General features: G+C 48.5%; 2 protein-coding genes and 1 long non-coding RNA gene across 9 annotated transcripts; all 3 read right to left on the bottom strand.

Moving 5' to 3' along the window:
* Positions 1-15,510: 15,510 nt before the first annotated feature.
* Positions 15,511-18,031, bottom strand: LOC144369136 (uncharacterized). Its single transcript, XR_013428590.1, has 2 exons — positions 17,865-18,031; positions 15,511-15,882 (listed from the first exon to the last, which is right to left on the bottom strand). It is a non-coding gene; the product is annotated as an uncharacterized LOC144369136 (long non-coding RNA).
* Positions 18,032-25,057: 7,026 nt separating this feature from the next.
* On the bottom strand, positions 25,058-39,076 carry LOC144369135 (uncharacterized). Of its 5 annotated transcripts, XM_078028223.1 has the most exons (11): positions 37,479-39,076; positions 35,788-35,996; positions 35,346-35,551; positions 34,158-34,272; positions 32,687-32,802; positions 32,290-32,520; positions 31,093-31,207; positions 28,694-28,791; positions 28,411-28,527; positions 27,324-27,438; positions 25,058-25,429 (listed from the first exon to the last, which is right to left on the bottom strand). In XM_078028223.1, exons 1-11 carry the CDS (start codon positions 37,538-37,540, stop codon positions 25,224-25,226), a joined length of 1,590 nt encoding a protein of 529 aa, XP_077884349.1. In that variant the 5' UTR covers positions 37,541-39,076; the 3' UTR covers positions 25,058-25,223. The 5 variants fall into 5 exon arrangements, with proteins under 5 accessions (XP_077884349.1, XP_077884351.1, XP_077884350.1 ...); XM_078028225.1 differs by lacking the exon at positions 32,290-32,520; XM_078028224.1 differs by lacking the exon at positions 28,411-28,527.
* Positions 39,077-41,824: 2,748 nt separating this feature from the next.
* Positions 41,825-59,928, bottom strand: LOC144369138 (uncharacterized). Of its 3 annotated transcripts, none has more exons than XM_078028230.1 (7): positions 58,766-59,047; positions 57,791-57,873; positions 55,543-55,701; positions 54,335-54,434; positions 45,633-45,846; positions 43,544-43,712; positions 41,825-42,899 (listed from the first exon to the last, which is right to left on the bottom strand). In XM_078028230.1, the coding sequence occupies exons 1-5, from the start codon at positions 58,886-58,888 to the stop codon at positions 45,694-45,696; spliced, it is 618 nt and encodes a 205-aa protein (XP_077884356.1). In that variant the 5' UTR covers positions 58,889-59,047; the 3' UTR covers positions 41,825-42,899; positions 43,544-43,712; positions 45,633-45,693. The 3 variants fall into 3 exon arrangements, with proteins under 3 accessions (XP_077884356.1, XP_077884358.1, XP_077884357.1); XM_078028232.1 differs by lacking the exons at positions 41,825-42,899; positions 43,544-43,712 and adding exons at positions 48,633-48,799; positions 59,173-59,928 and having other exon boundaries at positions 45,708-45,846; XM_078028231.1 differs by lacking the exons at positions 41,825-42,899; positions 43,544-43,712; positions 45,633-45,846 and adding exons at positions 46,498-48,799; positions 59,173-59,928.
* Between the last annotated feature and the right edge of the window lie 10,603 nt (positions 59,929-70,531).

The following is a 70,531-nucleotide window of genomic DNA, read 5'->3' on the forward strand; positions in this document are numbered from 1 at the left end:
CCTTGAACCTGCAGTTGGCCATGGGACTTGCTTTGGCCAATGGGACATTAGCAGATGTCCACAAGCAGAGGTGTGGGAAGCCCATGAGTGTTGGTGCTTGCTCTCTGGATGCTCTGGACGCACACGGCCAAGAGATGTGAGCAAGATCCTCCTAGAACACCCAGTGCTCATGACCTTCAGGATCAGCTAAGTGGACTCCAAAAGGACTGCCCAGCTGACCTGCAGAACCCGGGAAAATATGAAGTTCAGGTGATGAAGTATTGGGGCGAACGGCAATAACTAACCATAACACAGCCCCACTTTGCCAGATGTTATCAATCTTTTAAATAGAAATCATAATTTCAAATTTTTGTGTAAGTTCCAGGTTTTTTAAAAAAAAATTGAATTAGTAGCCAACATTGTAAACACATTCTACAGGCCAAACAAAACATACCTTTAGACTGCACTTGGCCTGTGGGTTGTTGGTTTGCAAGTGGCTATGCTGAGGGACACAAGGTGTTTGTCCTAATGCCTGTTTGCCGTCACTCACTCACTCACCCTTCTTGCCAGAGTGGCCGGTGCCCTCCACCTGTGGCTGCTGTCTGTACGGGATGCGCACTGCACGGGCACTTCCCCAGTTTCTCCGGGTGGTCTCTCCATGTGGAAATGTGGGATCGCTCGTCCTCCTAGAGAGACTGCAGTGTGAGATGGAGTCCAAGGAAGGACAGTGCGAGGGTAGCGCCTGAGCATGAGATCAGGCGTGGAGGGGGAGCCCATGGAGGGCAGTGGACAAGGAATCCCATCTGTTTTTTCCAGAGAATGTTGTTCCTGGAGGGAAAGCCAGGAAGAGAAAGTTGGAGAGAGGAGATTGTGGGGCCCCTAAAGGCCAAGGCAAGGATTTCCCACTTGGTTATCTGGGCAAAGGAGAGTAGCTCTAAGGGAAGAGAAGTCACTGGCAGCTTTGCACAGGGGGCCCTGGGAAACAGGGGCCTGCTCTGTTTATCCACGTGCAGGATGAGTTTATGGCAGAACTGGAGTCAGGCAAGACGGGGGCAAGACTGTTTGTAGTGACAGACGGAGCATTGGCATTGGGAGGAAAAACCCGAGTGGAAGAATGTAAGTTAAGACATGTGGGGACTTCTCTTGACCTTGAGATAGGGCTAGTTTTGCTGATTTTCTTATCTATATCATCAAGACATGTTAGTGTGTTTTCAAAGTGCTTCCATCAGCAGCTTCAGATTCCTGGCTCCTGTCGCCTGCCTGCCTGACGGAATCTGGGGCTGGCGGTGGTCACTCCTAGGGCAGGGGAGACCCTAGGGCAGGGGAGACGGAAGAGGGTGTCTGCTGGGCGTTTGGAAGGAACGTCCTTGCTCTCCCCTGAGAACCTCTGGAATCATCTGTGCCTCCTTTCTGTGCTCTCCCCTCCCTTCTAAGGCTTACAAAGTTGGGACAGGAGGGGAGGGAGAAAACACAACTGTTCAAAATCCAGTTTTCAATCTCGAGAAGAGGAAACGTCACAGCTATGAGAAGAGGAGACAAGGGAGTCGGGGAGGTGCATCCCTCACGGTGCAGTGAGAACCGACCTCAGGAGGGAAGCTGCAGGGAAAGGCCAGTGTAGACCCTGCTTCCCACTGTCACTGGACCGTCAAGTCACATTTGAACTTTAAAAAGCGGATCCCAGGTCCCGCCTCCTGTGGGGTCTGACATGGCCGGTGTGGGGTGTTCTTGGCACCAGGGTCTTTGAGAGCTCCCCAGGGAGTGGACCCCTGCCGTGGGGACTGAGAACCCCTGTGTCCACCAGGGCCCTCTGTGGGCTGGTGCAGCCTGTAGGAGGTGCCTCCAGGGGAGCATCTGTATTTGGTGGTTGCCATTTTCATGGTAGATACTGACAGTGGTTCCCAAAGGCTATCATTTGGATCTAGAATGTTCCCCAAAGTCCCATATATTAAAGGCTCCATCCTCAGCCTGTGACTCTCCTGGGAGGTAGTGGAATGTTTAAGAGGTGGGGTCCATTGGGGGATCTTAGGTCATTAAGGGTGTGCCTCTGAAGGGCATGTTGGGACCCTGGTCCCTTCCTGGCTTTCTCTTTCTGCTTCCCAGCTGCCGTGAGGTGAGTGGGTAGCTCTGCCATGCACTGCCTGCCATATTGTGCTGCCTCACTACAGGTCTAAAGCAACAGGGTCAATCAAATGTGAACTGGATATAGAAACTGTGAGCCAAATAAACTTTTTTCTCTTTATAAATGAGCAACCTCAGGTCTTAGAGTGGCAAAAAGCCAACTAATACACCATATGAACTTGAAAAGTATAAAGTGTTGGAATGGGGTGTCTAAGATAGGTCACATTCTTGGGTTGGATGAAAAGAATTGGTTTTCTGGGAAGACACAAATGGCTTTAGTACAAGTAAGCATGCTTACTACAGTTCATCTGCTGAGAACAACATCTCCCAAGTGAAATGGGCAGGAGAAAGAAGTTGCACAGTAACGGGAAGGAGGGAAGTAGGCCCAGAAGGCAGAGTAGAGGAGACTGCAAGTGGAGACAGATGTCAGAAATGTACCTCCTCTTAAGGCAGGGAAAGCCTCGAAAGCACTTCTGTGGGCTGTCCTGGAGCAGGCTTGGTGTTACAGAGCCTGAGCAAATCTTGACAACCAGGGGTGTCCGCATGGCCAGGGGCACTGGAGGGAAACCTGTGCTGGTCTCATTAAGGTCTGTGTCTGGGTGATGTCTCAGGGAGATAACCCCCTGGCCTGGCTCCCAGGGTTGGTGGGAGTGGTTTTCCCCATCCTCCCTCTGGAGGGCCTGTGAATGGTCTACCTCAAGCTTGTGAGTGTCAAAGGGCTCCTGTCTCAGGGTCCAGTCATAAAGATGTTAATAGTTTCATTTTTTAAATTTCTTTTCCTGGGTGTCAATCAAATCCAGGCTTTGTACACGCTGAGCACACACTCTACACCAAACCCTGCGTCATCTTCTCAAACCAGGAACAGCAGAACTTTAAAAAGATATTGCTGTGAATACTTTTTTAAAAAGTCAGAATTCTTTGCTGCCCCAGTATGATCTTTCTGAGGTTTAATAGGACTTTATTTTTTTAAACATATATTTATTTTTTTCTTTTTCTTCTTTAGGCATAAAAGACAGTAGAATCTATTTTAACATTTATATAAGGTAAAGAATTTTCTTAAAGTTGATGTGCATGCACTGAAAAAGCTAGAAACAAATCAACTCTTATTGATACAAGATGTTTTCACCTAAAACAGAATTCTAAGAGTATACTGGGAAACTATTTATTGCTCAATATTAAAGATGCTTGATGGAAAAATAATTGATATTAATAGTTTTTCTATTAATATTTTATTAGATATGTTAAAGAAAAATGTATAATGTGTCAAAAACATAGATAGTGCATCTTAGGTTTTGGTAATGTGCCCTGGTGAAGTGTCCTCCTGCCCTGGAATGCGTGAGACTCCCAAAGCGATCCATTCTTACAGCAGTGAAGCCATCTCTAAGGATATGGTTCTGCATCAACTTTTAATTCAAGCATTTCTTTTCTGTTTGGATAATTTTTAACAGCTTTATAGAACTATGATTGACCATCTGCATACAGTTGGCAATCTTTTGACCCTATGAATACGTGATGCATTTTTAAGATTAACTTGCCTGACCAGTAAGAGACACCCATTCAAAACAGGCAGGAAGATGGCTTCTGTTTACAGTGGATAGCTCAGGCAGTCAATTAGCTTATCAGACTATTTTTCTTTCTGAAGTCTATGGAAAGGGCTAAATAGCTGGTCAGTGTGTGTATGTTCTTATCTCATCGATGCAGAATCAGAATGTGAATCATCACACAGGGAGGCAGCAGTCCTGGTCCTAAGGAAAGGCAAACAAAGTCTCTAGAAGCCCCTTTGGCTGGTCAGTATTAGACACTGTTTAAAATCACATCACCCTTAGTGACAAGCAGGAGAACATGCACGCACGTGTGTATGTGTTTGGGCGCGCGCGCATGCTTACCTGCACAAGTCTTCTTTCCCATACCATTTGGAAGCCTGTGGGATATCTATGTCTTCTTTCATCAAGAAGTAATGCACTTTTTTAATCCTACAAAAACACTCATAGGGCCCCAAGATATTTATGTGTGCACGTGTGATATTCTTGTGTGTGTGTGTGTGTGTGTGTGTGTGTGTGTATAATATACAAAAGAATGTTGAGCTGAGCACATTGGCACACGCCTGTAATCCCAACACTTGGAGGCTGGGGTAGGAGGATTGCAAGTTCAAAGCCAGCCTCAGCAACTTAGCAAGCCCCTGTCTCAAGGCGGGGGGTGGGGGGGTGGGGGGAGGGGGGACTGGGGATGTTGCTGAGTGGTTAAGCTCCCTGAGTTCCGTCGTACCCACCTCCATAAGAATATGTAATGCAACTATGTTTGAATAGAAAAAAAAATGAGTACTATCAGAATGATAAGTTGCGTGTTAAGAAGAATGCAACTCTGTGTCCTGACAGGGGGTAAAGTCCAGAATATATTGGCTGAAATGTGCCCACCATGAGTTACATGAAAGCCTTGTGACTGGTTTTCAGTTCCATGTATGTATAGAGATCTACCTTAAGTAGATTTGGAAGACATGGATAATTCACTTGTCAGATTTCGCCTCAAAAATCCCTTCAATTGGGCTGGGGATGTGGCTCAGGCGGTAGCGCGCTCGCCTGGCATGCGTGCGGCCCGGGTTCGATCCTCAGCACCACATACCAACAAAGATGTTGTGTCCACCGAGAACTAAAAAATAAATATTAAAAAAAAAATCCCTTCAATCACCCACCAAGTGGCTTAAATATAATTTGGGGTTTCTATACTTGGGTTTGTGTGCATATACTCATATGTATATTTGGACAGATGCAACCTTTATTGATGTGTAAATATGCCACGTAAGCCATGTACATATTCTGTTCAGTGCTTTCTTATTTTCCTTCCTCAAATGAGAACCTGTATTTGAGTTCTAGAAAATGCAGTGTGCACGTGGCCAGCTCTGCTGCAGGATCCTTGGTCCCAGGGGACCCACCAGGAAAGGCACCTATGGCTCTGCTCATGGTGGCAACCTCTAGGGAGCCGGGCTGCAGGTGGAGGGGCAGGGCTCCCCTTTATGCCTGATGCATTCCAACAAGGAAAAAGCAGTTTAGTTCCTGTGCTGACGTTTTCTCCCTTCCAGAACCTTCTCTTGGAGCTGCCTATGTTTCTGATGCCCAGTACAACAGGAACGTTCTATTCCAAACTTCCCCTCAGGCTATCAGGTAATTTAATCATCTAGCTGTCCCACTTGTCCACCTTAAGTTCTAGAGGTTGAGACAAACCTGGAGGCATTCTTTCTACAGAAACTTTTCAGAGGGGTCTAGGTACGGCACATAATTTGGGTAAAACCCAAGAGTGTTTTGTTCTGAGGTGCTGGGAGCCGACCCAGAGACGAGCCTGTGCTAGGCAAGCGCTCCACCACGGAGCTGCAGCCCAGCCCCTGAGCCTGGTGGTTTGGGTTAAGTTCTAAGAGCACAGTGTCCCATGTGCAGGGAGCATCCGGTCAGTTAAGAGCAGATCAGGGGTAATGGACACCACCAGGGCCAGGAGATGGAGTGCCCAAGCTGGACGCACATGGCCACCTTTCTTCCTAGCCAGCGTCACCTGGAGTGCATGGAGGGCTTCTCTTTTTCCCTTCTGTCACCTCCTAATGCTACCCACACATTCACTCCTTTCCTGGGAATCCAGCCTTTTCTATCTCCCCCTAAAGTTTCAACTAAGACCAAGCCCTTGGCTAGAGTAAGGAAAAACCCTCTCTTACATCAGCGCTCGGTGTCAGGGTCTCCAAAAGCAACAAACACCTCATGTGCCCAGACTGCCAAGCAGGAGTGGGGGACTGTCCCACCCTGCAGGGATCTGGCGTGTGGCAGCCACATCTGTCCTGAGTATACCGCGTTGAGACGGGCTGTGCACATTTTCACATTGGACTCAGCCACGCCCACATGGCATTAGGTCACTGTAACTGAGGGTTCACCTTGTCAGTCTCTGGTTCAGAGTGTTCTCTTATTACTGTCACAACAACTCCGTGAAGAAGGTGCTAAAGCTGGCTCGAGACTGTCCACCAAGTGTGCTTTGAGATATGATCATCGTCTTGATGTTTTCTGTTAGTGTTTTATAGTTTGAGCTCAAGTAATATCACCCTGCTCCTGAGAACCTAAAGGGCATGTGACCCATCACGAGTCTTATTTATTTATTTGTTTATTTACCCATTTATTTGGCAGTGCTGGGGATGGAACCCAGGACCTGGTGCATGCTGGGTACTGCTCTACCACTGAGCTGCTGTCCCAGCCCCGGCCCCTGTTCATCTTAGCACAGAAGTTTGAGTGTTATATAACTCCTGCTCAGTGGTTAGAACCACCTTTACTGTTTTTCCTCTCCAGACTTTACCATTTTCATAATCACTGGGCCATGCGGATGGCCGCGTACTTCTTCATCTGTGTCAACCTCTCTCTTGCCCTGTTTGAGGAACCAGTGCTGTTTCTGCTACCATTCTTGGTAAGCATTAGATAAAAGATGTTCAACCAGACCTTGTCACCAGTGACTGCGGCCCCTTGCTTCTCCCTTGTTTTCCTCAAATGTCAGCAAATAGGAATTTGACTTTATTTTTTTCTGGCTGGGGCTTCAGAGAATTCTGCTTGTTGGCTAATGTGCCAGTCATAAGGGATTTTGAGGGCAATGGGACTTCAGAATAAGCTGCTGAATTTGTAAAATGAATCAATTTTTAAAATCCATCAATATGATGTCTCTGGGTAAGGTACATCAAATATATGTTTATTCAGTGCTACGTGTTTGTTTCCTTCAAGAAAATGTTTCCTGATACATATAGGCCAGGAGCCAAAACCTGGAGACTTTCTCAGTTGAGAGAAGCCAGGAACTTTGTGTTTCATTGGAGAGTTTCTGCCTAAATCTCAGAAGCTAAACCTCAATGACACGATCTGATAGTGGGTTTATTGCAGAATGTCCCCCATTCCTAAAATGATAGGATGGACCATATCCCGCCAGGCCAAGGGTACTTTTGGCTTCTGCCTTCTATTTGATGATATTTTCCCCTCTCTGCTCCCCCCAGCTCACTCTTGAAAGGCCTTCTGTTCTGCCAGCCATAGTGACATCTGCTGGCGGACATGGGAAGTCACAAATCTGGGGGACCCTCTCAACCAAACCTTGTTAATGCTGCCATCTATCACAGGGGCAGGGGTGCGGGCTCTGGAGGGCTGGGCGTCCTGTCATTTCTCCCACACCCTCTCCCAAGAGAGCAACCATATCTCAAGCAGCCAGTTCCCACCTTCCATTCGCAGAACTGAAAGTCAGGCAGATGCAAACCCCAATGCTAGCGTGGGCCCTGGAAAAGAAGCCACCACTCCAGGTGACAATAGACTTGACTGGATGCTTGGGGACTGAAGCAAGGCAGTTCTCACCCACCTCTTCTCCCTCCTCATTTTCAGCAGGCCTCTGCCTGCAGCTAAGAGAGGAGTGGAGCTCTGTCCCCCACCTGGCCCCACTGTCTCAGCGCTGCTTTAAGGGCAAACTTGCAACTTGGTGAGTTGAAAGGGTTTATTCCAATTCAGAGTTTCTTTTCTTCTGATCTAATACAGGAGATGTCCACTTTGCGTTTCTGAGAAGTTCATGGTGTCCTAAGAACTCCACTTCACTCTGGCTACTCAAAGTGGGGTTGCTTGGCCAGTAGCACCAGCATCCCTGCTCAGAGCTTGTCAGAAACACTGCCACTCAGAGGTGCTGGAGTTTTGCACTGACAGAAGCCACATTTGAAACAAGCCCCAAGGCCATACCTTCACACACCCAAGTTCATGTGCTTGTACTCCACACTGAGTTCCTCACCTTGGTGCCCTTGGCCCATCAGGCCATATCCTTCTTAGTCTGTAGAGGTCCTCCTCATGCAGTGTAGACATTCAGCAGCACCCATGGCCTCTACCTGAGTTGTGCACCAGCACCCCTGACTTGTGATAACATAAAAGGTCTCCAGGCATTGTCAAATGACCCAAGGGGAGGGGGAAAGTCACCTGTGTTGAGACCCATCACCTTCAGGGTCACCTGAGACCTTGTTACAAACACACATTCTCAGACTCCGCACCAGATTGGCAAAACCAGGAACTCCAGTGGGGCCCAGGAAATTGGTTAACTCTCTGTGAGACACAGGCACTCTGAGATGGAAGAGGACTTGGGAAAGGCCCTGCAGTGAATCACTATTTGGTGACAGACCAGTCACAGGGGCCACACCATGACAAAGAGGTTGCAGGCCGTGGGTGATAAAGAGCCCAAAGCTGTAGCCACCTGGGAGGGTTTTGCAGCCAACACTTCCTCCTGTGCTATCTCCATGACCTTGGCCAAGTGACTTGATCTGTCAGTGCCTCAGTTGTCACCTATGGAAAATGGGGACAACCAAAGCACTGTTCCTCTTGCAACTATTCAGGGATGAGGAAGCTTTTATGATGAGGTGCTTAGAAGAGTGCTTGGCTCCAAGACCTTTGGACAAGTCAACTAACTGGTCTTGTCTTCACCATCACTGGCCTGTCTTGCCCCCGACTGTTCCCCTACAAGCCAGCCAGGCATGTGCTTCATTCTCTGCCACATCCTCAGCAGGGAGCCCTGGCCTGGCCTGGACCAGGCTCTCAATGAACATCGGTGGAGAAAGGCATTGCAGTGCCCATGAGGACATGAGGACACCAGCAGAAGCCCTCTGTCTCAGGGGCTTGAACTTTGCTGTGGATCCTGTATGTTCTGGAAAGGGACCCCAGCTTCCTAGATCTGATTCTATTAGAAGGTGTCCTTGCAAATGTGGCAACTGAGCAAAAGTGAGCTTCTCCATCCGTGTGGATTAGACGGGACCTCAGGTAGATCTGCAGGCATGCTGTAACCAACAGTCAATCAACACATGCTTAGAGAATCATGGAAAGGCTAAAGATGGGGGCAGGGTGCTTCACAAATGCTGTGTGTTTTCTTCCTCTACTTCTAGGATGCTCTCTACCCACCTCCTGAAGTCAGTCATACAACTATCCCCATTTCAGATATGCAAACACTGAGGTCCCAAGAGGTTACAGAACAAGCCCAAGCTCATTGTCTAGTAAGCAGTGAAAGTGTTCTTCTCATGCTGGTCTCTGATTCCAAACCCACACCTGCCTTTCTTCCCAGGGCTCTTTCTGATCTGCACACAGGGATGACATGCCTTAAGATTGGGAGGACAATCCTAATTTCAAACTTTCTACCTCACATTATGCTGAAGACAATCCTAAGCAGCAGAGCACGTGTCTTATTTGGTTTAAAAACTCCATCTCTGGTAGTAATGAGATCTCTCTGCCACAGCCCCGCCAGACAGCCATTTGGGACCACAGGAGTGTGGAGAAAGAGTGACCACAGGAGTGTGGAAAAAGAGGACATAATTCAGGAAAGTGAAATACAAAGAAGCAAGAGCTGAATATACTAGAACAGACAGGACCAGCAGAGAGAGCCCAGCTGAGAGGCCTAGAGAAGGGCTGGGGCGAGCCAGCGCATTCCATGGGTATTGATGAAGTTCTGCTGTGTGCCTGGCATTATGCTGAGAAGTAGATGCTGCATTGAGTACAGTCTCTGACCTTGCCCTGCTAAAGATCCCAGTCTGGGGATTTAAAGCTGGATGATACTGTCCAGCACTATGCCATTTCTTCACACCCCAGCTGACCTAGAGACCCCAGCACCATGGCCCATTTGCCTACAGTGAAGGCCAGCAGCAGAATCCTGCCATGGCTGGCAGGAGTGGGTGGAGAACCCCCAGCTCTCTAACCCTGTAGGAAGGCTTCTATTAATAACATGATTTACATGAACCCCCAGCACTCCTTATCAGAACTGTGGTTACTCACTTAATGACAACAACTGGCTGGTACACCCTGTCTTCTAGTTCCTAATCACTTCCTGTTCCCACCTGGAGTTTTCTAGCATCGCCTTCCAAGAAAACTACTTGCTAACAAATCTGGATCACAGAGTCCCCACACTCAGGGAAGCCAGAACATGAAAGAAGGTTCTAGAAAGATGTACAGTGATCCAAGTCTATCTGGCCATTTTATGCCTGAATTTATAGTACTCCTTGGCTGCTCTGACTGCCCTGATAAGTTTAGGAGAAAAGACAAGCCATATTTTGGCATGTAAAATGCATTCAGGCCGAGTCACTTTCACACAACCTACCAAGTAGGGGTAGAATGAATTTTAAGTACAACAGAATGCCAAATGCCTACTCATTCCAGTGAAGACATGCTGCAAATAAGACTTAGAAGATGTGCTGCAAACAAGACTTAGAAAAGTGTCCTCAGAGAAGATTCTATCATTCTGCATTTGCTTCTGAAAGTTGAAGCACACAGTTCTAATGAGCCCAGGAAGACAAGGTTGATACCCAGTTGAGTTGGCATATGATGTGCCAGAGCTCAGGACTTCAGGGCTGCTGTCTGGTGGTTCCCGGGCTCTTCTGGTCCTCACCTTCACTCAGTGTCTTTTTGTTGGTGATGTCATTCAGCAATGGATTACTGGCCCAGAGACTTGTTCAGTATTGCTCAGCAGTAGCAAAACACTGTCACCAGTTGTAGGTAGCCAACTCCAGGTGAGAAACTTGATAGATGTTAATGCTCACAGCTTCAAACCGGCAAGCTGCCCCTCAGTGATCATGCTCTCTAAAATATACACTATGCTAAATTGTGTGGAAGAATTCTATGTCTAGCCAAACCACAGGAGCTCTCAAAAGCCATCCCAATAACATTTAGAGGATTCACTCTCCAAAGCAAGCTTGCCAATGCCTGAGTGCCCACACACTCTATTGGCGCCAACCTCACCTCCTTTTAGAATGCACACATCCACCAAGATACCACTGCCTGTGGTGGTTGAGCGGCCTTTCCAAAGGACAAGGTAGATGTGAATGTATCACATGAATAAATCAGCATTTACCAACAACTGGAAGAAAAAAAATCCATTCTCTAAGATATGATGACGGAGCTGCTCTGTGATCTAGACCATCCCCCTCTCCTGCATCCTCTCTGTTTGCCTCTGCCTGGATGGACCTCCAACTCAGCCCAGAAGGATGTGTCCTTTCTAGTCAGAAGCCCTGTCATGGCTTCCAGTTCCAGGCCCTGATTCCTGGTTAACTGCAGCCAGAGCTCGCTGTCAAGGTAGTCTCTTCAGATTCCTTCCCTACCCTAACCACAGTGTGGGCTCTGGCCCCACCCTGACTCTCTACACCACCATTCTACATTATTGTCTTCTTTTCCCTCATTGTGACCCAGGACTACCCATGACCATGACCAACTGTTGAACCAGTGCCTCAGAGGGTAGAAATGACCAGAGATTGCTAACTTGAAGATTTCACAGATAGTTAATGAGACATCCTGACTAGTCAAATGACATAAGAGGAAGTCAATGAATTCTAACCTCAAGGGCAAATCCTACAGTACACTGGCTCTCAAATTCAGCTACACACTGGAGCCACCTGGGAGCTGTGCATAGTACTGACCACTGGACTACCCACTGGCCCTGGGCTGATGGAATGGCTCTGGGCTAAGATGGGACACTGGGGTTTGTAAATTACCAGTTGAGTATAATATAAAGCAAACTTTGAGAACACTGCTTTTTCCCCACATGAAGATCTATGTGCAAACAGATGCAGAATTACACAAATCTGCAGCATAAGTCTCCTTGAGATCCATAGATTAAATGCACTGCAGTGACCAGCACCCTGGCTAGGAACACCACCAGCCCCTTAGAAGCCTCCTATTTCCACCTTCCAGGTGATCACAGCCCTGCCATCCAAGCATGGAGGAGTCTTCCCTGCTGAAAGATTTCAGTGTGGAGAATGGAGAGCCCCTCTCCCCTCGGAGTCCCTGCTTTGACAACAAGTGCACTGGAGAAGTTTGAATCAAGTGGGAGGCACATGGGCAGACTCCCTAGATGAGGCCCTATTGAAGGGAATCTACATTTCCAATGGAACAGATGCTTCAGAGAGAAACTGAGAGTGCAGGCTCTGAGAAGCGGTTCCACTTCATGCAGCTTCAACCAGAAACAAACTTCAATGTGCTTATAGAGAACAAGACGGTTCCTTCAATTGGAAGCTGCCTGCACAAAATGCTTCTGTTCTGCACTTCCAAGCTTTTCTCAGCCAGCACGTTCAGACGACGTGAAAGTGCAAATTGTGCTACCCAGAGATCCCTTGGGACATCACCAATATTCACGTGGAACATTGGACGGTTGACAAGATTAATGGCCCAGAGTTTCATTGAAATATTTTTCTCAAATTTTTTGAAAACTCACTGGAAACGAAGGTGCCCACGAGCAACAAACTCTGCTTTATTCAAGACGCAGAAACTTCTAAGTAAAGCCCGTAACTGCTGGCTCTAAGAAGGATTCCAATTCCTACTAGTTCAACCAAGCCCAAACCCCAATATGCTCTCTAGAAACACATTTACATCCTGCAATTGAAGCTGTTTGTATACCCTGCTTCTCTTCTGCACTTCACACTCTTCTCATTGAGCACATTCAGAGAACAGTTCAGGCTCAATATCCAAAGTGTGCTAGCAGGAGAGCCCTTGTACCTTGGAGCACTTGCTCAGAGAGGAAGTGATAGGACTGATGGGTGGGTCAATACCTCAAAGATTCTTTGGAATCCATTCCTCAAACGGATTCTGAAAACTATCTTGAAGTTGCATGAGCCTGTCTGCAATGACCTCTGCTTTATTGAGTGCATAGATGGTTCCAAGTGAAATGGTGCCATCAGCTCTGACAAGAGGTTCTGCTTCCTGCATGTTCAACCAAGGAAAACCCACCACGTGTTCACTGAGAACAAATCTACTTTGTGCACAAACTTTTTCTGTTTGCCCCCTACAAATGCATCTCAGGATGCACATTCAGAACATATTTCCTGCAAAAAACATGAGAAAGTATCATTGCAAAAGTCCACTCTGGTCTAGCATCACCAACATTGATTAGGAAATGAATTGCACAAGTTTCATCTTATCCCCTTGGTCTCCTTCTTCTAAAAACTCATTGAAACTGCAGGTACCTGACAGTAACCAACTTGCCATTGACCAAGAGCACAGTTGCTTCCAATGGAAACTGGGCCTGCCAGCTCTCAGAAGCCATTGGATTTAAGGCTACTCCAGCCAGGTACAAACCTCAATGGGCATGATGAGAAAAAAGTCGTTTCCTAATATGAAAGCTGCTTGCCAAAATTCTTCTGTTTTGCACTTCCAAAATATTTTCAGGAAGCACACTCAGAGCACAGTTTCAGCCCATATGCAAAGAGTGCTAGCAAGAGAGCCCTTAAACCTAGGTTCAGCAACTGGAGGAGAACTGTGGGCCCACTGGGAAGAGCAATTCCCCAAGGTTGATTGAAATCCATTGCTCAATTGTTTGTCACAGAATTCACTTGAAATCCAAGTGCCTGCCTGCATTGAACTCGCATTGACCAATTGTACAGATGGTTCAGAGGGAAACTGCCACCTCTGAGAAGCGGTGGTTCTTCACGCTAGTTTAAGTAGTGACAAACCCCAATGTGCTCACTGAGAACAAAATGAGCTCATGAATGTTGAAGCTGCTGAGAGACTGCTTTACTTTTGCACTCCCAAACTACTCTCAGCAAGCACATTCAGAGCCGAGGTCAGGCCCAAAATACAATGTTGGCTGGCAAGAGAGTCCTTGCGCCCAGGATCACCAATTTTAAGAAGCCAATGAGGACTGCAGAAAAGATCAATTCCACGAAATTCCATGGAAATCCACTCATCAGACCTTTCTGAGAACACTTAAAAAGAAGGTTTCTGCATGCAAGGAACTCTTGGAGATAGATGGCAATGTTTGCCAAATGCAAACATGCCTACCAGCTCTGAGAAGCCATTCTCATTCACACTGCTTCAACCAGGGAAAAATCTCCATGTGCTCACTGAGAACAAGTTAGCTTGTGCTACTTGAAGCTGCTTCTGCAAACAGCTTCACTTCTGCACTTCTAAACTGTTCTCATCAAGCACATTCAGAGCACAGTTCAGGCATGAAACATAAAGTGTGACAGAAAGAGATCACCAACTTGCAGGAGGAAAGAGGACTAGCTGAGAAGGTCCGTTCTCCAAAGTCTCACTGACATCCATTTGTCACACTTGTTTACCACATACAGTTGAAGTGCAGGTGCCAACATGAGTGAACTGTTTTGGATCAACGGCACAAAAGCTTCAATGTGAACGTATGCCTGTCACCTGTAAGAAGCAGTTTTGCTTTCTTCTAGCTCACACAGGAAAAACACCATGTGCCCACTTACAACAAAGTTAGTCCTGCAAGTTGAAACTGCTTGCAGCAAATGGCTTCCATTCCCCACTTGCAGCCATCAGTGGTTGAGAGATGGCACAGAGGCTTCAATGTGAAACTGTGAATGCCAATCATTACAAGTGCTTCTGACACTCTAGTTCAACCTGGGACAGCCTAAAGTGCTCAACGAGAACACACTTTGTTCCTGCAAGTGGAAGCAGCTTGCACGAACTGCTTCAGTTAGAAAATTCCAAGTTCTCAGCAACCACATTCAGAGCACAGTTCTGGCCCAATAGAAAATGGGTCCTACCAAGAGGATCCCGTACCTATGATCACCTTCATAAGGTAGCTTCCCAACTTCTGTGTGGAAGTGTGTTTCTCCTTGGCCCTTACACTGTTGTGGAGACCACTAGGAGTTCAGCTTTGTGCAGGGTCATGTGACCTGGACTTTTTGCAAGACCTGTACAGCCCTCACACTTGCTCAGATGCTACAGGACTTTTCAGACCAGTCCAGGCAACAGTAGGCATCCATTCATTGTCTGCAGTCTACAGATTCCTAGATGCATGGCATTCATTACCATCAAATGCAGAATTTTCATCAAAAACTAATATATATATATATATATATATATATATATATATATATATATATATATATATATATATATATCATTCCAATCTGAATCAAGAAAATCGGAAATATCCCCAAATCCAAAGAATGGATCCCCATTGTGATGCTACCAGTGGAAAATTCCACAGCTGACCTCATGGGATGGTTCACAGTGAAAACACAGCTGCTTGAAAAATACTACATGACATGACCTTCCTGCTATGTGAAAAGTGGCATGTGAAGTACACATGCATGTCTTCCTCAGACATGGGTTCATTTGCAAGACACCTTGTGCAATTGAAAATACTCCAAAATGGGAGAAATCAGAACCACGTCTCCAAAGTATTTCAGCAGAGACCAACTCCAGCTGTCTATCTCTCAGTGAGTGTGTGTGCTCTTGTGTGTGTTTGTGTGTCTTTGTTTGTGTTTGTACCATGATAGCTGATACTTCATTGCCCCCATTGGAAAACTGACTCAGATAATGCCATCTGCCAAACTCCTAAAAACCAAAGTTCTTGCTGATAGAATGAAACATTCCTTCCTGTTGGTTCGGATGTGTCCGTTAGGAAACACTGCTACATTTAGTATACTCAAATCATCAGAGTAGATCAGGTAACAAAAACATATATATTTTAAAATAATAATATATTAATGGAAACAACAAATACAGGATAGAGTAACAACTGTGTTACTAAACAAGGTCAAAGACAATGGCAAACTATAGATTCAAACTTTGAAGCAAATAGTAATCAATGTAAATATTTCTGGGCTGCCTCAGCCCCGCCCAGACACACAGCAGCAGAATGGTTTTGCAAGCATCCTCAGGAGGGCTGGAGCCTTCTTTGCAGAACGAGAGGGAGGTTGAGGCTGGATCCATTCATCATTCTTTTGGGAGAGGCTCCTTTTCCTCAGCACGAAGCTGGATTTTTTGAGGGGATTCTTGGCATAAAATATGTTGGCCTGCGCTGGAATCCTCAGCTCTGGGGAGAGAGGGTTGTACAAAAAGAAGGTGGCACTCAGGAGGTGCTCCCTAGGACACCCCAACATCTGAGAGCCTGTGCCAGAAAAGGCCAGAGCCACACACCTGAGAGCTCTCCAATTCAGCACCAATACCAACAAAGACAGCCTCCACAGTCCTCCCTGAGGAAGAACTAGGCAGAGCACTTCAACACACCTAATGTCGGTTCCTACCAAAGGCTTTGGACTCCAGAACATCTCAGGTCCTCTTGCATCTGCCAAAGCACACCACTACATTTACATCTGAAATCTCCCACAAAAGGCTCCTGTGCCGAAGATTCAGTCCCCACATGAGCCATCTTCATGAGTGGGTTTGGAGGGAAGCATTGGATGGTGAGTGCTCTAATGTCAACATGAAATTCTCATTCAAGATGAATACACTACTGGGAGGTGGGAGGGACTGGAAGAAAGGTTGAGCACGGTTGGAGGAAGACCTAAACAGGGGTGCGCCCTGGGCAACAGTACCTTGTTCCTGTAGGCTCCACTGAATCCTCATTCTCCAAGTAGAGGTCCTCCTTCTCCTCTCCATCTTTCTGTCTCTCCCTCTCTGCCACCCTCGTTCTCTCTCTCCCAGTCTATGCCTGTGTGGCAAGGGCTGAGGAGCTCTCCACTGCCACACACTAGAGCTTTATGGACAGCCTCAGTGCACAACCAAAGAGAATGCTATGAAACCTAGAGAAAAGGCCTAGGATTCCTCCTCTGAGTTATTTTCCTCAAGTATGGCCACAGTGAGGACAGGCTGACCAGCACGGATACCACATTAGAGCCATGCTTCTGTGTTGGTGGAGCCTGCCTCCATGTGAACCAGGCTTCTGAGAATGGAGGCCACATTCCAAATGCTGCCCTACTGAGAACAATGGTTCCAAAGACCAGCAAAGGGACTGCTTCCCTCCAACATGGTGTATGACCCAGTGGTACCATGACCCCGAGTGGGAGAATACAACAGCCCACTTCTCCTTCCTCTGAAAACCTGTTTCCTGTCAACCTCCTCTAACCTAGAGCCTGTTCTCCATCCCTTCTGGGTTGGATGTGGGGATCTCTGCTATGAATTTCTTAGGCTACCAAGGCCCCACACAGACTTCCTCTTCCATAGACTCTACTAACCTAACAGAAGGTTAAGATAGGAGACAAGTGATCCTAGAACTCATAGGGATGGTGGTCTTCAGTGTACATAGGCTGGGATAATGGCTGCTGTGGTATTTGGCTCACAAAAACCAACCAACCAACCAATGAAAAAGCACTGGCATTATTATCAGATGAGCTTTGTGGCTACGTGCTCAGGAAGCCCTCATCTGACTTTAGTTAGGGATCACAACCTGGCTATTGTGATCACTCCTTGGCAAGTGGACTCAGGTGCGGAAGACCATGGAATTTATGCAAAAACAAATGATTCAGGCTGTCTCCCAGGCTGTGTTTTCTTCCCAATTTCATCCTGTTACTGCTTGCTAGAATCCTGGCAATGCTCTGCCCAGGAAGTGGATTTCTGGTCACACAGAAGGATTTCAATAGTACTGCTTCATCTTTGGACTTTGCCCCTGCCCTTCTGGACTGCATGCTGCCACCTGACACACAGACTCCCTCAGACAAAATGCCAGTTCCATCTTTAGCCCATGCATTCCCATGTTCCTTTGAAACCACTCCTATCCCAGACCATGAAAGCATACTGCTCCTGGAAAGAGGCTTTCCTCCTCACTCCTCAATGATGTCAGCTTTGTATGCCTGTCCATGTCCAGGGGAGGGTACCTGGTGGGGAGCCGCAATATCCACTGGGGTACACTATTGGACCTCAAGACCTTCCACCAGCAGAAGTGCAGTTGTCTTTGTGCACAAACCCAACACACCTGTTGGAGTGTTCTTGGGGCTCAGAGACTACTCTTTGGTGCTAAGAGTTGACGTGAGTCCACATCCTGACCCTTGCTCTCTGCCATCTGATTGTCTCACTTACTCTGACGGTGAGAGATGATTTGGCCCAGCTCATAATCCTCCGGTTTCTCCTGAGTAAGCAAGTGTAGGTCGAGAGCGCTGCGGATGACGACAGGAGCCCTATCCTGGCAGGTCACCTGGAGCAGCATGGGAGACAGGCCTTCAGGAAATGGGCCTTGAAGTGACTACTCAAGGACAGTGGGCAGGGGCATTCTGGAGGCACCTCCACTCTAAATACAAGGGCAACATCCATGACCCTACTACCTGAGGGTGACCTCCTGCTCATTGTGTAGGCTCTTCCCATAGGCTACTAGCCCAATCCTTGTACATAGGACTTCCTGGGCTTGCCATTGCTCTTTGTGGAGCTGCACTCCTCTCGAAGTGAAAGGACTCAACTACCTGCATACAGATGCAATCTCATCCCACAAGTTGGAAGGAATGGGACAATAGCCTCCAAGATCCTAGGTCTGCCCGAGGATGCAGGCGGCATTGGGAATGGCCTAGGCACAAAACCTACAGGCTTTGGTCTGGATTGCCAGGGCCCAAATCAGACCCAGGAACATGACCACACACAGGAGTGCTGAAACATAGCCACGAGAGCTCCTGGCCTCCAGAGGCTCAGTGCTGGCTGGGGTGTAGGAGGGCACCTCATCCAGCAAGGGTGGTCATTGGGTTACCTGGACATTTAGTGTGCTTGCTCCACATCCATATCGACTCTGCAGAGAGACTCTCTCAGCTCCTTGTTCAAGGAACATGCAGAACCTCACACTGCTGTCCTCTTCCATAGACGTCAGCATCCCATACAAGGGAATCTGCAACCTAGGTCCTATCCTATTCTCATCTGTCACCCATACCTGCCCCTGCCCTTCTGGACTGCATGCTGCCACCTGACACACAGACTCCCTCAGACATGGCAGTGGACAAGCTGCTGCTCTCCTTCATCTCAGCTCCAGCCCTTCACACTGACCTCTCCCTTCTTGATTCCCCTCTATCCTCCTGATCATCCAGAAGCTCCAAATTCAAGAGGGCATGAGTAGTCCATGGTATTGGACCAGTGTCTGCTCCCCACCCAGGTGTAAGCACCAGGGGACACCCCTGCTCCCAGGCTTACCAAAACAGTCTTGGCCATCTTTGGACTTTGTGTTTCTAAGTGGACACGAATTAAGCAGGTGTCTCCCACCTGCTTGTGGGAAAGCGGCCTGGAGGACTTGCAGGTTGATTCTGAGAACTGTGGGGGATGGAACATCAGCAAACCCAGAAACAGAAAGCCACCCCAGCCTGTCAGTTGGCTCTATGGGCTTCTAGCACATATGTCCAGGTGCTCAGGCTTCTTATTTCCCCAGGTGGGAGTGGAATGGCAGCACAAGTACAGCTTGAATAAGGTAGGTGTTTACCTCCTTTCCCTTGACCTCGCGGCGTTTCCTCACAATGAAATAATATTTTATTTGTGGATTCATGGACAGATACATGAGTGAGTGGTCAGGGACCTTGATTTCTGCAGAGCGAAGTGGAGAGAACTGTTAGGTGGCACTCAAGGATTATACCACAAAACACCCACAACCCCTGAGAGTCTCTGCCAGGCCCACCACACTATGGTATTTTAAGGCCAAGGCCCACTTTCTCTTGGCTGTGAGTTATCCTGAGCCCACTGTGGATCATGTCTCCCCACTGTCTGATTGTCCTACTTACTCTCATCCTCAGACATCATACTCAGCAGCTCAAAGTTGTCCACATCCTCATGCTGCAACAAATTTTGGTCCAAGGCCCTGCGGATGAGGCTCTTCACTGTATCCACACTGGTCACCTGGATCAGGGTGGAATAAATGTCATCAGAGAATGGCTTTTAGAGGAGCTACCCAGAAGACTGTGGTCAAACATTCAGGAGAAATATCAGCTACATATAAAAGGGCACAATCTTGTTATCCTGCTACCCGAGTGTATCCTCCATATACCCCCTGGGTTCTTGCAATGTGCTACTAGAACAATCCTGGTACAAATATCTGCCTGTACCTGCCATCTCCCCTCCCCCTGGGGAGCCACATTCCACTCAGGTCAAAGGACCAAACTGCCTGTGCACAGACACACTCTCATCACACTGAGATGAGAGCAATGGGCCAGGGATCTGCGCACCAAGTGTGCTCTGGGATGCAGGCTGCCTTTGTGGGTGGAAGAGGCAGATGCACTGAAAATTTTGGTCCTGACTGCCACTACACAAAACAGACTCAGATACAAGAGTGTGCACCTGAGTGCTTCATGACAGCTTTGAGAGGCCCTGGGCTCTGGAAGCTCGGTGCGGGTCTGGTTGTAATGATGTACTTGACTCAGCACTGGCAGTCACTGAACATGTCTCCTCTGCAGCTGGACACCTGCAGCATTAGCGTGTCTACTGCACATCCATAGAAATTCTGCCAAGAACCCCTTTAGCTCCGCATTTACATACATGCAAAGGCTAACATTCCGAAGCTTTGGCATGACCCCCCAGGTGATCCCGACCCCAAATTCCTACACCTAGTCATGCTAAGGAGGTTCTCTTCCCTGCCACCAGGAACACATCCCATCCTACACATGTGACAAATCACTGCCACCTCCTCTGCTCCAACCTCACTCATTGAGAATACCAAGTTCTAGGCACTGCAGCCTACACCCTGGACATATCTCTGCCTTCATCTGTCCACAGCACTTCCGTCTGCACTTCTGGCCTGCAAAACCCACAATGCACAGGCCCACTCGCCACTGGAGCTGGGCATGCTGATGCTCTCCCTCCTCAGGTCAAGCCCTTAAGACAGACCTCTCTCTTCTTTATTTCCCACCATAGCCCCAGGGTTGGCTGTGTCTCCTGCCTTCCACTGTGTGGACACCCAGGAGGCAGCCCTACTGTCGGGCTTACCAGGATGCGCTTTGACTCTCTCTCGCTCTGTCCCTCTAGGAGGATATAAATAAAGCGGTTGTCTTCCACCTGCTCGCTGGAGTGAAGCAGTGAGGAGCTGCTACTGGTGACTTTTCTCATGCAGCACTCATTGCTTTGGGTGGCCTGGGGCAATGATCCTGCAGCCACTGCAGAGCTGCTGCTCACAGCTGCTGGGGTCCTGGATGCCACTGCCACAGAAGGCTCCAAGAACTGTGGGGGATGACAACATCAGCAAAGCCCAGCACCTGCACCCCACCCAGCCTGGCATTGGCTCTGTGGGCATTCTACAACATCCATCCAGAACCTGAGGTTCTTGTCCCCTTGGAGGATGTGGAGTGGCACCAGGAGTAAAGACTGAAGAAGGTGGCTGTTTACCTCCTTTGGCTTGACCTTCAACGACTTGCTGGCAGCTGTTTCCCGAAGAAGAAAGTTATAATCCACTCCTCCATCCAGGGCGTAATATACTTTCCCATCAGCAGGGACCCTCAGCTCTGGAGAGGCAGGGGCAGAGGCGTGGTAGGTGACACTCAAAAAATACACTACCCAACATCCCCCACAACTGAGAGCCTCTGCCAGGTCAGGTCTCAGACACAGACCTGAGAGCCCCCGAATCCAGCTACTGTTCCACCAAAGACTCCCCACTGATTCCTCCCTGAGGACCGTCTATGCACAGGAGGTCCAGTACAGGAACACCTTTCAAGGAAATAGCCCCTTGTACCCCAGAACCTCTTAGTTCACGTTGGACCCACCAAAGAGAAACAGCTAGACTTTGTATCTGGATTGGTCCCCAAAGACTTCATGCAGCTTCAACCAGAAACAAAACCCAATGTGCTTACAGAGAACAAGACCGTTCCTTCAATTGGAAGCTGCCTGCACAAAATGCTTCCATTCTGCACTTCCAAGCTTTTCTCAGCCAGCACGTTCAGTCAACACTTTACACCCAAAGTGCAAATTGTGCTACCCAGAGAGCCCTTGGACCTAACATCATCACCAGTATTCACATGGAAAGTTGGACGGTTGACAAGATCAATGGCCCAGAATTTCATTGAAATCTTTTTCTCAATTTTTTTTGAAAACTCACTGGAAATGAAAGGCCCACAAGCAACAAACTCTGCTTTATACAAGACACAGAAACTTCTAAGTAAAGCCCGGGACTGCTGGCTCTAAGAAGGGGTTCCAAATCCTACTAGTTCAACCAAGCCCAAATCCCAATGTGCTCTCTAGGAACACTTTTACATCTTGCAATTGAAGCTGTTTGCATACCCTGCTTCTCTTCTGCACTTCACACTCTAGAGCTGTTTGCACACCCTGGTTCTCTTCTGCACTTCACACTCTTCTCACTGAGCACATTCAGAGAACAGTGCAGGCTCAATATCCAAAGTGCACTAGCTGGAGAGCCCTTGTACCTTGGAGCAGTTGCTCAGATAGGTCTGATGGGTGGTTCAATTCCTCCATGATTCTTTGGAATCCATTCCTCAAATGGATTCTAAAAACTATCTTGAAATTGCATGAGTCTGACTACAATGACCTCTGCTTTATTGAGTGCATAGATGGTTCCAAGTGAAATGGTACCATCATCTCTGACAAGAGGTTCTGCTTCCTACATGTTCAACCAGGGAAAAATCGCCACGTGTTCACTGAGAACAAAGCTACTTGTGCACAAAATTTTTCTGTTTGCCCCCTACATATGCATCTCAGGATGCACATTCAGAACACATTTCCTGCAAAAAACATGAGAAAGTATCCTTGCAAAAGTCCACTCTGGTCTAGCATCACCAACATTGATTAGGAAATGAATTGCACAGGTTTCATTGTATTCCCTTGGTCTCCTTTTTCTAAAAACTCATTGAAACTGCAGGTGCCTGACAGCAACCAACTTACCATTGACCAAGAGCACAGTTGTTTCCAATGAAAACTGTGCCTGTTAGCTCTCAGAAGCCATTGGATTTAAGGCTACTTCAGCCAGGATCAAAGCTCAATGGGCACGATGAGAAAAATGTCATTTCCTAATGTGGAAGCTGCTTGCCAAAATTCTTCTGTGCTGCACTTCCAAAATATTTTCAGGAAGCACACTCAGAGCACAGTTTCAGCCCATATGCAAAGAGTGCTAGCAAGAGTGCCCTTGGACCTAGGTCAGCAACTTGGAGAACTGTGGGCCCACTGGGAAGAGCAATTCCCCAAGGTGGATTGAAATCCATTGCTCAATTGTTTGTCACAGAATTCACTTGAAATCCAAGTGCCTGCCTGCATTGAACTCGCACTGACCAATTGTACAAACACTTCAAAGGGAAACTGCCACCTCTGAGAATCGGTGGTTCTTCATGCTAGTTTAAGTAGTGACAAACCCCAATGTGCTCACTGAGAATAAAATGAGCTCCTGAATGTTGAAGCTGCTGAGAGACTGCTTTACTTTTGCACTCCCAAACTACTCTCAGCAAGCACATTCAAAACCGAGGTCAGGCCCAAAATACAATGTTGGCTGACAAGAGAGGCCTTGCACCCAGGATCACCAATTTTGAGAAGGCAACGAGGACTGCTGAAAAGATGAACTCCACAAAATTCCATGGAAACCCACTCATCGGACCTTTCTGAGAACACTTGAAATGCAGGTTTCTGCATGCAAGGAACTGTGTGTGACAGATGGCAAAGTTTGCCAAATGCAAACATGCCTACCAGCTCTGAGAAGCCATTCTCATTCACACTTCTTCAACCTGGGAAAAATCCCCATGTGCTCACTGAGAACAAGTTAGCTTGTGCTACTTGAAGCTGCTTCCACAAACAGTTTTACTTCTGCACTTCTAAGCTGTTCTCATCAAGCACATTCAGAGCACAGTTCAGGCATGAAACACAAAGTGCACCAGAAAGAGATCACCAACTTGCAGGAGGAAAGAGGACCAGCTGAGAAGATCAGTTCTCCAAAGTCTCACTGACATCCACTTATCACATTTGTTTACAATATACACTTGAAGTGCAGGTACCCAAATGAGTGAACTGTTTTTGATCAATGGCACAGAGGCTTCAATGTGAAAGCATGCCTGTCACCTGTAAGGAGCAATTTTTCTTTCTTCTAGCTCACACAGAAGAAAACACCATGTGCCTACTTACAACAAAGTTAGTCTTGCAAGTTGAAACTGCTTGCAGCAAATGGCTTCCATTCCCCACTTGCAGCCATCAGTGGTTGACAGATGGCACAGAGGCTTCAATGTGAAACCGTGAATGCCAATCATTACAAGTGCTTCTGACACACTCTAGTTGAACCAGGGAAAGCCCAAAGTGGTCAATGAGAACACACTTTGTTCCTGCAAGTGGAATCAGCTTGCATAAACTGCTTCAGATAGAAAATTCCAAGCTCTTCTCAGCAAGCACATTCAGAAAACAGTTCTGGCCCAATGGAAAAAGGGACCTAGCAAGAGGATCCCATACATATGATTACCTTAATAAGGTAGCTTCCCAACTTCTGTGTGGAACTGTGTTTCTCCTTGGCCCTTATGCTGTTTTGGAGACCACTAGCTCAGCTTTGTGCAGGATCATCAGACCTGGACTTTTGGCAAGACCTGTACAGCCCTCACACATGCTCAGATGCTACAGGACTTTGCAGACCAGTCCAGACAACAGTAGGCATCCATTCATTGTCTGCAGTCTACAGATTCCTAGATGCATGGCATTCATTATCATCAAATGCAGAATTTTCATCAAAAACCATATATATATATATGTATGTATATATATATATTTCCAATCTGAATCAAGAAAATCAGAAATATCCCCAAATCCAAAGAGTGGATCTCCTTTGTGATGCTACCAGTGGAAAATTCCACAGCTGACCTCATGGGATGGTACACAGTGAAAACACAGCTGCATGAAAAATATTACATGACATGACCTTCTGGTTATGTAGAAAGTGGCATGTGAAGTACACATGCATGTCTTCTTCAGACATGGGATTCATTTGCAAGACACCTTATCAATGGAAAATACTCCAAAATGGGAGAAATCAGAACCACATCTCCAAAGTATTTCATAAGAGACCAACTCCATCTGTGTATCTATCGCTCAGTCAGTGTGTGTGCTCTAGTGTGTGTGTGTGTGTGTGTGTGTGTGCGCTCTAGTGTGTCTTTGTTTGTATTTGTACCAAGATAGCCGATACTTCATTGCCCCCATTGGAAAACTGACTCAGATAATGCCATCTGCCAAACTCCTAAAAACCAAACTTCTTGCTAATACAAGGAAACATTCCTTCCTGTTGGTTTGGATGTGTCCTTTAGGAATCACTGCTACATTTAGTATACTCAAATCATCACAGTAGATCAGGAAACAAAAACATATATATTTTAAAATAATAATATATTAATGGAAACAACAAATACAGGATAGAGTAACAACTGTGTTACTAAACAAGGTCAAGGACAATGGCAAACTATAGATACAAACTTTGAAGAAAATAATTATCAATGTAAATATTCCTGGGCTGCCTCAGCCCTGCCCAGGCACACAGCAGCAGAATGGTTTTGCAAGCATCCTCAGGAGGGCTGGAGCCTTCTTTGTAGGATGAGAGGGAGGTTGAGGCTGGATCCACTCATCATTATTTTGGGGGTGGCTCCTTTTCCTCAGCACGAAGATGGGTTTTCTGTGAGGGTTCTTTGCGTAAAATACGTTGGCCTGCGCTGGAATCCTCAGCTCTGGAAAGAGAGGGGTATACAAAATAAGGTGGCTCAGGAGGTGCTCTCTGGGACACCCCAACATCTGAGAGCCTGTGCCAGAAAAGGCCAGAGCCACACACCTGAGAGCTCTCCAATTCAGCACCAATACCAACAAGACAGCCTCCACAGTCCTCCCTGAGGAAGAACTAGGCAGAGCACTTCCACAGACCTAATGTCGGTTCCTACCAAAAGCTTTGGACTCCAGAACATCCCAGGTCCTCTTACATCTGCCAAAGTACACCACTAGGGTTTGCATCTGAAATCTCCCACAAAAGGCTCCTGTGCCGAAGATTCAGTCCCCACATGAGCCATCTTCATGAGTGGGTTTGGAGGGAAGCATTGGATGGTGAGTGCTCTGGTGTCAACATAAAATTCTCATTCAAGATGAATACACTACTGGGAGGTGGGAGGGACTGGAAGAAAGGTTGAGCGTGGTTGGAGGAAGACCTAAACAGGGGTGTGCCCTGGGCAATAATACCTTGTTCCTGTAGGATCCACTGAATCCTCATTCTCCAAGTAGAGGTCCTCCTTCTCCATCTTTCTCTCTCTCCCTCTCTCCCAGCCTTGTTCTCTCTCTCCCAGTCTATGCCTGTTTGGCAAGGGCTGAGAAGCTCTCCACTGCCACACACTAGAGCTTTATAGACAGCCTCAGTACACAACCAAAGAGAAAGTTGTGAAAGCCAGAGAAAAGGCCTAGGATTCCTCAAGTATGGCCACAGTGAGGACAGGCTGACCAGCACAAATACCACATTAGAGCCATGCTTCTGCATTGGTGGAGCCCACCTCCATGTGAACCAGGCTTCTGAGAATGGAGGCCACATTCCAAATGCTGCTCTATTGAGAACAATGGTTCCAAAGGCCAGCAAAGGGAATGCTTCCCTCCAACATGGTGTATGGTCCAGTGGTGCCATGACCCCAAGTGGGAGAATACAACAGCCCACTTCTCCTTCCTCTGAACACGTGTTTCCTGTCACCCTCCTCTAACCTAGAGCCTGTTCTCCATCCCTTCTGGGTTGGATGTCAAGATCTCTGCTATGAATTTCTAAGGCTACCAAGGCCCCAGACAGACTTCCTCTTCCATTGATTCTACTAACCTAACAGTAGGTTAAGATAGGAGACAAGTGATCCTAGAACTCATTGGGATGGTGGTCTTCAGCATACATAGGCTGGGATAATGGCTGCTGTGGTGTTTGGCTCACAAAAACCAACCAACCAACCAACGAAAAAGTGCTGGCATTATTATCAGATGAGCTTTGTGGCTACGTGCTCAGGAAGCCCTCATCTGACTCTAGTTAGGGATCATAACCTGGCTATTGGGATCACTCCTTGGCAGGTGAACTCAGGTACAGAAGACCATGGAATTTATGCAAAGACAGATGATTCAAGCTGTCTCCCAGGCTGTGTTTTCTTCCCAATTTCATCCTGTTACTGCTTGCTAGAATCCTGGCAATGCTCTGCCAAGGCAGAGGTTTTCTGGTCACACAGAAGGCTTTCAATCCTACTGCTTCAGTCCACAAAATGCCAGTTCCCTCTTTAGCCCATGCATTCCATGTTCCTCTGAAACCACTCCTATCCCAGACCATGAAAGCATACTGCTCCTGGAAAGAGGCTTTCCTCCTCACTACTCAAAGATGTCAGCTTTGGATGCCTGTTCATGTACAGGGGAGGCACCTGGTGGGGAGCCACAATATCCACTGGGGTATACCATTGGACCTCGAGACCTTCCACCAGCAGAAGTGCAGTTGGCTTTGTGCACGAACCCAACACACCTATTGGAGTGTTCTTGGGGGTCAGAGACTACACTTTGGTGCTAAGAGTTGACCTGAGTCCACATCCTGACCCTTGCTCTCTGTCATCTGATTGTCCCACTTACTCTGACGGTGAGAGATGATTTGGCCCAGCTCATAATCCTCCGGCTTCTCCTGAGTAAGCAAGTGTCGGTCGAGGGCCCTGCGGATGACGACAGGAGCCCGATCTTGGCAGGTCACCTGGAGCAGCATGGGAGACAGGCCTTCAGGAAATGGGCCTTGAAGTGACTACTCAAGGACAGTGGGCAGGGGCATTCTGGAGGCACCTCCACTCTAAATACAAGGGCAACATCCATGACCCTACTACCTGAGGCTGACCTCCTGCTCATCGCGTGGGCTCTTCCCATAGGCTACTAGCCCAATCCTTGTACATAACTTCCTGGACCTGCCATTGCTCTTTGTGCAGCTGCATTTCTCTCCAAGTGAAAGGACCCCACTACCTGCATACAGATGCAATCTCATCCCACAAGTTGAGAGGAATTGGACAATAGCCTCCAAGATCCCAGGTCAGCCCGAGGATGCAGGCGGCATTGGGAATGGCCTAGGCACAAAACCTACAGGCTTTGGTCTGGATTGCCAGGGCCCAAATCAGACCCAGGAACATGACCACACACAGGAGTGCTGAAACATAGCCATGAGAGCTCCTGGCCTCCAGAGGCTCAGTGCTGGCTGGGGTGTAGGAGGGCACCTCATCCAGCAAGGGTGGTCATTGGGTTACCTGGACATTTAGTGTGCTTGTTCCACATCCATACTGACTCTGCAGAGAGACCCTCTCAGCTCCTTGTTCAAGGAACATGCAGAACCTCACACTGCTGTCCTCCTCCATAGACGTCAGCATCCCATAGAGTGGAACCTGCAATCTAGGTCCTGGCCTGTTCTCATCTGTCACCTATACCTGCCTCTGCCCTTCTGGACTGCATGCTGCCACCTGACACACAGACTCCCTCAGACATGGTGGTGGACAAGCTTCTGCTCTCCCTCATCTCAGCTCCAGCCCTTCACACTGACCTCTCCCTTCTTGATTCCCATCTATCCTCCTGATCATCCAGAAGCTCCAAATTCAAGAGGGCATGAGTAGTCCATGGTATTGGACCAGTGTCTGCTCCCCACCCAGGTGTAAGCACCAGGGGACACCCCTGCTCCCAGGCTTACCAGGACCTTCTTGGCCGACTTTGGACTTTGTATTTCTAAGTGGACACGAATTAAGCAGGTGTCTCCCACCTGCTTGTGGGAATGTGGCCTGGAGGACTTGCAGGTTGATTCTGAGAACTGTGGGGGATGGAACATCAGCAAACCCAGAAACAGAAAGCCACCCCAGCCTGTCAGTTGGCTCTATGGGCTTCTAGCACATATGTCCAGGTGCTGAGGCTTCTTATTTCCCCAGGTGGGAGTGGAATGGCAACACAAGTACAGCTTGAATAAGGTAGGTGTTTACCTCCTTTCTCTTGACCTCGCGGCGTTTCCTCACGATGAAATATTTTATCCGCGGGGTCCTAGACTGATACATGGGTGAGTGGTCAGGGGCCTTGATTTCTGCAGAGCAAAGTGGAGAGAATTGTTAGATGGCACTCAAGGATTTTACCACAAAACACACACAACCCCTAAGAGTCTCCGCCAGGGTGAGCCTGCACCAGAATTGAGAGCCCTCCTATCCAGCTACAGTGCCACCAAAGACTCCCTCAGTGATTCTTCCCTGGAGAAGATGATGTACAGGATTCTAAACCAAAAGAGCACCAGGCAATGGAAACAGCACCTTGGGCCCAGAACTTCTCAGTGCAGGTTGGATCTGCCAAAGGGACACTGCTAGGCTCTGCATCAGGATTGGCAAAGGCTCCTGTGCTTAGGCCTTTCTCCCCAGGGCAGCCATGCTCACACATGGGCATTCAGGGAAGCGTTGGATGGTGGGCGAATTCATCCCCTTGCCCTGGATGAATCCACTCATGGATGACTACGTGGAGGGGAGGTGGTATCCATCAGAGGTGTGTTGGGCATGGACATGGGAGGACTTGAGCAGGGTGGTGCCCTGGAGAACTCTATTGTTTTCTAGGATCGCTCTCCTTCCCCTTGTTTCTCATCAGGAGCTGTCTGCTTGGTACTTTTATTCTGGTTTTTGTTCTACTTCTGGCTCTTCTTTCTGTCCTGCATCTTCTTGTAGTTCTTTCTGGGTCTTTTTCTTGTTCTTACATGGTTCCTTCTTGTTCTTCTTCTTGTGTATCTCCCTCCACCCTTCCTTCTGTTCACTTCCTTCTTTTTCTTCTTCTTCCTCCTGCTCTTCATCGTGTGATCCTCTCCCCACTCAGTTGTGTCCTCTTTCTCCTCCTCCTTCTCCTTATATCTCTGGCAATGGTGGGGCATCCTGAGGAGTTCAAATCTATCACACTCTTCTGCCCAGATGCAGCCTCTGTTCAGTAGTCCAAGATGAAATCAGTTCTCAATCAATGGCCAGGAGTGAAACCAAGACCAAAGACAAGTGACTTCCTTTCTTTGTCATTGTCACAGTCAGGAAAGACTTCCTAACAGACATCGTATTCTGGATAGGCTTCTACCTGTGGAAGTCCGCACCTCATCTGGACCAGGATTGCTAAAATAGATTCCACCTCCATAAAGTTTCCCCAATGAAAACAAGGTTTCCAAAATCTAGGAGAGGGCCAGCATCACTGCCACCCTCCTGCCATAAGGCATAGATGCCATCACACCTAGTGGGTTCCAGGCCCCCCGTAGTCCTCCCTTTTGACGTCTGTTACACACAAACCTCCCCTGGTCTGGAGCCTGCTCTCAACTGATGCTTGGGTTGAAAGTCTGTTTCTGAAATCATCTTCGTAGATTCTCAGTTTGGTAATTCCTTATTGACTGGCTTATTTTTGTACTAGGGATAAAACCAGAGGCAATTAAGCACTGAGACCATTCCCAGGCCTTTTTACTTGGGTACAGGGTCTCCCTAAGTTTCTGAGGTTGTTTGGAAATCCCCATCCCCCTGCACTGCCTCCCAAGTCCCTGAGATTCGCAGACACTGCCCCTTGCCCAGCTCCTTGCACCTCAGTCTTCCTCATGTGTGAGACAGAGCCAACCCAAATGAGGTGGTGTGGGAAAATTGGAAAACTCACTTACGTGCCCGACAGATGGTGGGTTCTATTGTGGACAGGCTGGGATGGTGAAGGCTAGGAGTGTTTGGCTCACAAGAAAGGAAAGATCACTGGCATTGTGGACAGCTCAGCATTGTGGCCTCTGTTCTTCAGAGCCCTTCTTTGTTGCTGGAAGGAATAATAACCTGGCCATTCTGATATCTCCAGGAGATGGGCACCCAAGCACAGAGAACGTGGAATTGTTCCCAAAAGAACCCAAACAGGCTGTCCCCTAGCCTTGACTTCCTCTTCACTGAGTCCTGTTCCCAGTTGCTGCAATCCTGACATTCCTGTGAGTAGGCAGGACTTCTCATATCCTGGCCATGGATTGGGACCTGTGCTGCTTCCGTCCATAGCAATGCTGATCCAATCAGGACCCATGTTCTCCTCCTCTTCATTTGAAGGCATCCTTATCAGTGAGCCATAAACCAAACTGATGATGGATTGAGCCTCTCTCTGCCTTGCCCTCATGGATATTAGCTTCACATTGCCAGACCAGGTCCAGGGGAGAACACATTTAGGGTGGTTCAGCAGCCCCCTTGGGCCTCATTGAGCACCTCCACATTGGACACGCCCATCACTGCACTTGGTCTCCTGCACCAGGCCCACCACACTTTGGTATTTTGTGGCCAAGGCCCACTTTCTCTTGGCTGTGAGTTATCCTGAGCCCACTGTGGATCATGTCTCCCCACTGTCTGATTGTCCTACTTACTCTCATGCAGAGGAATCATTCTCAGCAGCTCAAAGTTGTCCACATCCTCATGCTGCAACAAATTTTGGTCCAAGGCCCTGCGGATGAGGCTCTTCACTGTATCCACACTGGTCACCTGGATCAGGGTGGAATAAATGTCATCAGAGAATGGCTTTTAGAGGAGCTACCCAGAAGACTGTGGTCAAACATTCAGGAGAAATCTCAGCTACATATACAAGGGCACAATCTTGTTATCCTGCTACCTGAGTGTAGCCTCCATATAACCCCTGGGTTCTTGCAACGTGCTACTAGAACAATCTTGGTACAAATATCTGCCTGTACCTGCCATCTCCCCTCCCCCTGGGGAGCCACATTCCACTCAGGTCAAAGGACCAAACTGCCTATGCACAGACATACTCTCATCTCACTGAGACGAGAGCAATGGGCCAGGGATCTGTGCACCAAGTGTGCTCTGGGGTGCAGGCTGCCTTTGTGCGTGGAAGAGGCAGACGCACTGAAAATTTTGGTCCTGACTGCCACTACACAAAACAGACTCAGATACAAGAGTGTGTACTTGAGTGCTTCATGATAGCCTTGAGAGGCCCTGGCCTCTGGAAGCTCGGTGCGGGTCTGGTTGTAATGATGTACTTGACTCAGCACTGGCAGTCACTGAACGTGTCTTCTCTGCAGCTGGACACCTGCAGCATTAGCGTGTCTACTGCACATCCATAGAAATTCTGCCAAGAACCCCTTTAGCTCCGCATTTACATACATGCAAAGGCTAACATTCCGAAGCTTTGGCATGACCCCCCAGGTGATCCCGACCCCAAATTCCCACACCTAGTCATGCTAAGGAGGTTCTCTTCCCTGCTACAAGGAACACATCCCATCCTACACATGTGACAAGTCACTGCCACCTCCTCTGCTCCAACCTCACTCATTGAGAATACCAAGTTCTAGGCACTGCAGCCTGCACCCTGGACATATCTCTGACTTCATCTGTCCACAGAACTTCCGTCTGCACTTCTGGCCTGCAAAACCCACACTACAACACCCACTCACCACTGGAGCTGGGCATGCTGATGCTCTCCCTCCTCAGGTCAAGCCCTTAAGATGGACCTCTCTCTTCTTTATTTCCCACCACAGCCCCGGGGTTGGCTGTGTCTCCTGCCTTCCACTGTGTGGACACCCAGGAGGCAGCCCTACTGTCGGGCTTACCAGGATGCGCTTTGCCTCTCTCTCGCTCTGTCCCTCTAGGAGGATATAAATAAAGCGGTTGTCTTCCACCTGCTCGCTGGAGTGAAGCAGTGAGGAGCTGCTACTGGTGACTTTTCTCATGCAGCACTCATTGCTTTGGGTGGCCTGGGGCAATGATCCTGCAGCCACTGCAGAGCTGCTGCTCACAGCTGCTGGGGTCCTGGATGCCACTGCCACAGAAGGCTCCAAGAACTGTGGGGGATGACAACATCAGCAAAGCCCAGCACCTGCACCCCACACAGCCTGGCAGTTGGCTCTGTGGGCATTCTACAACATCCATCCAGAACCTGAGGTTCTTGTCCCCTTGGAGGATGTGGAGTGGCACCAGGAGTAAAGAGTGAAGAAGGTGACTGTTTACCTCCTTTGGCTTGACCTTCAACGACTTGCTGGCATCTGTTTCCCGAAGAAGAAAGTCATAATGCACTCCTCCAATCAGGTCGTAATATACTTTCCCATCAGCAGGGACCCTCAGCTCTGGAGAGGCAGGGGCAGAGGCGTGGTAGGTGACACTCAAAAAATACACTACCCAACATCCCCCACAACTGAGAGCCTCTGCCAGCTCAGGTCTCACACACAGACCTGAGAGCCCCCGAATCCAGCTACTGTTCCACCAAAGACTCCCCACTGATTCCTCCCTGAGGACCCTCTATGCACAGGAGGTCCAGTACAGGAACACCTTTCAAGGAAATAGCCCCTTGTACCCCAGACTCTCTTAGTTCACGTTGGACCCAACAAAGAGAAACAGCTAGACTTTGTATCTGGATTGGTCACCAAAGACTCATGTGTTGAAGGTTTTCTCCCCACTGCAGCAATGATCACAGGTGGGTTTGGGGAAAAGCATTTGATGGTGGGTGCCTCCACCTTGCCAGTGGATTCATACACTCATACAGGGCTACACTAATTGGAGGGGTATGGTTTGGAGGTGTGTTGAGCATGGGTGGAGGATGTCCACAGCAGGGCTGTGCCATCCAGAGCAATATATTTCTCTTGAATTCCCCACTACTGCATTTCCTGCTCATGAGTATAATTCTCATTCACATTTTTAATCAATGTATTGTTATACTTCTTGTTCACCTTGTGTTTCTCCTTCTTGTTCTTGTTCTTCTTCATCTTCTCCTCATGCTTCTTCTTATAGTCATCTTGAACTTCTTATTCATGGTCTTCTCCTTCAACTTATTTTCATTTTTCTACTCCTCCTTCTCCTTCTCCTCCTCCTCCTCCTCCTCCTCCTCCTCCTCCTCCTCCTTCTCCTTCTTCTCTCTCTCTCTCTCTCTCTCTCTCTCTCTCTCTCTTCTCTCTCTCTCTCTCTCTCTCTCTCTCCCTCCCTCCCTCCCTCCCTCTCTCTCTCCAAGAACAGTCTACAAGCTGTGAAGGGTTCTATTCTACTACACACTTCTCTCTAGAAATGGCCTCTGGTCCTAAGTGGACTCAGTTTGCAATGAATAAAAAGATTGGAAGCCAGAAATGATTCTTCATTGAACTGCTTTTCTCATGTACTCATCTAGGTCAGGAAAGGCTGCCAAAGTAGGCACCCTGTGGTTGTCTGTCTTCTTTGACACAAGACAAAGAAGCCTCTCTTCTTGGCCCTTTGTGGATAATAGCTTTGCAATGCCTCCTCAGGCCAAGGAAAGAACACGATAGGCAGGCCCACAGCCCCTGGGGAACATGAAGAACCTGCAGATTTATGCCCCATCATTACACTTTGTTTTGTGCACAAGTCCCACCATACTCTTCCTGGGCATTGGGTCAATGCACACTGTGTTTTGGCTCCCAGTTATCGTGAGCCCACTGTGACTCACTGCTCCCTACCCTCTGATGGTTCCACTTACTCTGATGGTTCTCGACAATATGCAGAAGCTCATAGTTTTTTGGATCCTTCTGCTGGAGCAAGTGTACATCTAAGGCCTTGCGGATTACGACTGGAGTCCTGTCCTGGGAGGTCACCTGAGCAGGGTTGAAGAAAGCTCATCAGAGAGGGAATTTGGGAGTAGCTACCCAGAGGACAGTGCTCGAGGACAATCAGAGACAAGAGAGCTCTCAACACAAGGGCACCATCTTGATACCCTGCTACCTGAGGCCTTCATGTGAACATGTGGGGTCTTCCTATGAGCCTCTAGTCCAATCTTGGTACAAGAGTTTGCTTCAACCTGCTATGCCCTACAGGGACAAGGGAATAAGGACCAAAAGGCACACTCTAGTCCCCACAGATGGGAGGAATGGTCCAGTGGACTTCCATATCCCTGCTCTGGTCTGGGATGCAGCTGCATTTTTGTGTGGACAAGGCACAAAACCTAGGTGCTTTGGTCTTGACACCCAGGCACAACACACACACGGACTCTTTAATGATAGGCATGGAAGCTGCTGGGCTCGAGAGTTTCAGTGCTTGCTGGGGTGTCAGGAGTTTTGGACCCAGCAGGTGCAGTGGTTCAACATGGCTCCCCTGGAGGTGGTCACCAGAGTCTCATGATGGATACTCCACACCCAGGAAGATCCTGCAGAGAGACCCGCTAAATCTCTATTCACATACATGCAAACTAGGACACTAATGGGCCCCTCCAAGGCCCCCAGTTGTCTGTGACCCACACCTACCCACCCTAATCATTCTACAATGGCTCCCTTCCCTTCAACCAGCAACATATCCCCTCCCACACACAAGAAAATGACTGCCAACTCCTCTGCTTCAATATACTCCTCCTCAATACCACGGTTCAATATACTCCTCCTCAATACCAAGGTCAGTAGAGGATGGCCTGTACCCTTGATATTTCTCTGACCTCCTCTGAACCCAGCACTCACTCCTGCACTTCTGACCTGCACACCCCCAAACACGCAGGCCCACTCGCACCCAGACCTGGCATGTTGCTGCTCTCCCGCCTCTCTCTTCCTCACTTTCTGCTCTCCTTCCTGACCTTCCAGAAGCTCCAGTTCAAGAAGAGAGGCCTAGTCCAAAGTGTTTGCTATGGACTCGGTCTTCCCCACTGTGGGCTCCCAGGAGACTCCCCTGCTCGAAGACTCACCAGGATGCTCCTATACTGTGTTGTCCTTTCATTTTCCAGGTAGATGCGAATGACGCACCTGCCTCTCATCGGATTGGTATATTTGGGCCGTGGGGAGTACTGAGTGGAGACCCCTGATGTCCTGGACTCCGGCTCTGCCCCTTCCCTGGGAGAAGGCTCTGGCTCTGGGGTTGGCTTAGGAGCCGTGACAGGAACTGAGCTTGTAGCTAGAGGAGAAAAGATGCCAACATGACTGCCTTGCCCTGACCTTCCCACAGACAGACAATACCCCTGCTGCCAGGAAGAACTCAGAACCTTAGCCCACACAGGACCTCTTTGCAGACTGGGGTCACTTCCTGAATGGACAAAGGCTTATCCTAATTTCCAACCCAACACCAGGCATACAGACTCCCTGCAGTGGAACAACAGTCGGACCTTTCCTCATATACCCTTAGGTACTCACCACAGTCCGCCTGGCTCTCAGGCTCTGCCTGGCTTGATATGCCATCTTCAGTAGGGGCCAGCAGGTGGTGTGCTTGGTGCTCCAAGTTAAAGCCACTCAGGAGGAGCCACACATATGGCAGCAGCTGCTGCAGACTCAGAGAGCCTGGAGGCTGATGGGAAGCCTCGGTGTGGAAGTTCACCCAGGTCCCCAGGAAGGAAGGTGAGGCACTGTGGGGAGGCAGGTGTGGAGTCAGCAAAACCCTGGCCTTGCCTTCGCCATGGCCTCCAGAGCAAACCTCTGACCCTACCCTCCTGAACCGTCCCTGGTTCTGAACACACCAGTCCACCTCAGGAAAGACACAGTGGCTGTACAGGCAGGGACAGGACAGGTCGCTAGGCAAAGAACCTTCAACGAAGGAGCGTTAGATTCATGGTATGACCAGCTCTCCCCTCCTCTGGGCAGGCCCGACACTCTTCTTCCTCTTGGCTACCTGCTCTCCAACCTGGAATGCACCTTCCAGGAGTGTCTCTCCTCCTGCCCACTCTTCTCAGGGCTCAAGAGACACCTCCTCCCCTGGCGAGGGCTGCAATGCTACCTCATTCTCTGTGAGCTCTCACTGAGTCCCCCTGAGTAGCGGTGGACCTCTCTTTTCCCATGAATGCAGACCACATCTCTGTGGCCCTGAGGGAGGACAGGGAGGTGTAGAGTAGGGGATCCATTATCCCAGGGCCTTCCCCAGAGGACCATGACTACCTACAACTCCCTGCCTTACCCCTCCTACTGTTGAAGCCCCACACCTTACACTGCAGGCAGAAAACTGAATTGGGGAGAGCAGTCTTTCCTCAGCCTTCCCAAGTCAAATCACCTTGCAGGTCCCTACTCTAGAAACAGGAGCCCACCCTCTTGACCCCAAGCCCATTCCATGTTGAAGTTGGTCCAAGGGTCCACCATAGTCACTGAAGAGGACAACGTGCAGTTATGCCCCATGGAGTCAGGGATGCAGTCACATGTAGGATATGTACTCATGGCACCTGCGGTTTGAGGCTGACCCCCATGAAAAGGGACACAATGGCAGTCATTTGCACCCCATTTTTCACTGAATTATGAAACACGTGACTGGAAACGTGTCTTCACACAGTGGGTGCTTTCTCCATGTTCATCAGTGAATGAGCCCAAACTGCTGATTCCCACATATCTCTGGGTGTGGGAGCTGCCATGTCCAAAGCCCCTGTCCAGCTATGTCCCAGCTAGGATGCTCTGTCCCACTATGGAAACTAACATGTCTTTATTAACCCCAAAGTGCTTTTCCAAGGCCCGAGTTTTGAGACGCCTCTGGCACAGATCTACGTTCTTCACAAAGCCAACATCACACCAGAAAGACCACCTGGCCTTGCTGAGTCCACCTGGGAATGAGCTCAGTGCACACCATTGAGCTGTGGTGCCCAGTGTGTGGGGACTGCTCCACGGACCTCTGTGGATCAGCTGGAGTCAGAATGGTTTCTCTGCCTGAGAGGGGAAGTTCACTCCCCTTGCAAGGCTGTGGCAGGCACCTCCAGGACTCGTCCCATTCGGGGCTGACATTCCACTATGAGTGTGGTCCTCTATCTCATTAGGTATCACAAACCTTTGGGTCCCTGAGAGGTACATGGCAGCCCCAGAACCCAGGCATGAGGGGGCTACACACTTGGGCTTGGTGGTCTGGTGCTTACCTTGGGAACAAGAGATCCAGCACCTGCTGGGTGGGGATGAAATCCCAGGAGATTAACCCCATGTTGCTGCTGAAATGTAGGTTTCTCCCACAAATGACAGGCAGGAGCTCATTCCTAAGCTGGTCCTGCCTATAAGGTTCAAGGCTCTGTACCCTGAAGGGCTCCTCCGTGTTCTCATCATTTTCACCCTGGGTTGGGACCAAGAATGGTGGGTTCAAAATGGAAATGGTGACAAACAGAAAAATGACTTGTGCCAATACACTAGAGTCAAAGCACAATGGGACAGTTCCTATCAGTACAAACACACACACACACACACACACACACACACACACACACACACACACACAGAGTCAGAATAGGAGTCCTGGGCCATTCATCAGGGATTAGACTAGAGGGCCTGCTGGGCTCACCTGCCCTGTGCTACTTACAGTTACTCTTGAGCTCCTCTGCGACAATCTCCAGAGGCTCTGGCGTCTAAGATGAAGCCTCACCCAGTGCATCCACAAAAGGGCTAGTTGGCCCCCCTGAGATTCCTGGGAGCCTGAGGCTCGGCATTGTTTGCAACCACAGGAGAACATCCTTCTCACTCCAGTTTCTCCAACCAAATGAGCTCGGATGGCTTGGTCAGTGAAGTGGGTGCCTGGATACCAGGGTTCCATGTTCTGTTTGATCCATTGTCAAGGCAATGATGTCATTTCCTGTGTCCATACCTGAGCCTCTTTTCACATAAGACCACTTTCAAAGCCCTATGGGCTGCTGATTTCTCCTCCATGCCTACCCATCTCAGGTGCCCAGGTGTTCGCCAACAACTACCCAAACATCCCCACCAAAATCTGCCCTGCTTGGTGCCACTAGAGTTCCAGCTTGGAGCCTTCAAAAATGCATTCACAACTAGTCCTTCCCTCTCAGCAGCTTTTGGACCCTGGTCCCATTAATGTGCAACTCATGCTGTGCCCAGTCTTTTCTGGAAAGTAGGGTAGCATCTAATCTCTAGGGTTTATTGTGTCTATTGACCCATAACACCCTCTATTCTCTCTGAAACCAGAGATGGGACTCACAGGTGGCTAAAGCACAAATGTAGAGATGGGACAATCACAAGAAGGGCAGAGACAAAGAATGCACCCCAACTCAATCAGGCCTGTGTCCCACACAGGAATGTGGCCAATGTCCGTCCCATCGTGGCTGCAGTTCCCTCTCTACACCATGGCAAGTTGGAGGGGACTGAGATGCAGAGGCTGCTCCCCTCTGCCATACAACTTCCCAAGGCTTCTCCTAAGATTTCAAAAGGGCCAAGTGTGTCTAGTGTTGGGGTCTCACAGAGACTCCGAGTTACCACATCATCCTGCTGCCCAGAACCGGTTCACCCCTCACCTCAAGGGGGCTCAGCCTCTGGATTCATGGGAATTGAAGTGGGTACAGGTGATGGGATATCACCTCCAAGACTGAGTTATGCCAAGTCCATGACCCCTGTCTGCATCCCTGTCTCCAGCACCACTCCCCTCTCTCTCTTTCCTCCTCAGAGCAAACAAATCCATTTAGCAAGTGTGTCCTGTGATAAAGACATGACGGTCACACATCCTCTCATTACAAAAACACTGAGGTTCAGCCAACATGGATCCTACCAGGAACACAGGCATAAACTCAGAGTCCGATCCTCCCAGCCGAGCCTCAGTGGAGCCTGGACTCCCAGCCTCCTGAGTCAAGGAAACAGAGGTGCCTAGCCAAGCCACCTTGGATGCAGCCGCACACAAACTGAACTCATCAATGCCCCTTGCTCTCAGGTGTGAGTAAGAGGGGAGGTGGTGTTTCACAACACTGGACATCAAGTGCAGTCTCCAGGCTTTGGGGTGTACCCTGACCTCTCTATCTGCCCAAGCCCTCCAACTCACACTGGCCTTTTACCCAACCTCCTCCTAGGGCCAAACTCAATCCTGCCTCTCAATTTCTGCTGCCTTCGCCAACACACTGCTCCCCAAAATGAGCAGGGCTGGCTCTCTGTTATCATGCTGGTGCCAGCAGCAATGCCACCCCACTGACATAATTCTGAGTCCCAACCTAGGCACTCCAGCTGTCTTTGCCACACCTGGCCTGTTTGGGCTCTGGCTCTTGCTCTTTTCTTTCATGTGCATGTGTTTTGAGGTTTTGAGTTTCTCCCACTGCAGAACTGCAGCTGTAGCAGGGTAGAGCTCATGAGGGTGACATTCTGAGACACATCCAATTCCATCAGGACTGTTAACTGGGGTGATGCTGGAACACAGTGATGAGTGAACACATGGGAGGTGGTTGGACCCACCTTGCCTCTGAGTGGCTTCCTTTCAGGACAGGAATGTAGGGATGGGAGCCCCTGGCGTGGGATGCTTTGCACAAGGCGTGACCATGGGCTCTCTTTCCTGGCAAAAATGGCTCCAATCAGCATGGAGAGCACTGTCATTCCTGGTGGCTAACAACAGCCCTGGACCCCAGAAAGGAACCCACACTCAAGATTAACGTCCGAGTGTGCGTGTCCTCGAAAAAATGAGGTCTCCTGATCCCAGGTGCAAAGGGGTAAGTCCTCTAACTCCAGGGGCCATGAAGGGACATCTGAGTTTTCCTTGTCCTTCTTTCCCTCTCTGAACCCATGGCGTCCTCACACTAACCACAGTTAGGACCCTGGCCTCATTCCCCAGTTGGGATCATTAGACTCCATAAAGGACAGTCTCTAAGATGCTCAGTAAACCACCACCCTCTGCACAACCCATAACCCTATTCACCCAAGAGGCAAGAGGATTTCTATTCAGGAAAACCAGGAAAGGGAGAGCCTTTCTCAAGGACACAAGGACATTAGTGAGTGAGGGAGTGATTAATGGATGGAGAACTATTTCCACCACCAACTTCCAGGAGCATATATGGCCCTTTGGGCACAGGTACGGACCCTTTTTTTCCAATCAAGTTTTTCAGAGAAGTGAGGCTGCCTTCTAGATGGCACCTCCACACTAAGGGGGTCTCCTACTTCTTCCACATGTATATATTGCAACGGGCCTCCCACTGTGCATCTGAGAACACTCTGTGGGCATCTGTAGCCTTTCAAGACCCCAGAAACCATGCGGGCACCCCAGCACCAGCAGAGCATTTGTGCACATCACAACAATCACCCCGGGTGAGAACTCTCCGTTCCACTCTGTACTAGGCCCTGCCATCTGTACTGATCAGTCCAACCCCTCTCCTTCCTGTTTCTTGATTATACTACCATGGTTCCCACACATGGATGCCAGGGTGCTTGTGGACCCCCAACCATTTGGGTTCCAGGAACAAATGCCACAGTGGAATGTGTTTGCGAACTTCTGGATGAAGGGAAGTCCCACCCTCCAGGTTTTCATCTTCAAGGTAATGAGTGCAGAGGGAGCCAGGAGGGCTCTGTCAGGTAGAGAGGTGGGAGCTGATGGAGCCTCAACTAAGTGCCCAGGACTCTGGGTTCAGAGCTGGTGTTATGTGGAATTGTTGAGAGATGTGACGAAAACCCAGCTCACTATATGCAGAGACAGCAGATGCCCTCACGTGGTCAGGCTGCTGTGCTTCTCAGAGCCCCAAGATGTTCCACAGGTGTGGAGGTGGGGAACCCACGTGCCAGCCCAGGCTGCTCCTGAGCACCTCTACCTGGATTCGAAGCACGTGACTCTGCATCAGAGTCATCACATCAATGTATCCAGGCCCCCCACCCCAAAAGTTCTCTCAGAGACACTGAAGTTCAACTGGCTCTGGATTTGACCTTTTCTCTGGGATTCTGGGGGCCCATTAATTAGGAGGTCACAACAATTCTCAGCACACAGGCTGAGCCTACTGAGATCCCAGGAGTATCCAGGCATTGCTTCTATTTATAGTCCATCATGACCCACGACACTGTGGACACGTATTGCACTCACTAAAGAAACCACCAGGCCCAGGGCCTTCGTGCCACTGGCCTGCAGAGATCTGGAGGAGCAGGCAACCTATAGGCTGCATGGAACCAAAGACCCTAGATCCTGAGATCTGAGCTGGACACACAGGTCATGTGCGCAGTCACCACTGTCACTGAGAGTGCAACTGAAACACCCGCAGAGTTAGCAGTGGACCTGGTATGCCCACGAGTGAGGGTGATCTGCATTTCTTGAAAATGATCGTGTCCAGAGAAAGGCAAATTTTGTAGGATTTCACTTATCTCAGATTCTCAATTATCAGGTTCATAAAAAGTAAATACCATGTTCTTTTCCTAGGCCTCAAGGGCACTAGAATTCAGCATTGATGGCAAGAGTATGTCCACGTGAGTTCTGGAGATGCATGGTGGTGACGCCTATACACCAACATGAACATGCTTAATGCCACTCAACTGTGTACTCCAAAATGGTTTAATTACAAAACGGATGTTTGGTGTCAATTACCACAATGTAAACACTTGGGAGACTGCTGATTGACTTATCTTAGCATAGTTTGTGTTGTATTGGCACTGGGTAATTCATAGCACAGATTTTATTTCTCAAATTTGGGAGGCTGGAAGACCAAGACCGGGGGCCAACTTGTAAGAACGTTCTTGTTGTGTCCTCCTGGGCAAGCAGGTGAAAGAGGGACAAGGGCTGATTTGAGAAGCCCTTTCCCAGGGAAGGAGAATCCATGGCCTAAGCACGTCTTCAAGTTCCCACCCACTAACACATCATAATGCAGAGAGAGCATAGAATGACAGCCCATGCTCCCCAGAACATCCCAACTTTTGGCATGAGTCCATTTCTGCAACATTTCACAAGTCATGATTTTGGATAAGACAAGAGTTAAGCTGAACACAAGGGGAGCGGGCTCCCTTCTCGTCTGCTGCTTGCAGTGTTGCAGGTGGCCTTACAAGCCATCACTGAGGTTCTGCACAACAGCTCCGACTGCCCCCCATCACATCCCCATGAGGCTGACTCACACACAAGTCCTGAACACTCCCAAGCCCAGAAACCAGAAATGTTACAAGAAATCCAAGGGAGATTTGTTCAAAGTCAGCCCAAAACACCTGTCCACACAGGCTCAAGTCCCTTACAAAAGTGCCCGAGTATTTGCATTTAAACCCTGCATATCTTCTTCCTGTAGCACTTCCATTATCTCCAGATGACTTCTGACACCTAATACAATGAAAGGGCAGTGTGATTCTCTGTAACACTGTAAGATCCAGGAAACAATGAGGAGAGAAGTATCTGTCCAGAGAGACACAACTCCTTTCCTAATAGTTTGGATTTCCAGCTGGTGGGGATCATGGATGCAGAAGAATGGGTGCAGGGCCAACTGCACTTTCTTGCTTTGCATTGAGGGGAGGAAACACTGCAGCCAGAATGAGGGCTTCTAGGAGCTGATATCCTTCAATTCAACATCTGGACACATCTGACCTTCAGGCTGGAAGACTTTCTAGCAGGGGATCCAAGGACTTGCCTACTGTGGAAGGAATCCAAAAGAATAACTTACTTTAAAGGACATCAAAGAGGTTCAGGAGGGAGGGAGCCAACCCAATTGTCTAGACCACTTTTAGAGGTCAGGGGGTGGGTTCCAATGCAAAACACCGCAGTCCCATGGAGAATTCTGCAGTGTGTTGGTGATTAAGGAGAATGTGTGAATCCAGGGGTCACTAGGTCCTCTCAGCCATAAGGAGGGAACCTGCCATAAAGGAACTAGCACAAGGGTGCAAGGAATGCTCACTGGGGGGAGATCTGAAGGAAGGAAAGTGTACTCATTAGAAAAGTGTGCCCTGAAAATTCTTAGCCAGCCAAAAGTCGTGCGAACTTGTGTGGAAAAAGAGTCTTTGCACAGTGATGAAGCTAAGAGCTCACATGATGGAACACGGCATCAACTGGGACCAAATCCAATTTCTGATATTCTTGTAGGAAGAGGAGAGTCTGGACCCAGAGACCAGGTAGACTTGGGGATACAGCCTAAGTGAGGATGGAGTCAGGAGGGGATGCCCATATGGGAACCACAGATCGTGGGCAGCAGTAGGAGAGTGGGAAGGGCTGGGAGAGTTGGGGGGACAGTCCCCTTGAAACTTGGGAGGGGTTATGGAACTGGGACAGCCCAACACCTACTGTGATGAGCCTCTGGAGCTCAACGGAAGACACATCCTCTGTTGTCGGCCACCCAGTTGACAGAGTTTGGTTGCAGCAGCCTAGGACCCAGCTGAAGGTCTGAGTTGTTGGCCATGCAGGTTGGATCTGGACCACAGACACCCTCATCAGAGACTGTAGGGTCTCAGCCCTGAGGCAAGACAAGCACCAAGTCAGGCCAGGTGGGGAAACGGTGAGGCACACACTCTGGGGGCTGGTGCCTGTGTTACTGGGAGCACTTCTGATCCCAATTCCCTGATCTGCTGCCAACACAGGCTACAGAGGAGGGTACAGGGACACAGACCACGGATCTGCCCCACTCAGTGGGCCCAGGCCAACACCACACCCAGCAGCCTCGTGCCATACCCAGTGAGTCTCGAAGCGGCCCCCTCTTCCCATCCTGAGAGCTCTTCCCTTCCTCATGTGCCACTAGCTCCCTACTGTCTCTGGCAATATCTACTCTGTGAGATGACAACATCCATGGGTACTGCTCTCTCATCCCAGGACAGTGTGGTCCCACACACCCTGGTGAAATGGGCCGCCTGGAAGCTGGACCTGGAGGTTGTTGAGGCTGAATGGCAGGTATGGTCCTCTGGCACTTTATTATTTAAGTTAAAAACACAAAAACAAAAACAAAAAACGGGTCTTGGTGCTCAAAAATGTTTGATTTGCATATTCTCATCCCCTAACCCCAATATTTTCATTATTTCCTTACATATGAAATCTTACTAGGAGAAAGTTAATTTCGTATTATACAAAGTTGATTGAAATAACATTGGTATAAATAATCACCATACTTTCAATTTTTGTTCCGCTTTCCTCTTAGAAACCACATGGATACAAGAGAACAGAGGACAGACTCATGGAAATGCTTGAAATGACAAGAAGCTCCCACTCAAGCTCAGCATTTAGTCCTGGACAGGGTAAGACCAGGCCACTTTGACATCTGTCCCAAAGAGTCTACCAGACAGAATCCTCTGACTGATCCCTGACTGAGCCATAGGAACTGGCTAGAAAAGCCTTGACATCCTCAATACATTCTTCACTTCAGAATACTTGACAACCATTGATATCCATCTCTCGTTACCTTGTTCCCCAGCCAACCATTCTTCAACAAATTCAAAGGAGCAACTCATGCAAGCACACAGAGAGAGGTGTTCACTACACACATCCATGTGTGAAAAAGACAACTGGTATTTCTTGTTGGGGCTATTTCAAATGAAATCCCTTCTGCATGACCTCCACAAACCAAAGGAAAATATTTGTGAAATTCCCACATAGAAGAGAAGATACACTTGCCAAGGAGGCAGTGCCAAGAATTTTGACACTGCAAATGTAGAGTGTGTGTTTAGGAAGCAGTCACAGTTTCCATGAGAGAGTCCCATGAAATCAATTGGGAAGATCCATGCTCTAGCCCTACCATGCACGTGATGTGACTTGAAAGAGTCATTTAGTCTTAGTAACCATCATCACTAACCACTAAGTCAATGAATAAAGGTCCTCAGGTGTCAAGCGACAAAATGTGGGATGAGCATGGATGAGGATGGGTGGGAGAATCCTCCCCCTCTAACACAATTAGGGAAGGATGTGCTGCCCTCAAGTGGCTGGGGGACCTGGGATCCTGCCACAGAGGGGGATTCCAAACCTCACATCCCCTGACCCAGGCCAGAAGACCAGGTAGAGTCCAAGGACCCTGGGGTGGCCCAATGGCAATAAAGGTCAAAAGGAACTAGGGATCTGCCTGGACCCTCAATCCCCTACTCTGAGCAGGGCTGCATGACGAGGCCAGAGGCCATCCACAGCAATCTGCCTTTATAGGAAAACAGGGACTGCAGGCTGCCTCTGGCTCACTGAATCAGGGTGGTATTTTCATAAAGCAAGACCACTTCCTCACATTTGACCAGCAGCTCATGCGCTGACAGCACAATGGCTGGCTTGACTCAGGCCCTGAGAAATAAAATAGAAAATTCATAGCAAACACATCTTTAGCTCTTCCACATCATCAGGGGGTGCGATTCATTTCCGTCAACAAAGGGGTCTGAAATGGTGTCTAAACATGCTGGGGACTCACCTCTGTGTGAAACTCTTCAGGAAAAAGGGGATCAAATCTCATGAAGCAACTCTTCTCCCTTCTAGCCCATGGGCAATGCAAGGAACCTGCATGATACCAGAGGCTCACTTCTCTCTTCTGATGTCTTCTGGAAATGAATCATTAATGCTTCCTTCAAGGTGAAGCAGAAGCCTGCATTCCCAGCTGCACAGAAGTGTCTGAGGGCACTGTCTCCCTTAAAACCCAAGAAGAAAAACAGGTCATTAAAGAGGCATATGGATTAGAGTACATGTTCAATGATCCATCCTCCCTGGAGCCTTCCACACGCCCATCTTCCACATTCACAGAGCAATGCTTGGCCATTCTCAAAGACCAGGAGACCATGATGCTCATCACCAGGAAGTCATTAAAGGACTCGAACAGAGCAGCATGGGTTGCAGAAGGTGGCACACCAAGGATCTTCAGCTCTGCTGCTACAACACAAGACCTTAACTTCAGTATTGACTTTCTGCCACCTACCAAGTACGATATTAGTGTCAAGCACAACATGCAGACATGCAAGTAGCAGGTGACACCCCACATCCATTTACAGAAGTGGGCAACATCTGCATTGGAACAAGAAAGTATCTTATCCTTACTGATAAAAATCATAAGAAACAAAGAATAAAATGGATGCAAGATTTCTCATTTCACTATTACGTAGCTGTTGGAATTCCCTATTAAAAAATACTTCCTCCAAAATAAAAAGTATCTCAGACATGTGTCAACTATTCAATGGATGACATTTTAAAACTATGGCCTTTACTTAATATTTATGTATGCTATAGCCCTGCCTAATGCTCTTTGAGAAAGGAGCACATAGAATTGGATCTTTGAAAACCTCACATTTGCTGATAAATATTACTGCTTATGTCAGGCATGGTGAAGTGAAAAGTGGGACTTTGGATGCTCAAAGAACACAATGTTGTGGGATTGGTGTCCCTGATTCATAGACAGTATGTGGTTTCTATGAAAGCCAGTGAGGGAGCAGGAGTAAGGAAGCTCATTGAACAGATGACCTCAGGGGATACTGGCAAGTAGGCCAAATTGAAGAACATGTTCCAGCTAACAATGGTATTTGGGCTCCTGAGCCCAGACTGGTTGTTAAAAAAGGTGCAGACAGGCAGTGTTCATGTACAAAATGTCTACCATTTAAAGGTGGGTAATTTAAATGGCATCTAGTTACACATCTGAAAAAATGGTCTGCCAACTTATGAATTTCATTTTAACAACAACAAGAAAAAAAAAACCAGACAATTGTGGGAGGCCATCCTCGCACGTGATTTGACTTACTTCCCTGGCTGGGTGAGAGGCGCTCAAACATAGTTGTGTCAGAGCCATTCCCCACCCTTTCCCAGGTCCGAGGGCTTGTCCATGCAGAGGCGTGCCTGGCCACTGACCTGAAGACCCAATCGTTGCCCTTGACCTTGGGATGCTGCCCCCCTTAACGTTCACTGGATGGGATTTTCCCTTGAATTTTTTATTCCCCAATAAAAGCTTACTCCCTGCATGCTCTCCCTCTCTCCCTAGTCTCTTGTGTAAACCTCGCCACCACATTAGGTGGCTAGAAGTGGGAGCTAGAAGAAGCCGTCTCAGAGCTGTGTGAAAGGTAATGAGAGTCTTGTGTCTTTAATTTAAAACTCACTAGCAATTTCTTATGAACTGAACCTTCTTTCATGAAGCTCGAGCTGGTCGCAAGGCAGAAACAATGAGACATATAAAGATAAAACCTTGTCTTCACCAGGACGCCTAGAAATAGGTTTTATTTGGCTCATGCAAATAGCTTTCAATAGAAATTCTGATTTCTGAATGAACCCATTTAATTTTATAATGCACAGATCACAAGGCTTTCTTTACAGAATATTCTCTTCTTCCTCTTAAAGCCTCACATAGAAAATGTCTCACAGGACATCTGAGGGGAATGACCCAAAGGATGAGAGAATGGCTGGAACCGTTCTCAAATGTGCCCATATAGCCTAAAGTGTAAAGGCATCTAATTGTTATCTAAAACAATTATGAACCTATTTGATCCATTATTAATAAATATCACCACTTTATCACTTGAAGCAAATCACAGAAAATTGGAAACAGATGATCATTGGCTTTGATACCTTTACTTCCATTTCATTACCCAGAGATGATCAACTCTATACTTCAAATGATGCAAATTTATTACAGAATGCCTAAGATCCTGAGGATTTATTTTGGCTCAGCCCATGGTATTGCTTCATTATTTTATTATTTTGTAAGTAATAAAATGTAACTTCATGTTGGATAATATATTCAAGTCATGAAAATATCATCCAACATCATTCTTCCCATTAGCCCAATTTCTCTGCATGCTCACTTACTCTTTAGGAATTTTACTAATTATTTGAAGGTTCTAGAGGACCTGTTAGACTCGTAATGGACAAACAATCCAACATACTCCAGGGTATGTAAGGGTGCCATAAGAAAATAAGGTCAGCCTACAGCAATGGGCAGCTGCCTGCCCCAGGGTGGGAGGAGCCCTGGCCATGGCACCAGGGCTGCTGGGCAGCAGAAGCCTCCACAGCCCTACAGGGAGCCTGGAGCACAGCTCTGCAGAACCATGCCTAGCCCTGGACAGATGCACATGAGTTCCCATCACAGGCTAGAGTGACAGTCCCAGGTGCATGCCTGTCATGCCAGCCACCAGGGAGGCTGAGGAAGAGGAACCTTCGAGGTCAGCCTTGGCAACTTGACCCCGTGGCAGAGGGGAAAAAGTTTACAGGGGTCTCTGAGGGTGTAGCTCAGGTAGGTCACTTGCGAACAGGCTCAAGGACCTGGGTTCAATCCCCAGAACCACACATACACCAAAAAGTGACCTTGGAACATGGTTTAAAATGATGGGTCAGGTACACAGAAGGAACAGGAGAGGGTTTTTAAAGCGAGGACTTAAAACAAAATCCACAGGTGCGACAGGAAAACAAAAGGACACAGAGTCAGTGAGACCTGAAATACCTGGGCAGGTCTGTCTTTTAACCTGCCTCCTGCCCCCAGGTCACACTGGGCTCCTCCATTGGCCCTCCCCTCTCCAGGGGGCCTGCGGATGGATCAGGCCACCTCTTCTCCTCTGAGGTCCAAGGCGCAGGCCACACTGCTGAGGCCACCGCATCCTGAACAGGACCCTGCAAATCAAAACCCTCCAGCTGTGACCAGCAGCTCCGCTGAGGAAAGCCCTTAGGTGAGAACCAGGACAGCGGGGTCGGGCGGTGGGCGCTGTGGGGACCGCCCTGGGCTCCAGGGGACAGGCAACCCGGGGCCGAGGTTCCAGGGCGGCGTCAGAGTCCTCCTGGGGTCCCAACCTCCTGTGGGCGTCTAGACTTGGCCGCTCCGGGCCAGCTCACCTTCTCCGCTCCTGGATCCCAGGAGCTGGACCCACCACACCCGGAGCTGCAGCCCCGCCTCCAGGGCACTACTTCCGGGCTCCTCCCACACTGAGCTGTGGGGGACCAGGCTCCAAGTTCCCGCCCTGGCATAGGCCCCGCCCCCGTCTCCCTGGGGAAGGTGGGGCCCTTGGAGCCCTGCCAGAGGAGCTGTCACCTCAGCTGGTGAGCTAAGGCGGGACAGCAACTAACTAGAGTCCTCACCTGTCCCCAGCTTCCTAGGAGTGAGGCCTGTGGCTGCAAAAACGAGATCCAACTATATGCTTTCCTATAAGAGACTCACTTTTACACTCAGAAGTTATAAAAGAAATCTTAATTTTATAAATTAATCCTCTATCTTAATTAACTCCAGAGTTTTAGAACAATTATCCTAGGGGCCACATTCAGGCTTCCAGCTGGCTGGAAGGAAACGGTGATCCTGACCCTGGGCTGGCCTGAGCGAGGGGATCCCCGTTCCTGAGCTTCCTGGGAACTGGAGCAGCACCTTGCCCACTGTCCAGAAGCATCAAGGCATGGTGCAGGCCAGTTTCCCCCACTTCCAGGCGGGAGCAGCCTCAGCCCTCTTTGAAGCCACTCAGGTTCCCATGTCTACTCCTGACCTAGGAGCCGAAGACTGGCAGCCTCAGTGCCCCATGTGCACCCAGCAGTCATGCTGCGACTCCAGAGGCTGTTCTGCCCCAGGCCCCCATGGCCTGTGTTCCAGCTGCTGCTGAGTAACAGTGGTCGCTGTGCTGCGCAGGGGAAGGCTGAGCCCTCCTTCCTTCCTTCCTTCTCACCCCCTCCTTTGCTGTTTGCTGCCCACCTCCCTGTTCATCTGTCTGGCAGGCTGGGCACTCCCACAGTGGGCACGCCTTTCCTTCTGGCACCTTCCCACTCCATGAGGCAATGCTGCTTACCTGTTTTTTTTTTTTTTTAAATTCCTTTAGAGAAACCTCCTGACTTTTCCAAACCTAAGATGGCCAGAAAGTTCTGTGTCACCAAAGGTTAGCTGAGTTGAAGTAGTAAGAACATATCCTCTTGACCTCACACGGGGACCAGCAGTCTCTGGTGGCAGAGGTGCTGTGATTGGGGTGAATGGGCCTCAGGTAGGCCATATCCTTTTTATTTTTAGCAATAATATAACAGCATTAAAAGAGAGGAAAAGAATGCATCAAGGAGAGTAACTAAGAACATAGTAGGGACAAAGAGCATGAGAAGAAGATTAACATTAAACAGGGATGAGAGGTGGGAGGGAAAGGGAGAGAGAAGGGAAATTGCATGGAAATGGAAGGAGACCCTCAGGGTTATACAAAATTACATACAAGAGGAAGTGAGGGGAAAGGGAAAAATAATACAAGGGGGAGAAATGAATTACAGTAGAGGGGGTAGAGAGAGAAGAGGGGAGGGGAGGGGAGGGGAGGGGAGGGGGGATAGTAGAGGATAGGAAAGGCAGCAGAATACAACAGACACGAGTATGGCAATATGTAAATCAATGGAAGTGTAACTGATGTGATTCTGCAATCTGTATACGGGGTAAAAATGGGAGTTCATAACCCACTTGAATCAAAGTGTGAAATATGATATATCAAGAACTATGTAATGTTTTGAACAACCAACAATAAAAATAAAAAAAAGAAAAAAGAATGCATCAAAAAGGCAAAGGGAAGTCCATTTCTAGCACCGCCACACACACGTGCACGTAGCTTCCTTCTACAGGCCAGCGCTTCTTGGTGCTCAGAACTCAGAGTTAAAATTCGGAGCTTCCCCTCCCCTAAGGGGCTGAGAACCTGATCACTGCAAATTGAACCCTTTGTACAAGAGCTCCAGAACGAGAGAGGTAATTCCTATTTAACCCTGAGAGAAGGCTAAACAATATAGAGCACTAAGTTAGATCTGAAACAGCTCCAGAGTCAGAAAGCCAAGCCTTGGGGAGCCTGAGACACCTGTGTGCTCCCTGCCACGATGACAGCGCCCCCTAGCCTGTCCCAGCCCAGCCAGCTCGCTGAACAGTCTGCTGGGCCCCTGTGCAGGACCCTGGAGCTCTCTCCAGGGAGCAGGGGTCTGCCCAGCTTCATCCGCATTTTCAAGGTCTCTTGACACCCACAGGCTACACTCATGTAAGGCTGTGGGCTGGGGCAGTTAGGGCCCTAGGGGACAAAGGGCTCTGAGACAAATACTGGGCTTCCTGCTCTTGGCGCTGCTGCTCCACTGTTCTGTGCTCGCTGGCGTCCTGGAAAGACCCCTCGTGTCTCCTGGGAGCAGAGACATGGCTGAGCCAAGGTGGAGCTGGTAGGCAGGGCAGGTGGGGCTGGAGGTGGATGCTCCTTGGAAAGAGAGGAGAGGGCTGCAGGTGCCACACTCGCTCCCTTCTCTCTGTAGGTAGCAGGATGGGTGGCGAGGATGCCCAGTTGGGTCAGTCCTGCCTTTGCCCCTCCAGGTGCTCAGGCAGGGCAGCAACATCCTAAAGTTCACATCTGGCCCCTGACCTTGACCTATGTACACCGCAGCCCATGGTCCACGGCTTTGGAAAGGCCTAGGGCCTCTGGTTTCACTGCCATGGCCTGCTGTCGGTGAGCCAGCCTGTCCCTGGGTCACAACAGCAGGGTGCCCAAACCCACCCTTAGCATCACCAGGGACGCACACGGCAGGATCCCGCCATGTGCAGAGGCAATGCCAGGACAGCCCAAGTCTGGGTAAGGGGCAGGGGCGGCAGCAGCAGGGCGCCTGAGAGGCATGCTCTGATACCAAAGGTCTGGGTGCCCGTGTGCACTACACTCAAGCGAGAGCCTCAGTCCCTGAGGTTGGGGACAAGGACCCAGGGCCCTTCTTAGTAAGCCAACACACAGAAGAGTGCTCCTAGTTTCATCCACCCCCTGCACCACAGTCAAACCTGACCTTGAGATGGTGAAGGGACTTAAAAGCTAGTATCTGGAGCCACAGAAACTGCCGGAAGCGCTGTGCTGACAGGGCAGCGGGGGTGCCCTGGGCTCCCGGAGGAGCGGCTGGCAGCAGCAGCAAGAGGGAGAACTAGGCCCCATGGGTCCGGCTGGCCCCTGACAAAGACCGCTACTGTGCTGCTTCTCCTCACACTGGGAAAAAAACACAATTTTTCTGAGAAAAGATTTGCCAAAAAAGGGCCACGAACATCCAGGAAAGAAAAAAGAGGCGGGGCAGGTAAAGAGAGATTAATCCCCAGGAGCACGTTATTAACAGTTACTGAAAGACTCAACACCCGTGTGTGATGACAAGCACCTGTCAGCTCTGGAGAAGGAACAGGGGATATTTAAAGCAAGGCCCTGACCCAGGGGCGAAGCCACCACTCAGTCTGCTTCCCCTGCTGCTCCCCAACCTGCATCAGGCTCACCGTCTCCTGTCCCCTGTGTGACCTGGAGGAAGGCCCTCTCATCCCTCCAATCGGTTAACATCTGTTTTAAATTCCTCAATCCTCTTCATTTGAACAAATTTCAGGAAATGGCAGCATGTATCTACCTGATGTGCACTGACATTTATTTGGATATAAAATAATTATGATATAGACAATTATAGCCAACACCATTGTGTTTCCCTATAGCCACGGACTATAAATATGGACTAAGTGTTTTATATACTTGCTTTCAATTAAACCTCATTAGAGCTGGAGGGAATTGACATTGCTATTATCCCCATTTTAAAGAGGCAGCCACTGAAACCCTGAGAGAAGGTTACATGACTACAGGGGATCCAGTGAGAACTGGAAGCTCTGGGATCTCCCCAGGAAAAGGCAAATGAAACCATGGTGAGAAACTGCTGTTCCCTTTTTAAACTGGTCTAAACAGAAAAATCATATCATATGCTGCCAAGAACACGGAATCACTGAAACCCGTGCACAGAGAGGGGGAGAGGGTCAATGGCACAGGCGTTCAGGGAAGCAGCCAGACCAACACCAGATGTAACAACAAACCCTCTGCTAGGCAGTCCTACTTGAGATGTAGGGAGCCTCACGTCCACACACGCAGAAACGTGTATGCAAATATTTAGAGCAGGTTTATTTATAGTTACCCAAACCTAGAAAAACCCAAATGACCACCAACTAGAGGATGATAAACACATGGTGGCATGTCCATCAAATGCAGCAGTTACCATACAGAATGAACAGGAACAAATCACTAACAAAGGCAACAGCGTGGACGAGCCTCAGATGTATGATGGTCCAAGACGCCAGACTCAGAGGCTGCAGGCCGCAGGCCACATGAATCCACCTACGGCATCTGGGAAAGGCCAGAGTGCTGGGGAAAAAAACTGAGGAGTGCTTCCCCAAGTCCAGAGCTGGGAGCTGACAACAGAGGGACACAAAAGAACCTTTGAGAGCAAAGGGAATATTCTTTGGATTGTGGTGATTGTCACGTGATCGGTACATTTGTCAAAACTCCAGAAACTGCAACCCCCAAATCATAAATTTTACTGCATGCAAGTCAAACCTAAATAAACCTAACATAAAAAAAAAAAGTTCATACTGTAGTAACTTGGCCACATCAGTGTTTATAGCAGCTCAATTCACAGTAGCCAAGCTACAGAACCAACCTAGGTGCCCTTCAACAGATGAATGGATGAAGAAAATGTGGTATCTATACACACAAGAGAGCATTACTTAGCCTAAAGAAGAAGGAAACTAGCATTTGCCAATAAATGGATGAAACTGGAGATTATCATGCTAAGTAAAATATGCTAGTCAGTCCCCAAAAACCAAAGGCCAAATGTTCTCTCTGATATGCAGATGCAAACGCACAATAAGGGAAGAGGAGGGGAGAGAAGAAGAAAAGTTCATTGGATTAGACAAAGAGTGTGAGGGGGAGGGAGAGGGGCTGGAAATAGGAAAGACAGCAGAATGAGTGGGACGTCACTTTCCTGTGTTCACATATGAACCCACGACCAGTGGAACTCCACACTATGTACAACCACAAGAATGGGAAGTCCCACACCATGTATGTAGGATATGTCAAAATACATTCTCCTGTCCTATAAAACGAAAAAGAACAAGTAAAAAAAGATTTCCCTGAAGATAGGCCCAGGCATTGGTAAGTCTCATTTGTTCAAAAGTAGCTGAAGGATTTATTACCAAGTCTGTCACTTGAGCTAAGTGGTAAAGAATAGTAAATGATGCTAAGCTTTATTATTTTTCTATTTCTCTTCTGCTCTTTGGCAAAAATAATTAATTAGGTAAAAAGTAAATGACAAGAGACAGCCAAGCAGGGGGGACCCAAGGCAGATGCGACCTGGGGCCGAGTGCCCCGCGGTCACTGCCCGGGAAGCGGGACGCACCTGAGCATGCTCCGTGACCTTTGGGTGAGAGACCTCAGTTTCACCAGGAGTTGAGGCTGCCTCCGCATGGTCATCATCTGCTGGAAAACACTGCCTTGCGCTGTCAAACAGAAACAGACCCACAGCTGTCAGCGCTCGGAACGGGTAAGACTATTTGTTAAGACTATTAAGTGACAGGTCAGCACAACTGGTGGTTACAGCAGGCAGGAGGCGCCCACATCCCTCCGGCTGTCAGAAGAGACCTGGCGGTGACAGACCCCTGCGGCCTCCCTACAGCACCCCTGGCCACTAGGGCAGATGGCCGCAGCAGCACGCAGGGAAAGGGGGAAGGGCACATGCGGCCCCAGGAAGAAGCACCTACACCCCAAACCCCAACTCCTTCCTGTTCCAAGGAGGAGAGAGCCTGCCACTGGGGCAGCAGCCAGGGTTGGTGTCCTGGACCACACAAGGACGGGAGGGCTGAGGCGTGCGAGGGGGCTCCAGCCGTCAGCCCACAGCTTCCCGAGGGAGGGCCCATCTGTGCTGCCCTCCACTCCCTTCCCTGGTGTCCCCTGGCCAACAGACATACTGACGGGTGCTCCATCTTCCTGGCATGCATGTCACGATTTCAATGCCTACACGCCCTGACCCTGAAATGGGCCATCTCTGAGGAAGCCGGCTTCACTCACTCTGTACCTGCCACAGCATCAGCTCAGCGTTCAGCGACAGAACTAATGCAGGGCCCCATTTCTCACGATTTTCAACATTATAGTCTTACATGTGCTACCAAAATAACAATCACTGAGATAAAAATGACTAAGATCACATCACCAAATGGCACATCTTAAAACATGGGAATCCAAGTAGAAACTGTCATGCTTACTGGAATATGGCTGCCTTCTCTGAAGCCTCTGCCATTTGTTTCATCTTTAAGGAAAAGGAGGTGCCACGGTTTGGATCTGAGGTGTTCCCCAAAGGCCCACAAATTAAAGGCCTGGTCACCAGCCTGTGGCACTGAGGGAGAAGGTGTGGGACCTTTAAGAGATGGGGCCTTATGGGAGGAGGCTAGGACACTGGTCAGTTGAAGATACTGGACCCCAACCCTTCCTCTGAGTCCTGGCAACCATGAGATGAACAGGCCTCCTCTGCCATGTGCTCCCACCTTGATGTCACAGGCTCAAAGAAACGGCCAAGCAATCATGGACGGAAACCCGTGAAGCAAAATAAACCTCTTTCTTCTGAAGTTGATTATCTCAGGTACGTTGTCACAGTGACGGAAAGCTGACAGAAGGCAGCGCACCACTGCAGTACCTCTTCTGGTCACTGAAGGGTCCACTTCAACACCTTTTTCATAAGGAGTGCCACCATTCAAGAAGAGCTCGTAAGTCCTGTGAAGGAATAACATACTATGATGGCTGCGCATGGCGGGCATTCCGGAGACACCTGAACCAGAAGTGAAACATTTTTAGCACAAATGTATTCATTCTAATTATGTCTCATTGATGAGTGAGAATGACAGTGTTGACCCTTCCATGGGGTGTCATCTCAGCAAAGAGACTCTGTCCCAAGCATCAACACAGGAAATGTACTTATATGAAAATGAGAAAGATTTCTGTTATTAAGATGGGCCTGAGGCTGTAGCTCAGTGGTAGAGCACTTGCCTTGCACACGTGAGGCACTGGGTTCGGTCCTCAGCACCACATAAAAATAAACAAATAAAAATAAAGATGTTTTGACTTGAATGACTTGTTAATAGCAAGTAATTACTGTTTTTAAATGTGTTGAATCAATATTTGAAATTAACCCATTATGAATTTATATGATTTTTAAAATAAAACAGTAACATAGATCGTTGTAAAATGTTGGAATGGGGGCTGGGGTTGTGGCTTGGAGGTAGAACACTTTGCGTAGCATGCGTGAGGCACTGGGTTCGATCCTCAGCACCACATAAAATAAAAAATAAAAATATTGTGTCTACCGATAACTAGAAAATAAATATTTAAGAAAAATGTTGGAATGGCATAGACAGGACATGTAAAAAGTGAAAAATTCCTCTGTCCTTCCCCCTACTTCAGTAAGTCTCCTGCCCTGACTGTCACCCACCCTGTGACTCCCTGTGCCTCACAATACACATCAGAATGCTTCCCTATCGACCGAGCTCCACCTTCTAGGAAATAACTGGGACCTCACTTTGCCAAGGTGGAATTTTGGATGTTTCCTTATTTTTTTCTTCTAAGTATAAGTGAAAACCCTGAACATATTTTTTAAAGAATCATAAGAAACTTGAGTTTCTGTATTCACTCCTGATAATGGGGCGCCCCTCCTGCTCCGGCTAGGATGAAATTAGAAACTAGGGTTCAGTGGTAAGGAGGCTGTGCAGGGCATGTTATCCAAGTTAATCCTCACCAGGAGCTTGTGGGGTAGAAATTATTTCCCCAGATTAAAGGTGGGGGAATTTGGACACTATGGCGCATACCTCCTGTTATACAGGCAGTGTGGGACCCAGCACCCTGAGTTTCCGTAATGACAAATTTAGAATCTTGATCACCATCCTCCCTACTGCTTGTCCATCTGTAGCCCTCTGTGAATGTCCTGTTTATATCCTAGACTTAGATCTTTATTTTCCCCATTTAAAAATTCAGATGAGCTGGGTGAGGAGGCACATGCCTATGATCCCAGTGACTTGGGAGGCTGAGGCAGATGGATCACAAGTCAAAGACAGCCTCAGTAACTTAGTGAGGTCCTAACTAACTCAGCGAGACTCTGTCTCAAAATAACAAATAAAAAGGACTGGAGATGTGGCTCAGTGGTTAAGCACCCCTGGGTTCAATCACTGGAACCAATAAATAAATAAATACAAATTCAGATGATCTTTTACTTATTAGTTTTCAAGGGCTCTTTTTACGTTAGGGCTAACAACATTCCAACTTTGTGGTATGCATGAGGATATTTGCTTCTAGCTTGCACTGTGCTTTTAAAGTTTAAATTTGCTTACAGGAGGGCTGGGGCTGAGGTAGAGCACTTGCCTAGCAAGTGCGGGGCCCTGGGTTCAGTCCTCAGTACCACATAAAAATAAATAAATAAAGGTATTGTGTCCAACTACAACTAAAAAATAAATATTAAAAAAACTGCTATAATTTCAATGTCCTACACAGATTCACAGAGGACCTGGGGACCCTGGACTTAGCTTTTGCACTGTTTTCAGCATGGTGGAATGTGCCAGTACTTCAGGGAACAGTCCCAGCAGGCAGACAGTGCAAGCATATTCTAGAACATGTCCTATGTGTCCTTCTCCCTCTCTGGGTGAGGGTGTGTGTGTTGCTTTCATACACTACTTTATACAACACTAAAATCAACATTAAAAGCCCTCGCCCCAAAAGCTGTTGACATGCCAACAGAACAAACCTGAGTTCCTTGATCCTAAAAAAAGAACTTCTACAAAATCACACAACTGCTAGGAATTCGCAGAGCACTTACTTTGCTGGTATTGGAACGCCACTGGCATCGAAGAGCCTGAGAAACACCCAGCCGCAACTCAACTCTCCTCTCTCACCCGTTGACTAGGAAATAAAACAAGTCTGAGAAACAACATCTGAACGAGTCAAATTATAAGCACATGCAAGCCCCTGAAAGGAACAAGGCCAGTATCCCCGCTTAGGGCTAAGCAGTTCTGCCCCAGAAAAGCAAATGAAACGTGGTGGGTCCCGGGTACAGCAGAGGTGCCACTTTAAGTGACCCATCATTAACTACCAGTCCAACATATAGCCACACCTGTAGATAGGCCTTTGTACTAGTGGGGGGGGGTGAGGTTCTTTGCCTCACCTCTGTTGGCCCCCAAATTTTAGCTAAACGACCATCACAGGGAGGAGGATACACCAGCTCCTTTTGGAAAAATTGTACCACCAATAACACCATCAGCAAAAATACCCCAGCACTACCACAAGTTGCTGCACCAACAGATAGTTCATAATGCATAAATGTGATACATAGTCGAGGCAAGTTCTGTCAGCAGTTCAGTGATAGCTATTGTAACAATAGCAACAGAGTCTTGGGGTGGTGACAGAGGGGCTGTGGAAGCAAGGGGGACACAGGAGTACCCTGTACTTGCTGGGAACTTAAACTACACTAAAAATCAAAGTCTTAAAATATTCCCGTGTGGAATATGTGGAGAGGCCTGTCTTTGCTGCACGACACCAACTATTGCCATTAGAGTCTAAATTCTGCCCATATCATTGAGGCTGTTATCATGGTCACCTGCTGGGGCTGAGCTGAAGGAAAGAGTCAGGGTGCAGAGGAGCCCCCTGGATCCTTCCACAAACCCTCCCCATGGCCCTGGGAACCTGGCTGCCTCTGAGGCAACAGGAGGAGCAGCTGGGGCAGCCCAGCCTCACACTTCTGCTCCCTGGGAGGTTTTTGTCATGGCCTGTGTCACTGTGGGAGGATAACTGTTACCTTGTTGACAGTAATAAGTGGCAACATCTTCAGGTTCCAGGCTGCTGATGGTGTGAGTGAAATCTGTCCCAGATCCACTGCCACTGAACCTCGAGGAGACCCCAGATTCCAAACTGGTTGCATAATAGATGAGGAGCTTAGGAGCTCAGACTGGTTTCTGCTGGTACCAGTATAAATAATTGCTAATGCCCTGACTGGCCCTGCAGGTGATGGTGACGCTGTCTCCAGGAGACACAGGCAAGGAGGATGGAGACTGGGTCATCATGATGTCACATCTAACACCTGCCATTAAAAACATAAAAAGAAATATCTTTGCAAGTAGTGATGTTGCAAGAGGACTTTCCTGAGTAGCCAGGCAGCACTGACCACACTGTGATTAGTAAATCCCCAGTACTGTCCCTCCTTACCTGGGAGGCAGAGCAGCAGGAGCCCCAGGAGCTGAGCAGGGGCCCTCATGTCCATGCTGTGTCCTGACTGGGACTGACTCCTGCACAGGGTGTGAGCAGCCTCTTAAGAAGTCCTCAGGGCAGTGGGCTGTGCTGTGGGCACATGCAAATCAGCAGGGCTGGGCAGGCTGGGCACAGCTGCAGGGCGGGCTCCTCCTGGTCAATCAACACAGGCTCAGTGTGTCCAGGTGTCCCAGGTCAGACCAGGGCAGCTCAGATTTGCTTGGGGGGAACATAGTTCCCTGGGGCCACAGGACACAGTCAGCCCCCTGAGCTGTGAGTGGTGATCTGTAGTCACTTTCTGGTTGAGGACAGGCTGTCCTTGTGCCTTAAGCACAGTTCTGTGTTGGTGACCCTTGGAGGAGGAGGGGACATTACAGAAGCAAGGGGATAGTTTATGCTTTGGAGGTAAAAACAGAAATAAAGACAGAAAGAGAGGAAGATGTGTAAACTCACTGAGGTGTTTGGGGTTTCTGGACATTGGCACAGCATGGGTAAGAGGCAGGGAGGAGGGACTCACCCATGGACCCAGCCCTCTCTGCCTCAGAGCCCCACAGAGTACACTCACACCCATCATGGTGCCCATCTTCCCCAGACCAGCAGGTCTAAGGCCAGTCAGGCTCTTCCTCTTAACTATATCTTAGGAGAAGTAAGAATAATTTTACAAACTAGTGAAAGTACTTTAGAGATTGAAGATTGGAGAATATAGGTCATGTTTAGCATCTTAGTAAACTCAGTAAAGATCCAGATTCCATATATAATTCTGCTTTACCAGTATTACCACATGTGTTTTTAAGTCTTAGTAATACCTCATGACCTCAAGAGGGCTGCAGTGTTTCTAAACATCAATGTCCTCCTTCAGGTCCTCTTGTAAATTTTTCAGAAATAAAGCAGGACAAAGTTCTTCACCCCTGCTCTTCTAAGAGTTATCAAAAAACCTTCTAAATAACTGTCCACAATCTTTTTTTCTTTTCTTTTCTTTCTATTTTTACTTTTCTCTTTCTTTCTTTCTTTTCCTTTAATTTTCCCCTTCGGTGCTGATGACTGAAACTAAGGCCATGTGCATGCTGCACAGTTCTCCACCTCTGAGTCAGAGGTCTAGGAAGGAGTTTCACCATGCTCAGCTGCCCACACACTCAGAGGCTGCTGCAGATAGGGACATGGTTCCTGGAGTCTTGGCTGCTTATCAAGATGGTGACAGTCCTTGGGGTCAGCATGTCATGCTGCTTCTACAGGAATGCAGGGTGCTGAAGTTCAGGGTTTGTGGAGGCTTCCACTGATATTTAGAAGGATGTCTGCCCTCCCTGGGGGCTGGTGCTGTGGTGCTGCACCTGCAGAACCTGGTGAGCATCCTGCTCAGGAGAGTGGGTGGCAGCTCCAGGGCACCCACAGGGCATGTGTAGGTGACATCCATACAATCAACACAAAGTGGAAACACCCAGAGTCTGTCCATGGACTGGGAGGTGAGAGGGGAGTCTTATGCCCTTCATGCAGGTGGAGGAGGTCATGGTGTCTCTTCATAGGAACATGGTCCTTTGGGGGCAGGTATCTTGTTCTGCATGTGAGATACTGAGCTTGTGGCTTCTAAAGTTCCTTGGCCAGGACAGCTGGCATTGTCTTGCATTTTCAATGATGAAAAAACCATAGCAAAGTGTCCTTGAATGGACTCTGGAGGTTTTACCAGACAACTTCCTCAGTGTTTGGCTATTAAAGAAAGTCATGTCCAGGTGTGTTGAGCTAGAACTGGATTCACACTCTTTCCCATTCAGGGTCAGACACCAGGAGGCAGGAATGTGACAAGATTTTTTTCTTTTGAAAGTTAGGACAGGTCACTCAGATGTCAGCTCCATGGAATGGTCCTGGGAAAGCCGCCTTCCACAAATCCCCACCTCCTGGGAACCCTGGACCCTCCATCTGTGGAGAAGCAGGAACGGCAGAAAGAGCCTCCTTGTGCTGCACACAAAGCAAAAAAGCTGTGGTTGCATCCACATCCCAGGGTCAGAATGTGGGAGATCCTCCCTCTTACCCTGGCTTCAATGTGAACAGGACCTGGGAGCAATTTCTGGAACCATTTGACAGTGTCTGTGCTTGGACAGATCTAACCCCATACTGTTGAGGTCAAAATGAGGAGGATATAAATGTCTGGGAATCAAACTTCACTGAGGGATTCACCTTTAACTGCCTGTGCTTGGGATCTCATGGCTCTTCCAGAGACTCCATCCTCATCTGGTAAATAGGAAAATAACACCAAGTGTCCCCATTTTTTGTAATCACTCACATTTTTTCCAGGAAAGCAAAGAGGGCCCAGGAGACCATGCATCTTTCAGACCTGAATGAACCTTGGTTTCCACTCACACAACCTTTCCAGGAGCAGTGGGAAGAGAAAAATGCAAACGATCTGACTGGCGGCCTCTGGGGGAAGCTGCTGTACTCCAGGGGGAGAGTGGCAGAGGGACTGTGAGGTTTCTGACAGGGATGGAACCACTGTGGTAACCTGCATGGCCTTGCAGACAGTCCCACACTGCAGCCTCCCCAGGCTCCTGGCTGTGATGGGAGGGTGAAGACTGTCCCTGACCCACTGCCACTGAACTGGACTGGGATGCCACTGGCCCTGCTGGATGCACCCTAGATGAGGCATCTGGGAGCCTGCCCAGGCCTCTGCTGGTACCAGAAAAAGGAGCTGCCAACAATCTGACTGGCCCTGCAGGTGAGGGTGGCTCTTTCCCCTGGAAACAAAGCCATGAGCGTGTAGTCTGTGTCAGCACAGTTTCTCCTGTGGTCCCTGAGATGTAAAGAGAACAGAAAGGTCACCTGTGCAGTCTAGGTCATACCCCAGTCTCCACAGTAGAGCCAGGACCCTGCAGCAACCAGAGCTTGAATCAATGGGCTTGCTACACAGAGGTGCCAGGACACAGGACCCAAGCACAATGAAAGAGTTTTCACAGGTGTGTAGAACCATCCCATGATCCCTCACCTGGGAGCCAGAGTAACAGGAGGCAGAGGAGCTGACTGGGGGCTGCCATGGCTCCCTCTGGGTCCCATCGGAGGCAAAACTTCCCAGAGCCCTGGTCACCATGTCCCAGCAACATGAAGTCATCCACGTTCCTGAGATTTACTAAATGAGCAACTTTAGCCACCAGGGAAAACTTGTAAAGGACACTATATGTACATCTATTGAAAGAAAAGGGGAGTGTATCTGTGAAAATGTTTTTCCAATTTGAAAAGTGACAGATGGCCCAGATGACAATGTCATGAAGTGACCTGGTTCAACTCTGCTGGGGTGGGAGAGGCTTCAAGTACCAGCTGTGCCTTCAAAGCTCAGAAACAGAGAATGGTGTAACCAAGTGTCTCTGTCAGGACAGATACAGGGACCAGCTACATGGCCCAGTCACAGAGCTGACACTACCTGCCACAGATCTCTGGCTGAACTTGTAGTGTTCTGGAATCCACAGAAGCTCAGGCCTCAGACCTGAGCTCAGGCAAAGATAACTCTCTTGTTCTAGGTCAAATAACTCTCTTGTTCTAGCCTGAAGTAACTGTGGTCATGTGGACACCAGGCAGCACTGCCCCATGTGACTCTGCATGGATGGCCTCATGTTGCTTGGACATGATGAGCAGGAAATGGCAAGAACTCTGGTGTCCAGAGAAAACCATGCTCTTCAGAGGTTGGCTGCAGACCTACAGCAACTGACGGGCCTGTCACATTGAAAAGATGTTGGGGCCCAGATATCTTATGGCTGCTGCTTCCTCTCCTTCAGAAGAAGGACAAGGCATTGCTCCTTGCTCCTCTAATCACTGAGAAGAAAGATCAGTGCTGGCTGGGCTCTGTGCAGAGCTGAGATGGCACCCTCCGTGCTGGGTGAGCTGCACCAACCACTCATCAGCTACCTGGGAAGCCTGTCTGTGCTGAGGGGTCCAGAGCAGGACACTCTGTAGCAGGCTTGTGCTGTGACCCAGGAGCCCTGCTGTGTGGCCATGGGGCCCAGCACATTGCTAGGGGTAGGGGTGTTTGTACTAGATGAGGACAGTGTGTGTGTCTCTGACAAGTCCCCAATAAGAGTTACAGCAGAGACCTGCAGAGCACTAGAGAAGAGCAGGCCAATCCCAAGAAATAAAATAGAAGGAAAGAAAAAAAGGAAGGAAGGAAGGAAGGAAGGAAAGAAGGAAGGAAGGAAGGAAGGAAGGAAAAAGGGAGGGAGGAAGAATGACTACTGACTGTTCTAAAAGCAGCTCCAAGGCATCCCTGAGCCCTGGCACCATGCCCTGGGCACTGAGTGACTGAGCTGTTCACCACAGGGGAGTGTGGGACTCAGCACAGGGCAGCACCAACTGGGCCCAGCTCTGCTTACATTAAGATGGAAGTGGTACATTGAGATTGGACTTGAGGAGATGCAGAGGCTCCACTTAACACACACACAGTGTCCCAGGGTCCCAAGAGCCTTCCCTTTCCTTATAGCATAACTTGACCCCTGTGACCTCATTGATGTTACACATATGTTTATGCCAGAGGGAAAGAAGCTAGACTGTATTCAAATAGCACAAAGAAGGTGCACTGCCTTCCCGGTGCAGCCATGGTAATGGGGACAACTGACTTATTACTTGAGGTTAGCAGATGTCTGAGCAGAGCACATGGTCATAACCTTGATGTGGACAGAGGAGTGATCTGAGCCCAAAATGTGAGCATTGTTTTCTGGGGTCTGTGCAAGGCTGGTGAGCATGGCCCCTGTTAAGAGCAACAATACTCCAGAGCTCCAGAGGCTGCAGCTTGTGCTAAACCCACCTGCCTGCAGAAGCCAGGAAACTCCAGTTTCAAAACTATTGCAGTGACGGTCTCCTGCTTCTTACTAAATGGCTCATAGAAGTTCACCTGGGAGTGTATCAGGACCCAGGAAACTTGATGGACACGTGTCAAAAGCAGATGATAAGTTGCCACCAGAGAAGGTAAGGTAAGATTGGGAGCCCTCAGAGGATGAGTAGGTAGAACTGTTGTGGGTCCTGCCCAGGCCAAGGTACCACAGAGAAGAGGCACTGGCACCTGCTATGGGATGCCTGGGGAAGAGGAGGGTTCAAGGATAAACCAGCACAGTGAGCTGATATTGCTGTTGCTGTAGGCACCAGAGATTGGTCCCAGGGGCACTTAACCACTGATCCACACCCCAGCCAGCACCTTTTCTGTTTTCTATGCTGCATGTGGGAATCACAACAGCTGTGTGCACATTATTGTCTGTGCTGTAGTTTGGGTGAGTGTCCCTGAGGAGCTCCTGGGCTAGTGCCGGAATCCACAGGCTCCACCTTCCCTCAGAGGAGCTGTGGTTTTTGAAAGTTGTGACTTAGACTGTAATTCCATGTATTTCAAATCTGAGGAAGGAATCCAAACTGACACAGAGAGCTGGATCCTCCCGTAAAGTGACAGTCACTCACTAAACCTGGAGGAAATGGTCATGTCTCACCTGTTGGGGCTGAGAAGGAAAGAGGGTGGGGTGCAGAGGAGCCTCCCTGGCCCTTCCTACCACAGTCTACTAGAGACCTCCAGAGCCTGGTGCCCCTGAGCAGTGCCCTCAGCAGGTGGAGGCAGCAGGAGGAGCAGCTGGGGCAGCCCAGCCTCACACTTCTGCTCCCTGGGAGGTTTTTGTCATGGCCCGTGTCACTGTGGGAGGGAAACTGTAGCCTTGTACACAGTAATAAGTGGCAGTATCTTCAGGCTCCAGGCTGCTGATGGTGAGAGTGTAATCTGTCCCAGATCCACTGCCACTGAACCTCGAGGGGACCCCAGGTTGCAGATTGGATGCCTTATATATCAGGGGTTTAGGAGCTTGCCCTGGCTTCTGTTGATGCCAAGCTAACCAACTGTTAATATTCTGACTGGCCCTGCAGGTGATGGTGACTCTGTCTCCTGGAGATGCAGACAGGGAGGATGGAGACTGGGTCATCATGATGTCACATCTGGCCCCTGACATTGGAAACATAAAAATAATTATCCTTAATTAATCATGTTTCAGGAGGACTTCCCTGAAGAGCCAGGCAGCACTGACCACTGGGCTGAGCACACCCCCCAGAGTTGACCCTCCTTACCTGGGAGGCAGAGCAGCAGGAGCCCCAGGAGCTGAGCAGGGGCCCTCATGGCCATGCTGTGTCCTGACTGAGACTGACTCCTGCACAGGGTGTGAGCAGCCTCTTAAGAAGTCCTCAGGGCAGTGGGCTGTGCTGTGGGCACATGCAAATCCGCAGGGCTGGGCAGGGCTGGGCAGGGCTGGGCACAGCTGCAGGGCTGGCTTTTCTCAGTCACTCATCACTGGCCGAGCATCCCCAGTGATCTCAGCTGAGACCAGTACAGCACAAATGGGTATGCAGAGAGCTTGTTTCTCCCTGGGGTCATTTTGTAACAAAAGATATTTTAGAGACTATTTTCAAAATGAGAAATGCACGGAAAGGTTTCTATAAATTAAGCATTTCATGGTGGTTTTTAAATGGTGATGGAGAATTTATTTTTTTGTAGAGAACACACAGTACAGTCTTGGCAGAGAGCTGGTGGGGCTTTAACTTACTCCAAAATGACCCTGATTGGTAAGAACTCTGTGTTGTCTGTGCATATCTGTGACTTTAAAGTGGTTTCTTCTCTTTAAATTAGATAATTTTTCAGAAACATGTTCAGTGCATTAAAAGCTATTTGAAATAGCTGTCATTCATTATGAGGGCCAGTGAAAAGTCCAGCAGATGCTCAAACATGACTCTTGGTGAGTGTGTCACTCGCCGTCCCTGTCACCTGTAGCTGAAGATCTCTTTGGAGCTCAGGGGCTGAATGGCTGCAGCTCATCCTTGACTTGGGCTCTCCCCTATTCTGTCCCTTTCTGACATGTGGCATTGCTTCCCAGAGATCACCATCACAAAGGGCTGGTTATTGAGGCCAGGCCTGGTAACGAAGTGACAGCCACTGCTACCCAGTGCATTTCCCTGATATGCACCATGGATGCCCCCTTCTGCTCTTCCCTGCAGCAGTGAGGGGCAGCTCATCCTGACCCAGGCTCCACCTCCTGTGGGCCTCTCCAGGAGATTCTCAGCCTCCTGTGCAGCAAGCACAGATGCCCATGGAGGAGAAATTAGACCCAGGTGAACTTGGGCACAGATTCAAACAGCTCCTGTGTCACCTCTGTGCCTTTGCTTTAGACGTCCATCCCAGCTCAGCAGCAGGGGAAGTGGAGCCAGCTGTGTCTTCAGCATCCACACCCTGGCAGCTGGGGACCAGGGATCTCCCTGCTGAATACAGGCTGAGGGGTCTGGCTGCAGTACCATGGGCTGAGCACACACCTGCTGCCTTTCCAGGGGCCTGAACTACAGGGAGCCTTGCTAGAAAGCAGCCCAGGCAGAGCCAATTCCAACAAGCTCTGTTCAAGTTTGAAAGTCTTTCCCCATTTTTCTGACTTTATTGGCAGTCCTTGCTGGTGCATTGTCCTTTGATGCCACACTGTGTTTGTGCTGATTCCCTAGAGACACCTATGCTCAGTCTGCTCTCTGAGGCTCAGGAGGCAGCTGTGCTGCACACAAGGCAGACACAGGGCCTGGGCTGACCATTCCCAGGACCGTTCCAGAGGGAAATGGCAGGAGAGGCACACATCCCAGCCCCTCAGCTCAGCTGGAGTCACCAGGGGCATTTTCTCTGTTTCCATGTGGGCTTGAGCTGCCACCATCCTCAGCAGTGTGGCTTGTAATGGAGTGACTGCATAGTCCTCTCTGTCCTGGGACTCAACCTAGGAGAGAAACAGATCCTATTCCTGCAGGGCATCCCTGGTCCGAGATCTCACCTCTCCTCCTCTATTATAAAGAAAATTCCAGAAATATTTATTTTCCTTTGCCAATGTCTCCTAGATTGGATTTATGGAGTGATTCCTTTCTGTTTGTCCAAGATCAAGGCAGCCTTTATCAAATATCTGTGCAACATGAGGGCCAGTGTAATCAAATCACCAGCTTTTAAATCCTCAAGCCAGAGGACCCCGAGTCACATTTTATTCTAGTCTCTTTATAGATTGGCCTTGTGACAGTCAACTCAGAAGGGGAAGTGACAATGAGGAGGATGGTGCCGTGATGGAGGAAGGGGCAAGGATCAGGGATTGGGATCATCTTGGAGGAGGAAAGGCAGACTAAGATTCTCTCCTCGGAAGCCTCCAGATGGAACACCGTCTGAGAGAGCCTGTGACCTCCAGAACCGTGGGCTCCATGTGTGCTGTGTGGAGCCCGAGAGGTCCTGGGATATGTTGCAACAGCTGCAGGCAACTCAGGAGGAGAGAGAGGGCTTGCCATCCCTGAGTGGGTGGCTGTCCTCTCTGCTCCCAGTGTCTCCATGTTTTTGTCACCTGGTGTTGGTTTTGACAAGAGACAGATACAGTTTCACTGAAGAAGAGCTATCCCCAGAGTTTTTCTTAGGAAGACAATCTCATGGGCAAAGCCCCTTGATTACACTAAAGGGGAACCCACAGCACTTGAGCAAGGAGGAGACTCTTGTCTATGTGCTTGGGTTTCTTGGTATTTTGTATTGGAAGTAGGGTTGGGACTCACAGGACCCCATGTGAGGGCACATCACTCAGTGGCGCCTCCTCTGAATTCACGAGGCAAGTCACCCTCACTGCACACAGGGCTGCACAGTCCTCAGAGCTGTGGCCTTGCCCTCTCACACATTCTGGCCCACTGCTGACCCTTAGTTCTGACCCCACTCCATGAGTCCTCAGGGAACTGTCATCATTGCCAGGTTGTGGTCATTGCAGATCACAAAGTGAAATTTAAAAATGCTCATAAATTGCTGATGGGGAGACTTGGCCCAGTGAGTACAGAGCCCCAGCAGTCCTGGGCCTGAGCTGGGCACAGCTCCCAAGATTTAGGGTCCCTCCTGGGCAGGACATAGATACTTCCTCAGGACTTCTGAGATCTGGCCTCTGGGCTTTATTTTAAAAGTCAAGTTTGTTCGCATTCTCATGGCAGGTAGATGTCACAACAACGTGTGGGATTTTGGGTCTGTGGACCCAGTGTCTTGACTGTGGATTCATTCTTTCACATTTTTAAAAATACTTTTATTTGTAGCTAGACACGATATCTTTATTTTATCTTTATGTGGTGCTGAGGATCGAACTCAGTGCCTTCCACATTCAAGGTGAGCGTTCTTCCTTTGAGCCACATCCCCAGCTCTCTTTCACATTCTTGAAGCTGATCTTCTTCCATCTGTCACTGGGCATGATTCTGTAGGAAATGCAAATGATTTGTGGAACAAGTTAAGGAGAGAAGACTAACATTTCACAAGAAATTCATACAGATACCCTTACACAATTTTTAAACCTAATGGATATGAACCATTAGGATTTTAAATGGACTTGCCATGATCCAAACTCTTGATATAAAATCATTTCAAATATACTTTCTGTTCCCCAATGGGAAGCAGGATCTTAGGTTTCTATCGCTGCATTGTGTGTATCACACTGTGTTCTGACATGTGACTGAAATGACCCATTGTTACATCAGATGTAAATTTGGAGCACTTCTTCAAATAGACCTGTTGAAAGCAAACCATCTGTATCCATTTACAAGTAAAATAAAATCAAATTCAATTCCATGTAATGATGATGTCATGAAAATAATCCACTTTTATATTTTCTTTTAGCAAAAGATTAAAATTCTCATCTTGAAAACTGTTGAAGATATTTATAAAATTCCTAAAATTTGAGGTAAAAAATAAAAACCTCTATCTTTCCTGTGCTACATGGTGTATACTTGTTCTTCATTATTCAGTTTCTGCCCTTTATTTTCAAAACTCACAATAAGAATGGGGTGAACTGCCTTTTCAATCAGTGAACAGTAACTGGGGCAAATAAAATATGTTGGATTAGGATCTATATCTGCCTTGATTGTGCTCAAAAGGCAAACATTGCTATAAATAATCCACTTCTTCCTTCTCTAAGGGTTGGTATATCATATGATTTCCTAAACATGTTCATCAAAAGGGTAGATGGTAAAGTGGATGTGGGAAATTAGGTCAGTGAGAAAATGGAATTTCTGAATATTACTAAATATGTGAAAAATAACAGCCCACCATTCATTTCCAGCAGGTACTGGACTCCTGTTCCATTGATCTGCACCAATGACCTGCTTGTCATGTGGAGTAATTTCTCAACAAATGTGGGCAAATGAGGAAGAAGCCTGAATATGTGAATCATGAGCTGTCAGCCTGTTCCCTGAGTTCCTCAGCATCTTCCTCTCACGCAGACTCAAAAAAAAAAAAAAAAACTGTTGTTAGACAAGCAGCACATATAGCTTTCAACAGATCTGTTTAAAGTAGTGTTCCAAATTTGCATCTGATATAATACGGGGCCATATCAGTCACATGTCAGAACACAGTGTGATAGAAAGAACGCAGTAATAGAAACCTCAGATCCTGCTTCCTGTTGGGGACATAAAGTATATTTGCTGAGTCACCATAGCAAAGAGATTTTTGTTTGGGGCTGCACACTGTGGGAGGAGCTTGTGTACCTTGCCTGCAGTAATACACTCCAGCATCCTCAGCCTCCTCCCTGCTGATTCTCAGTGCAAAATCTGTCCCTGACCCACTAACGCTGAACTCATCTGGGACCCTAGAGAATTGGTTGGAAACTTTGTAGATGAGAAGCTTTGGAGACTTGCCTGGCTTCTGAAGAAACTAACACAAATAGGTGTTTCCATTACTATGTAGGAGATGGCAGGGGGCTTTCCAGGGGTGACAGGCTTGGAGACAGGAGTCTGGGTCATAACAACATTGCCACTGGATCCTGAAATGATGACAGAAAAGCAAGGTTACATACCAATACTGTGATCAATATTCATTATTTTCAGTCTGCTACTTATTTCAATATTTTCTGATGCATGCCAGGAAAAAATAAACCTACAAAAATAATTTGCTATTTTATATATAAGTCACAAAGTGCTATTTGTTATTCATGATTTTCATTAGAACACTGGTTATTGTTGAGTGGATGCTAATGCTAAAAATATCAAATAATTTTCTGATTCATACCAAGAAAACATAAACCTGTAAGAAATAATTTGCTATTTTATATATAAGTCACAATGTGTTCTGTGTTATCCAAGATCTCCATTAGGGCATTGGTCATTGTTAAGTGGATCCTAATTCTAACAGGAAAAGTATGAAATACCATTCCATGGAACACAAAATACTTGCCTCTACTGCAAGGAAAGAATAAATATGACAAGAAATGGGACCCTTCTACCCCATTCTCCTTTCCTAAATCCCTCGGCCTCAGCAGGGACCCAGAGCATCAGCAGCCCCAGGAGCTGAGCAGGGCAC

This window comes from Ictidomys tridecemlineatus, chromosome 12 (assembly GCF_052094955.1).
Source record: "Ictidomys tridecemlineatus isolate mIctTri1 chromosome 12, mIctTri1.hap1, whole genome shotgun sequence".
NCBI classification, from domain to species: domain Eukaryota; kingdom Metazoa; phylum Chordata; class Mammalia; order Rodentia; family Sciuridae; genus Ictidomys; species Ictidomys tridecemlineatus.

Excerpts from the sequence above, each read along its gene's own strand:
- LOC144369135 (XM_078028223.1), bottom strand. The coding sequence starts at position 37,540 with ATGGGGTTAATCTCCTGGGATTTCATCCCCACCCAGCAGGTGCTGGAT. Across the intron at positions 34,273-35,345 it reads CACAGTATAGGAGCATCCTG|GTGACCTCCCAGGACAGGAC; the intron begins GTGAGTCTTCGA and ends AACCCTGCTCAG. Across the intron at positions 27,439-28,410 it reads AGTCGGCCAAGAAGGTCCTG|GTGACCTGCCAAGATCGGGC; the intron begins GTAAGCCTGGGA and ends ATGCTGCTCCAG.
- LOC144369138 (XM_078028230.1), bottom strand. The coding sequence starts at position 58,888 with ATGCAACCAGTTTGGAATCTGGGGTCTCCTCGAGGTTCAGTGGCAGTG. Across the intron at positions 55,702-57,790 it reads GGCGTTCCAATACCAGCAAA|GACTTACGAGCTCTTCTTGA; the intron begins GTAAGTGCTCTG and ends ATTCCTTCACAG. Across the intron at positions 45,847-54,334 it reads AGGTCACGGAGCATGCTCAG|GGAGACAGTGCCCTCAGACA; the intron begins GTGCGTCCCGCT and ends TTGGGTTTTAAG.